At 46.0% G+C, this 72,089-nt stretch overlaps 2 protein-coding genes across 3 annotated transcripts in view; both read left to right on the top strand.

Annotated features, from left to right (window-relative positions):
* The window catches only part of LOC119183193 (uncharacterized), a 100,213-nt gene extending 99,896 nt beyond the window's left edge, over positions 1 to 317 (top strand). The window contains exon 28 of the mRNA XM_075887872.1: positions 21 to 317. Coding sequence (XP_075743987.1) covers positions 21 to 107 — 87 coding nt within the window. The 3' untranslated portion in view covers positions 108 to 317. The remainder of the gene's footprint in view (positions 1 to 20) is intronic.
* Positions 318 to 12,835: 12,518 nt separating this feature from the next.
* On the top strand, positions 12,836 to 64,941 carry LOC119161207 (cytochrome P450 3A41-like). Of its 2 annotated transcripts, XM_075889648.1 has the most exons (14): positions 12,836 to 13,017; positions 20,036 to 20,132; positions 27,383 to 27,435; positions 29,566 to 29,662; positions 35,025 to 35,144; positions 36,131 to 36,219; positions 37,953 to 38,098; positions 46,293 to 46,408; positions 52,026 to 52,116; positions 55,147 to 55,304; positions 56,388 to 56,476; positions 59,988 to 60,125; positions 60,809 to 60,971; positions 63,978 to 64,941. In XM_075889648.1, the coding sequence occupies exons 1-14, from the start codon at positions 12,965 to 12,967 to the stop codon at positions 64,080 to 64,082; spliced, it is 1,515 nt and encodes a 504-aa protein (XP_075745763.1). In that variant the 5' UTR covers positions 12,836 to 12,964; the 3' UTR covers positions 64,083 to 64,941. The 2 variants fall into 2 exon arrangements, with proteins under 2 accessions (XP_075745763.1, XP_075745764.1); XM_075889649.1 differs by lacking the exon at positions 59,988 to 60,125.
* The last annotated feature ends 7,148 nt before the right edge of the window (positions 64,942 to 72,089 follow it).

Raw genomic sequence — 72,089 nt, 5'->3', positions numbered from 1 at the left:
CCGTTAATCTCGGTCAACAGATACCACTCAAGCTGAAGCCTGGACAAATACTGCCTTTCTTCGATGGCCCGTTGTTTCTACGGGCTGTGCCTCGTCAGCGCTCGTGAAGCAGTGCTTCATAAGAGTCCAGGAGACGTGGTTCGTGTGAGGAGCGTGATTTGCGCACAAAATAGGACTTGTTGCTGGACAACTTGGTCAAGATTGCTCCTGAGTGTTTCGAACGCCGTGAAAAACGGCCTGTGCGCACAAAACACCGGGGATGCAAGCACCGCTACCCACTGCCTCATAAAATGTGTCTCTCAGAGGAACCAGAAAGATAACGTGCTACTGTTCAGAGTGACGGCATCGTTACATATTTCTTTTGTTTTGCAGTAACAAAAATATTAAAATGGTAAAATAAAAATGTATTTTTCTAAAATGCACGCAGGCCGGCGTGTTCAGACCGCAATAGCGCGTCCCTCCCTCCGGTTCTAAAACACACACAATATATATATATATATATATATATATATATATATATATATATATATATATATATATATATATATATATATATATATATATATATATATATATATATATATAGATTGGTGGTGGTAGTGGTTAGAAGATGAGAAAAGGCACCTAATTTTTGCAACCTGGTCGGGAGCACGGCGCAGTGCCTATATAGATTGTGAAGATAGAGCGCAGCAATGGAACTTTGGATCTCGCGCTCGCTCAACCCGAAAAGACGAGGGCTGATAAAGAACAGCCGGCCAAGTTAAGTGCTGCATCTGAGTCTCGTTCTTCGATAGATAGATAGATAGATAGATAGATAGATAGATAGATAGATAGATAGATAGATAGATAGATAGATAGATAGATAGATAGATAGATAGATAAATTCCGTCAGTCACGTTTATAGTACACCCTGAGGAAACGCCCCTGAAGCTTATCGTATGTAGTGCAAGAGTGAGTTGCTAGCCGATAGATCCTTTTTACTTGGGTAACACGAAGAAACTGTGTGGTTATTTACATATGTGCGAAACATGATGGCTTGAAGTGGCATTTTATAAAACACGATGAAACACAGATAGAGTTCAAGTCACTTGGGTAAGATCTAGTCAATATTGTAGACGTCGTGGCGGTCTTGCATTCTCAGCGACCTTGTGGGTGCTGGCATAGGACCACTAGATGGACCTGCGGTAATGGGGTCATTACTCAGCGGTGTGCCTTTGATGTGCCGCGAAGCTATCGAGGTTCTGGGTCTTACGTTGCTCTCGTTGCAAACGAAGTCGTGTTGGAAGGCTTCTCGAGTTGGTAGGGAGCACTTGCCATTGCGCTGGAGGCAGCGCCCTTCCTGCGTGATTACGTGTTACGACCTAGGATAAGTTGGGGGCTTCAAAATCATTGCTTTGGTGGCCCATGAGCTGCACTAGACTCGCATACCGTTGACTTCATGGAGTGGCTTTAATTACTGTGTGGACGACCGAGCCTGACGATGCTGAATTCTCAGTAGAAAGGGCCACACTGGTAATCGGGTAGCCGCGTCTGTAGCCCAAGACCCCAAGGGATCTCTGTAGTTGCCAGTCTGACATCCAAGAGAGATGTCCTGTAGGCCTAAAGAGCCGACCAGAAATCCTGGTCAGCTTCGGTAACATGCTTAAGAAGTCTCTTCATCACCTGTACCCTCTCTTCGTCTTCGAATGGCCCAAGTAGACCCTACGCTCAGGGGTGTAGCCAGGAAGTGGCACAGTGGGCACGTGCCCCCCCTCCCGTCAGATTTTTTTTCGCCGTGGCATATAGGGCGAAAAATCGCTATTTTAGGAGGGTTACACTTCTGAAATCGAGGTGAGGCTCCCCCCTCCCCCCACCAAAAATATTTCTGGATACGCGCCTGCCTACGCAGCAACTCTGGACTTGAGGTAATGTGCTTGAATTTGCGAATACACGCAAATAGAGTGAATTCACGCACTGAAAATTGAGGACCATTGCGGGAGGGCACCTTCATAGTTATGTCAGACGTGCAAAGATAGCACTATTAGCACTGGTGATGGTCCTTGAAATAATGTCTCGGATTTATTAGACTTCCAGGAAGTCTCATAATGCATCGCAGACACCCCGGTAGGACTCCTCGCCATAACAAAAGATGTCTATGCCTACGCAATATCAGGGTTGGTGAGGCGCAGAACGCATCGTAAGTGCTTACTTCGGCTGGCTGTACACGTATTTTTTACAGCGAAAGTTGTTATGAGGTCACAACGTGGTTCACGTGCAGTTGTCCGCTGCCGCCACAGCTGGTGTCCGTAACCATCATCGCACGAAATAACAAATAACATTCAGTAAGCAAAACATCAAGGATGCAATAGAATTTGAACCCGGATCCCCTGCGGGCCAGCCCCGTAATATACCACTGAACTTGCAAAGTGGCCTCCGGCAGGCCTGATGTCACAAAGGAATCGCGTTAATGTGATCAATAAAGCGTTTTAAAACAGCAAAGAAACAATCAGGTGTCAGCTAATGCGAATTGCGCAAAAATTACGTCGTCGAATGATCCAACGATTTACAATAGTCCAATCTTGTTCACATATCAACTGTGGCACATACCTTCTGTAAGGGATTGTGGGGATTACAAAAAACGTCTGCCATAATTCTTCATTGTTGTCAAGCACAGCACAAAAAAGATTTCAAAAATTTATTGCAAGTGGGCAGCAGGTACCACGCTTTTCCGAAGTATTACGAAGGATGGCGTAGTAACTGCTTGCCCACTACACAATGATTAGTGGCGTAGTGGGTACCCTGACACTGTGCGTGATAGTTACCTTAGGAGTAATTGGCTTTACTCTGTTCGATGTATATATCAGATGCGACCTTACCTATATCGAGCACCGAGTAGTACCTGACGATGATAACCAGTATGCCTGCTTGACAGTTAAACGTAGAGACCTCAATTTCACGCTTGTAGGCGCATATATATCACCTTCAAACTGTTTTGAACCTGAAACACTACGTGCACTGTTAACAGCCACGCCTGGACCATGGATCATCACCGGAGATTTCAACGCTCACTACCCACTATGGGGAAGTCAGAAGACAGACAGTCGCGGAAGGCAAGTATTCTCCTTTGCTCTGGAGCAGCAGCTGCTTTGTGTAAACGACGGAAGCCCAACGTTTCTACGGGGAACGACATACAGCAGCTGCCTTGACTTGCCATTTGTGTCACGAAGCCTAAATGAAAAGTTCAAGTGGTTCGCAGACTATGAAACTCATGGAAGCGACCACATACCAACTTATTTGAAGATCAAGGGCCTGGAAAAATCACCTAACTACGACACTTCGACTCGCATCGACTGGACAAAGTTGAGGTCACTGACGGAAAAAAGGTGTCAAGAAAATAAAACGCCCCCTCTTCACACCCTCGAGGATATAATTAGAAGTGCTACTCAAGAAGCGACCTATCATATTCAACATACTTCCGAATATTGTCAACATCAAGCGGAATTGGAACGGCTCAGAGCGATCCGTCGTCGCGCAGAAAGAAGATATAGGCGCTCTAATACCCCTGTCACACAGGCACTTAAATGTCTTTTAAGTAAGCGGTCTTTTTCCGAAAAGGAGTTCCTGACAGCAGACACCCGGCACAGAGCGAACTCTTTTTCAGAAGCGGTCTTTTTCGTAAGCGGAGTTCGTCGATCTCTTTTACGGCTCCGAATGAGTAGCCTCGAAACCAGTTGGTGCCAGCAATTTTCGAGTGGTGGGAAAAAAAGAGCAAATGCTTATTTTTCTGTCACCAAAACTCTTTGTAAAAACAAATTTCATAGCCTGCAGAAGGTGTAATGAACTCTTTTAATGGTTATTTCCTTTTCAACTTTCGTAAGCAGTTACAACGCGTCGGCAATATCACTAGGTGACGCTCGGTCTCGCGCCGCGCCATTTCGCACAAGCGAGAAAAGCGTGGCAGTCGTGTGTTTGCCCGTCATTCATGTGGTCCGAGTCCGAGCGTCTATGGCGAACTCCGCAGATCAAGCAGCCGGCGCCCCACGGGAAAGGCAGCGTCTGCAATGGTCGGAAGCAGACACGTTATCCTCTCCTTGGCGGCTTTTGCAGCATCTGCCTCGCTTTCCAGAGCGAGAAGGCAGGCCGTGAGGCTTGCGATCCTCGCTTTTTCTCCCGTACGGTCGCCCATAACGTGTCGAGAGCAGCCGAGAGCAGCGAAAAACAAATACGGTAAATAAAAGCCCAGTGGTACCAGACGGACTTGTGCACGTCGCTAGTTAAGGGAATGCTTCCTTAACTAATGCAACAAACTTTCACATTGGTGTTCCTTCATCTCTTATTCTTAAATGTATTTGAAGAAACGAGCAGTGCAACAAGTCTTTAATTTGTACATCGTGATACATCGTTTACTTTTCATTGCTTCTCTTTTAACTGCTAGCGCCACGCTTTCGCTAGCGTCTTCGAACGAAAACACTAAAAGGAGATCGTTGCTGCCGTGTGTCTGCGCCGCAAACACCTCTTTGTTAAAAGTCTTTCAACTTCGTAAAAGACCGCTTATTTAAAAGACTTTTTGCGCGCCCGTGTGACACAGGTATAAGTCCATTCACGACTTGAGGGAGGCAAGGCGCCTACAGAAAAAAAAATTCAGCGGCGAATCATTTCACTTCAATCCTTTCGCTGGAAATATCTGTGCGAATCTTTGGACCACACAAGCCTTTGACGCAGACATGGAGGATTATCCGTGGCCTACGAACATCGCCACATCAACAACGCCCCTTCAAGTGTCTTTCTCTCCATCAAGGACGCACCGAAATTGAGGTAGCAGAAGATTTCTGCATAAAAGTTGCCGGTCATGCGTCCGCGTGCACCACGTGCCACCTAGAAAACGCTCCAGTTTCCAGAGATTCAAAAATGAACACCTTTTTCTCTCTAGAGGAACTACAAGCGGCCTTGACGGCATGCAAACGATCTTCATCGCCTGGTCCGGATGGGATCACGTACATGGCTTTTTGCAACCTCGGAGAAGCAGCTCGACGGGCCCTTCTATCCATGTACAACGACTCGTGGAGCAGCGGATTTATCTCTCATTCATGGAAATCCAGCCGCCTCGTCCCTGTGCTTAAACCAGGTAAGTCTCCTCTGTACTTGACCTCTTATCGCCCCATCGCGCTTACCAGCTCTTTCGGGAAAGTGATGGAGAGGATGATTTTGACTCGCCTAGAGTGGTACCTGGAGCGGCACGAGGTATACCCTCATGCTATGACGGCCTTTCGGCGTGGGCGGTCCGCAATTGATAATGTTATAGACCTGGTCTCATCTGTCCAGCATCAAAAAAGACTGATACGTTTATCTGCGGCGTTGTTCTTGGATGTGAAAGGTGCATACGATAACGTATCACATGAAGCCATTCTGGATGTCATGGAAAATGTTGGACTAGGGGGTCGGGTTTACCAATGGATCGACAGCTATCTGAAAGGCAGAACTTTCTCTGTAAAGACGGAGAATGGCACAACAACGCAGCATTGCAACCGTCGAGGTGTGCCTCAAGGCGGTGTTCTTGGCCCCACACTTTTCAATCTAGCGCTACTCGGCCTGGTTGACGCACCTCCAGAATCTGTCCATCTATCAATATATGCAGATGACATCTGCATCTGGGCGTCAGGCGTAACACGCCTTCATTTGCGTGCCCGGCTTCAGAGAGTGGCTACAATAGCGACAAAGTACCTGGAAGAACGGGGGCCAGAGCTGTCATCAGAGAAATGCTCGCTTATAGCATTCACGCATAAGGCTATCAGCCCATATGTTATTAAAATCAATGGACAGGACACACGATCAACTCCGCGAAGACCCACCGATTCCTCGGAGTCATAGTTGATCGCGACCTCTCCTGGAGCCCTCACATCGCCCACATGAAAACTAAACTCACCATGATCACCCACGTACTGAGGTTTCTTGCTGGAAAAACGTGGGGCGCATCGGTACGAGCAATGCTCCAACTCTACAGTGTTCTGTTCCTCGGTTATATGCGATACAGCTTACCCGTGCTTTGCGGGATCCGAAGAACAAACTTGCGCGTCCTCCAGTCGATCCAAGCCCAAGACCTGAGAATATGCCTTGGTCTCCCGAGATGCGCGTCTACAGCAGCGACAGTCAGCATTGCGCGTGATTATCCAGTCAACGCATACATCTGCGTAGACGCTTTAAGAATGCACATAAGACATTTTGCTCGGCTTCCATCTCATCACCTCGCCTCACTTCGAACTTCCAGGCCCCACTCAGCGTTCAGCGCAACTGTAGCGCACCATTGCGCAGTGCTTCCATTGCACTTCATGCATGCGGCGCAGCCGCCGATACCATTATGGTGCTTACACCCACTCAAAGCCCTTCTTACAATTTCTGGCATCCAAATTAAGAAAAAGTCGTCGCGTCTAGCCCTGAAACAGGCCACATTACTTTTCTTGCAAGAGAAGCACAATGGACGCCTTCACATTTACACGGACGGCTCGGTGTCTTCAGTAAGCTCTGCAGGGGTGGTGGTTATTCCCGCGAGGCACATCACAATTAAATTCATGACATCGCATTTGACGTCGTCGACAGCTGCAGAACTTGCAGCCATACGTGCAGCTCTGGAGTTTATAGTGAAAGAACCTTCGGGAATTTGGTCTATCTTCTCGGACTCGAAGGCATCTCTGCAATGTCTTATGTCACCCTTTAGCCATGGACCTAATGAACAGTTAGTAGCTGAAATAAGGCTTCTTCATCACCAAGCAGTCGAAATACAGCACAGCATAGTGTATCAGTGGATACCAGGTCATTGCGGTATATATGGCAATGACCGCGCAGATGAGGCCGCTAGATCTGCACACGATGGTACCCAATACACAGCCATCCCGTTCTCAAGAACCGACGCAGCTACAAGACTTCGTTCGCTTGCACGTGACCTCACACTGGTACAGTTGAACTCAACAGACTTCACAAACGCGCGCCTGCATAACTTGGATCCCGATCTGCAGCTTCGTCTTCCTCCAAGGATATCTCGAGCTGAGGAGACTCTTCTATGCCGCCTGTAGCTTGGAGTGGCCTTCACGAACGCAGAATCTTATCTCATTCGAATGGCCAGCTCTCCTACATGCACTTACTGCAGCTGCGAAGAAACCATCGCGCACCTTCTGTGTGAGTGCACCCATTTCAACGTGCAAAGACAAGAACTCACTGCAGCTCTGGATAGACTAGACGATCGGCCTTTGTCGGAACAAAGGATTCTGGGTCATTAGCCGAGCCCATCCTCAGCCCAGAGGGCTTTGAAAGCTTTGCTGCGCTTTTTGCGGACAACTGGCCTCAGAGGCATAATTTAGTGTCTTATACTCTTTGATGTTGCCTTTCCTCAGTCGCAATTTTTTTGTATTTTTTTTTGTAATTTCTCCCTCTCTTCGCAACATTTCTTTTTAACATCTTTCATTCCCCTCACTCCTTTCCCAGCACAGGGTAGCCAGCCGGTCTAAGAACTGGCTAACCTCCCTGTCTTTCCGCTTAAACTTTCTTCCTTCCTTTCTTCCTTTAAGAGTAATTGAAAAATGATCTGAAAGGCCGCTTTCCAGCTTTTGCTGGAACGGTGCTGCGCGTTGCACGCAGGCCTGGCAAGTTTTTTTCATGATGCGCACCTTTCAGTGATCGCCGCAACTTAGGGTTCATCACAAACCAAAAAACCAAACGACGAGCTACATTTCTCGACCTCTAGGTGCTCCTCATGGATCGTATAAAATGTCTCACCAGCTCATGCTACTCGGAAATGCGACCTTGAGCCCTTGAAACAAGACACCGTTGATGGAAGAGAGCCGGGTAGACAAGGCTATAGCTGGCCCTCTACTGGTTCAAACGTAGTGAACTTCTGCAGCACTATCTTAAAATTGCTGTTTTCGGCAGGTTCCTCGGCAAGGCGCTTTCACCTTCTGTCGCTGATAAATGAGGATTTCATACTTATGGCCTGCACTGCTGCGTCATTTATTCTGACGACACCACTGCCTTCTCTGCTAAGTGCTCTCGACAGCTCATCTGCGAGCATGAGCTGCTTCCTAGGAAGTAAATGCAGGTCAGCGTTATATCTAAGCTAACGCACGAAAAAAACGTTGCAGCCTGAATGGCTTGTTGCTGATCACCTTTTTTTTTTTCATTCGGCAATGAAAGGGTGATGGTCCACTTCGACGACTGTACATATAGTAAGTATATAGTGAAACCTCGGTGATACAATAACAGCTTTGCAAACTTCGGGGTAATACGAACTTTTCTGTGATCCCGGCCAAGGCCCATTAGCCTGCAGTGTAATGGAGCAAGGTTGTTTGAACCGATTTTCACCCCCTGACATGCGATTGGAATTTACGCTACAGCACATGTACGAACAGTTGCTGCCCGTGCTTTTACGGAAGATGCGACAATGATGCGTGGGCGTGGTAACTCAAACCTGGGCTAGAGTTACTGTATATGCTACCCTGCTCACCGCCTATTGGCATTAGAGATGATGCGTGTTAATCTTGGAGGCCTTGGTGCCTCTTCGCGTGCCTTCCAGTTTAGATTTCAGATGGCACTGACGTCGTGTTTTGTTGTTCTCTCTTTTAAGGCGTGTTTATAACACTAGAGCGACGACAAGACAAGACAAGATACTCCCAGGACAACGACAAGACAAGATACTCCCAAAGACAGTCGGCAGACCGAAATCGGTGTCGTTTTTCTCTAGGGTGAACGCGCCTTTAGGGAATTAGGGGGAACCACCCACCCTGTCTCCTTGCGTGTACGAGTCTACGGCAGTTGTACTCCATTTACATGCGCCAGCCATATCGCAGTGAGGCATCCTATCAAAGAATTATGAGGACAGAAGGAAGAAGCGTATATTCTTCGCGAAGGAGCTTGACGTGCCCCAGTCAACTTTCCCGATTTGCACGGGCGACTCCCAAATTTTCAACAAGGCCACGGACTGTGCAGGCATGGCGATGAGTTTGTCGTAAAACACGCCTAATGCCAGCGCGACAAGGAAATAAAAAAAGGTCAGTGGTTCTGAAATCTCCTGGCATTTATTTATTCCGTTCAACGCGCTCTTTACGCCACTCTTGCCGTAGACGTCGTTGTGATGCAGAAAAACGCACTGAGGTTGTGAAAACGCTGTTTCAGCTGTCTCAGCTCTCATGCCTCATAGCACATCTGGCTCATTAAGCACACACGTGCGCATGCGCCATATGTTTCGCAAGTTGAAGTATCATTGTTTACCTCCAAACGATTCCCTGGCCATTATTTACAGCTGTTCATGACGGCGCTGCTGCCCTGAAAAACAGGAAATGTACGCCAGTTTTCCTGTTATGCATGGTAATTTTCCAAGCGCCCTGATGCTTTGAGTTTCAAATGACACGAATAGTTTTGGCCCCCCACCCCCAAGAAAGTCGTATAATATAGGTTTCGCTGTGTGAGAAATCAATGCTTATTTCATAACGCGTACTCACATAACTCTTGATGCCGTATAGAGGCTGCTACATTATTGAACATGGCAGCGGCCGCAATTCGTGAGAACCCAAGTAATGCTTTTCTCTACATGCGATTTTTTATTAATAATATATCGTAATTTAGGGACGATTGCTTACGGTTTTGTGCGCCCATATTTAAATAAAGGAATCACTTACTTTTCAACTACACAAAGCTTCATTCCCAATAAAAGCAACATCGCTTCCAAAACGCATATCGCACACTTTTTGCGATAAATCTTCCCGACTTGCTCAGAAAAATGAACTACTATTTAGATGTAACTAAGGCGGCCTTATCAAAACTATAGTGTATTTGTATTCAGTATATTGGGGATCTCCATGAAGGGAAAAAAAAAAGAAAACCAGGAGGGAGCGTCGCGTGATTCCATATTGGGTCCACCTCCACTGACATCGTCTCTTCGACTCTCCAGTGGCTCACGTGCGTTGTGGTGCCCCTTCGACAGTTAAAATACAGAAAAATAAACTAGTTGGTACCAAGCATAATAGCACCACCATCATCGTCGTCATCATCACTCTGACTACGCCTACTGCAGGACCACGCCCACGGCTCTCGTATACTCTGCCGGTCAACTCGGTACTTTGGTTGCTCCCTCCACTGTACACGTGAAAACTTCCTGTCATGATTATCATGTTTGGTTGTGTCGTTTACCTTCATCATCTATTCACGTCACGTGATACCAAATTTGTATGTGCGGAGCTAGCGAAACGACCGTGAGCATGCTATGAGCGTGGTATGTTGTAACGTTTTTGCATGACATGCGCGTCAGAATTATCATGCTTGCACCAGTCATATACTTTCGTCATCCATTGACGTCACTTAACATCAACTTTGGTATATGTGGAGCTAGCAAAACGGCTGCAAGCGCAGCATGAAGAGCCCAATATACTCCAATGTAGCGTTGACGCGCGCGCACGCTGGGCACAGCGACGCAACGTTAGCGTAACGCGAGTACTCTATAGTCTGACGCCAGGCGCGACTAGCGTCCTACGGCGCAGCCCGGCGGCAAATGGTGCGAAATGCGACTTGTTGCATTTCGCGCCGATGCGTTACCTAAACAACACCGCGTCTCCCCCTTTCGTGACGGAGGGACGCTGGATCCGCTGAAACGCGCATGCGTCAAAGCAACGCAACGTGGCGGGCGCCTGCGAGTATATGGCAGGACTGGCACCTGGCGTCGCAACGCTACAGCTGCGTGACTTGTCGAAATGAACGCCGGTGAGCACACGGACCACGTCACGCGAAATGTATTGGCGCCTTGACTGTGGCATGTAGTCAAGTTCTCACATGACACACATCTCATGATTATCATGTTTGCCCCAGTCACATACCTTCGTCATCCATTGACGTCACGTAATACTGAATTTGGCATGTGTGAATCTAGCGAGACGGCCACGAGTGCATCATGAGTGTGGATTGTAGTCATGTTGTTGCATGACACGCATCTCATGTTTATTATGTTTGCACCAGTATCACGCCTTCGTCATCCATTCACGTCCCGTAATACGAAATTTGGTATATGTTACGCTAGAGAAACAGCCGCGAGCACATCATAAGCTTGGCATGTAGTCATGTTGTTAGATGACACGCATGTCATGATTTTTATGTTAGGGTCATTCGCTTGTGCTCGCCATGTAATCACGTCATACCATACCAGTTTTGCAACATGCCACGCGAACGAAACCACCACAAGAGCTGCAAGACCATGAATTATAAATGATGACATTCATGACAGTCATATCATGATTTTCATGTTAGGACTACGTAAATATGTTTTTCATAGAGTCATGTTATGCCATACCACGTATGGTATCGATAACATTATCGGAACGACCAGGAGAGCTAAAAGTCGTAGGTGGATAGATAGATAGATAGATAGATAGATAAATAGATAGATAGATAGATAGATAGATAGATAGATAGATAGATAGATAGATAGATAGATAGATAGATAGATAGATAGATCGATAGATAGATAGATAGATAGATAGATAGATAGATAGATAGATAGATAGATAGATAGATAGATAGATAGATAGATAGATAGATAGATAGATACGCTCCATGTTGCTGAAGTGCGCTAAGAAATGCTTCGCATTTAAAAGAAAGGAACAAAGCAAACATAGTTATAATAATAAATTACTCTTTAGCAGGCCTATAATCCACTCTTTTGAGCGAAAAAACGCGCCTGGTAAGCGAAAAAACGCGCCAAAAGAAAATTCGAGGGGTGATGCAACCGTTGAACTCTCGCACCCGATGTCGTGACATCATATTATTTGCCGGTGCCTGCTAAATCTTAACTGGGTTTTTATTAATTTAAAATGAAGTGCATTGCCATCTAAGGCCGTAGAGCTGATATCGAAAATTTCAAAAAATTTTGTCGCGGGAGGATGTTTTGACGCCATAATTCGAGATAAACCTTTGGTCCCTTTTTTCTCCCCCATTAACAAACATATCATGAAGAAATTTGAGACAATCGAGCTCTCAGAGTACAATTTCTCCATCTGAAACGACTTATTATTTTCGCTTAAGCCAGTTGAATGTAATAAATCAGGGCTTGGAGATTGTGACGTCAGGTTGCCTCCTAGTTTTTTTTTTTTCGTGTGTTCTTGCCCTCCTCTCACTTCCCGAGTTGCTCCTTCGTTAAGGAGACACTAAAGAGACATGATGATTTGAATAAATTGACTATCTGCACTCTGAGAACCCTAATGCTATATGTTTCGCTATCGTAAGTTCATTATTAATGAAAAAAATCAAGGCTGAAGTTTAATTTCTAAATTTCTCGCTGATATTTCCGCACGTGACGTTAGAATTTTCAAAATGCAACTTTCGTACTTTCATGACAATAGCCCGATGAAATTTTCAGAAACTTTCTATATGCTAAGTCTGTGGCAATCACAGACGACAGTGTATTTTATTTTTATCGAATAGAATCTTCGTAAGACCAATTTGACGGCTTCAAAATTTATTACGTAACGGGGTTCGGTGCGGGAACCGGAATGTGGCATCTCCAACCACCATTTTTTTTCGCGTGTTTACTCACTTACCCAGTGTCGTGTCGTGGTAGAAGTGGTGTTTTCTGTATTTAGAAATTGCACTTATTTATTAAGTGAAAGATTGTTTCGACTTTCTGTGTCCATTTATTACCCAGCAAAGAGCGCATTGTGCCACAGCTTTACCAGAAATTCTCGTGGGGAGAGAAGTGCTCGTACAAATCAAAATGCTCGTACAAATCAAAATTTGCCCACCGCCATAGTAACGTCATCTGTTCTCGTTTTATTTACAGCCAGCTGCCGACTCCCCGACGCGCTGACGAGCTGAAAGAGAGGGAAGCTAAAAAGTCCGATCGCTTCGACGTTTGCGTTCGCACGAACTTGGAGTCAGTATATGATACACGACTAGCGATACACGCCACTCCACGAGGAGGTCTTCTGTGCTCAAATATTCGGGAGAAGAACGCACCATGTTGGCAGTCTTGGTCACACTTTTCGGGCTCTTACTGAGTGTTGCCCTTTGGTAGGTACAGTTTCGTTAACATTTTCATGACGTCACTCTCTATTCTCGGTGTAGTGCTTTTCGAGGTCACCTTTCATTTGCATATTATCTTGACATTCACTTTGTGAAGCTCTCCAATTAGTTGAGCTTCGGAGCCGGTGATGAATAATAATATTTGGTCGAGTTTGACGTCTAAAAAGCAGCACAAGACTATGAGAGACGCAGTTAGTATGAGGTACGCAGAGTGGCAGGTTGCCGTGGGGCGCACAGCGAGTTCCCGTGTTCAGAAGTGCGTTCGGGCATAATTCTGCCTTGAACAACTATCGTTTTTTCTTAAACTGTCAGAATTCCTGACTTTCTCTGAACAAGCGGAACGGAAGACGTCAGCCCCCGGGATGGGGGACCATCCATCCAACGAGACAGGGGGCCCTAGCCGTTTGCATAAGGATGGACCCAATGTGGGTGACCGCGTTGGCGCATCTGCTCCTTGTGATGATTCTACCGAGAGCTCATCAGTGGCAGAGATGGAATTGGAAGCCGACTTCAGGACATTCCATACCCGCCGGTTGAAAAGGAAGCTTTGCAGGACGTCATCAACGGCGGAGCCACAACCGGCGCTAGACAAAGGCAAGCGATGTTTCACCATCTTGTATGTAGCCATGTATACACCAGACAACCTGAACTCACTAAACAGGCAGTCATTGACTAATTATTTCGAGCGAGTTGCATCTGCTCAAGTGAATGAAATTCGCATAAATAGCAGGAAAAACATATTGTCAGTTCATGTGACAAACAACCATTCATGACAGACTGAAGGCCGTCACGCAGCTCGGAAGTATTTCAGTTCTCGCGTTTTTCGCTCACGGGAAAGGAACAACGACTGACGTGATAAATGACGTCGACGCTGACATGACAGACGCTAACCTCCAGAGTCTTGTGACGTCGACAGTCAGAATCGTGACCATACGCCGCTTCGGGCAGTCTCGCTCCATCAAACTGGTATTTGATTCTGAGACTCTGCCCCCTAGCGGGAAGGTTGGATACGTGAAACATCCGGTGCGCCCATACGTGCCACGACCCTTACGGTGTCACAAGTGCTACAAGTTGGGACACGTCAGCGCAGTGTGCAAAAGTGAGACAACTTGCCAGTGGTACGGCGGATCTCATAAGGTAGAAAACTGCGATAATGCTGTTCCATTGAAATGCCCAAACTGCTCTGGTGCACATGAGGCAACGTCGAAAAAGTGCCCGAAGATCAAAGAAGAAATGCGCGTCCTGCGGGAGATGGTCAGAGACAACTCGACACACAGAGAGGCTGTCACGTCCATCCGCCGACACAGACGTCGTCCAAAACGTTGGCACCAGTGAAAGCATAGTGGACATAGGAGGGATGCATCACCATCAGCAACAGATGAACATACGCGTGCGCATTATCAAGCCCCTACACCCATGTTGTACGCACCTCGTCCAAGGGATGCAGAAAGTGGACCAACGCCCGCGTTGCACGCCGATGCTTCAGATACTGAGTGGCCTTCGCTGCCGACCGGAGCAATAAAAAAGACCACATCATGGGCTGCAACTTCAAAGAGGGCGGAAAATGATAGGCAGGACACTGAGAAGAACCAAACTATGCTGAAGCATCTACTAAAACCTATTCTTTTCATTCTTGATGAGCTACACACACCAGGTGCAAAAACAGCAATGCAGATCCTCAACGTGCTGGAACCGCTACTGCTGACCCTTCCATAACCATTATGGCGAATTTCCTCGATGAACGTGTGCGCACCTCTGCTATATTGCAGTGGAACGCACGAGGTTTGCGAAGCCGATTGTCTGACTTTCGACAACGTATGTTTAAATACAAATTTCCGTTGGTCGTAATATGTGAGCCGAGTATGATGTCGTCATTTCGTATTTCCGGATACATCACTTTCTGGTCACGCGATGATCGAAATACGAGCAAAGTAATTATATGCGTACGTCAAGATTTAACGTACCTGAGACATGCCGTGGCTCCTCGTGCTTCTAACGACTATATTTGCCTATCTCTAAAGCACACGCGACGTTCAATATCAATCATTGGTGAATACATTCCTCCTAGAAGCCACGTGGACTGTTCCCATCTCTTGTCTTTGCTCCAAGCTTGCCCTGGACCACATGTATTAGTTGGGGATTTTAATGTACATCATCCCATGTGGGGTTCTGCCTCAATGAACACCCGCGGTAGGGACATTGCCGATTTTGTGCTCAATCAGGGCCTGATGTCCATTAACGATGGCTCACCTACTTACCTCCATGGCGCATCATACAGCAGCTGTCTAGACGTATGTTTTGTGAGCAGAAGTCTCTTGCCTACCACCTGTTGGTTCGTAGACGTTGAAACACATGGAAGTGACCATCTCCCTACATATATACAGCTAAAAAAAATTCCGTCGTTCGACTCCCCTGCCTGTGAATTGCGGGAACATTCAATCTATATCTGAAATAGAAAACCTCATTGCATCAGCCTTAACAACGCATACGAAACTTGTGAATGTGTCACTACCAAGATCACAACTTGACGCACAGTATGAATTCTTCGTGCAATCCGTCGCCGGGCAGAGAGGAAATACAGGAGGACGAAATCACCATCTGACCTATCTACAGCACGTCAAGCACAACGACATGTATTGCGACACCTCGATAAGCTCGATAGGCAACGGTGGAGGGTATTTTGTGGCTTTCTTGATCCCAGAAAACCCCTGTCTCGAATATGGCAAACTGTCCGAAGCCTTCAGAAGCCCACTCAACAGTTGTTCCCTTTCCGATCTTTGGCTTTAAAGCAAGGTCGACCTGAAGTAGAGGTTGCAGAAGATTACTGCCACTTATTCGTAGGTATGTCCTCCTCATCGATATCACCTTCGTGTTTAGCCTCACCGCCATCCAGAGACGATCGCCTTGACTTACCATTCACAATGCACGAACTCGACGCTGTGATTTCTGCGTCCTGACGGTGGTCCACACCAGGGCCTGACGGAATTACTTATTCGGCTCTATATCACCTCAGCCAGGAAGCAAGACAAGCTCTCTTGTCGTTCTACAACTCTACGTGGGAAACAGCGACAGTCCCAGAGAGTTGGAAGTGCAGCCGCATAGTGGCCTTACTGAAACCAGGCAAGTGTTCACACGAGTTGTCTTCTTATAGAGCCATTGTCCTAGCCAGTTGCATCGGTAAGGTGGTGGAACACATGGTGCTGGCAAGATTGGAAGGGCTGCTGGAGAATAATGTCGGCTTACCAGATTTTGTAAATGGCTTCCGTAGAGGTCGATCATCTATAGACGGTGTTGTAGGTCTAGTTTCTTTTGTTGAAAAGGAAAGACAACGTCGGAGATTGGTAGGGGCCATTTTCTTAGATATACAGGGCGCGTACGATAGCGTCTACCATGAGGCCATTCGTGACGCACTTGAAGACATAGGCGTAAATGGCCGACTACACGATTGGATAGTGAGCTATCTCAGAGTACGTACCATTTTTATGTCGACATCTGACGGTGACACGGCCAGGCACTCGTAAGCCGTGGAGTTCCGCAAGGCGCCATCCTGAGCCCCATGGTTTTTAATATAGCACTCATTGGCCTTGAAGCTGAGCTTCCCGACGTTGTCAGAATCAGTGCGTATGCAGACGACATATGCATATGGGCATCTGGAGCAACGCGACCACAACTGCGAGCAAGGCTACAACAAGGCACACCAATAACATCTAAGTACTTACGTCGTCAGGGCCTGGAACTTTCAATAGCAAAATGTGCTGCATTGGCATTTACGAAGAAATCAATGTCGCGGTACCCAGTCTTCGCTCACGAAGCAGTGATTCCCGCGGTCAAGGACCACCGCTATTCAGGGGTCGTCATTGATCGCAACCTGTTCTGGTCAAAGCATGTGACTGTGCTGCGAAACAAACTAATCAGTTTTGTGTATGTTCTTCGTGTTATAGCAGGACTGAAATGGGGCCCTTCAGAGAAAAGTCTTCTGCAGTTATACAAGGCATTGTTTGTGGGCTATATAAGGTACAGCTCACCTGTGCTTTCCAGCATGCGGGCAACGTGCCTTCGTATTTTAGAGAGCCTCCAGGCATGAGCACTGAGAATATGCTTTGGCCTGCCACGGTGCACGTCAACCTCTGGCACTATAGAGGAGTTTCTCACCTACCCTATAGAGGTTTACACGTCCTGTGAGCCTCTTCGAGTGCACCTTCGTCTACTGACTCGACATGCACAGTACCCGTTATCTTCGCTACGAGTGGACCGACCAGGCTGTACCTATTCGCGATGCCTCGATACGCATAGGCACATGATCCCTTCAGGCTTTGCACCTGCCGTAATCCCTGCAGTGCCTCCATGGACATTGATTAAACTACTGGTGTGCCTTCGCATACGTGGAATTTCGTATAAGTCCCGTGTTTCTTATATTGCCCTCTAGCAACTCACCTTGGCACATTTAGATAACCGATACAGCGACTCTGTGCACATTTACACCGATGGATCCGTAACTTCATCCGCCTCAGCTGCAGCCTTCGTGATCCCTCACCTCGGTATTTCCCGACAGTACAAATTAGATCATAGGTAATCTTCGACAGCTGCAGAACTTGTTGCTATACAAGAAGCCATAAAATTTGTGAACGACCAAGCACCGCGTAAATGAACCACTCTGCCTGATTCAAAATCAGCGCTTCAAGCTATCAATTCTTGCTCAAGAGGCCAATTTTACGAGTTAGCGTTAGGAATCATCCAGGCATTTGACCTAACACACAGGAGTGGTTCCTTGATTACACTCCAATGGATTCCTGGACACTGCGGCCTGGTTGGCAACGAAACAGCCCATAGCGAAGCAAGAGCGGCAATATACAACGCTCCTATGTACGTCAAAGTACCATATTCGCGAAGTGACGTCAACACATTGTTGATATTGCTCATTCACGAATGCGCTGCCACTTACTCGTTGCTACCAGATCACCGGAACAAGCGCATGCGGGAAACAGACCCCGGCATGACTTTTCGTCTTTCAGATAAAATCAGCCGAAGACATGCTAATATACTGCACCGAATTCGCCTGGGCGTCGCCTTCACTCGCCACTACACCCACCTAATCGGCCGTGCGGACAGGCCGAATTGTGAACGCTGCCAAGTGCGCGAAACAATAGCTCACATATTTTGGGACTATGCATTATACGCGGCGCAAAGGAAAATACTAACTGCAACGTTGGCAAGCATAGGACGAACATTATTAAGTGAAAGCCAGATATTGTCAGCAATGAACGACCAAACAGTGTCAAAAACTGCTACAAAGGCTGTTCTAGACTTTATAAAAATCACTAAACTAGAAACTAGACTGTAGGGTACTATGCTAAGTGGCTACTGTACATACGCACCACCTCTTCTTGTCCCCATCATCACCCTTCATCCCTTTTTTCTTCCCCTTTCCCTTATCCCCCGTGTAGAGTAGCAGGCTAGAGCGAACTAGCTCAGGCCTACCTCTCTGCCTTCTAATAAATTCTCACTCTCTCACTCTCCCGTGTTCAGAGAAGGCGGACCCAGAGAAGCCCGCCTGAAAAAAAAAAGGCGAATCACTCGTTCACAAGGTTGACGAGAGGTTGGGACTAAAGGGGAAAGCCGACCAGAAAGCGAGTCTCGCAAGATCCAGGCGACACGTGGTTGTCTGGTTTTAAGTTGATTGTTTGGCATTCGCATTTGGCGTTTGAGAAGGCCATGAGGACGCGGAAGAAGCTTTATACCGCAGGGCCGACTGAGACATGGTTGGGCTATGAGTTCATTCTTTGATGACAATGCGGCCTTCGAAGCATGTGAACGAGCTTGCCCAACGCTACAAGTCATTCACGAGCGTTTTTGGAACGGCGGGGCACCTCGCTGTCGCATGCACACAATGTCAGTAGACAGGGCCTGACAACGTTCTCAGCGCGTTTAGGACGGCTTCTACAAAGCGGCGTTTGGTATGCGAGTAGATGGAGCTCGAGCCTGGGAACGGCCACCAGTGGACGTCAAGACCGATACTCAGACTAACAGGAAAGAGAAGGTGTTCGAGGTTTGTGGTGTTTGAGGCCGTATGACGACACGCGTTGCGCAGAAAACCAACCTTGCGTGTTTAATTTCTTAACGTGTTTTTTACCAATGCAGTGACTGTTATGAAATTGTTCCAGCAATCAGTTGTGGTGATGCGAGCCCCCATTGTGTAATTGGCTTGTGTGGAGACCCTTTGTTTGACCGAGGGTTGAAAAGAGGGTGCTCGGATGTGAAATATGAGCAGAGGTTCGAGCTTGGACATGCAGGCAAACGCCCGAGTGCTGCAATAAAGCGTCTCTTCATCAGACAACGGCTCTTCCTTCGCGCTGCCATCGAGAACAGGAGTTCTCTAGGGGCGCCCTTCCCAAACCTCAAACACCTTCCCTCCTGAGCTCGTGTTGAAGCCAGTTGAGGAAGTGGGAAGAAACTTATACCGTAGTGGAGGGCTGCGGAAATTTCAAATACTTGAGATCCTTTAACTTTTGCTTAAATTCAAGCTTGCATACCTGTTGCATTTAGCTCCATGGCATCGATATGCAGCCGCCGCGGGCGGTATTTGATCCTGATATTTTTGGGTCAGCAGCAAAGCACCATTACTGCTGCACAACGGCGGTGATTTGCGGTGATGATTCTTCTGAAATATTATGAAAAGAACGATGTGAAAATTTCAAAAGGATTTCAAGCAACAGGTTCAATATCGATCGAAAATCACGTTTGCTAGATAAATTAGAAAAAACAGTAACCGTAGTAACCAGCACAAAAACTAAGCAAAGACAAGAAAAAGTGTGTGAATAGGGTGTAATGCTTTGCACTGTAAACTGGGCACTGTAACACAGTGCCTAGTTTTATGCCTCGCGAGTGCTTCGGTGTCTTTCAATATTACATATACCATCTGGAGGTTCCGTATATTAACAAATAACTTCTTGCGTTGGGCCTCATTTACGTACCTTAACGTTATTTTGTTTTTTCGTCGTGCTGATAGGTGGCTAAGACGAATCTTCACGTTCTGGAACGGCAAGGGAATAGCACACCTCACTTTCTGGGAGTACGTGCGCTTCGCCTACGACATCTACACCAAGGTAGGCGCACATTGAAATAATTTAAAGAATAAAGCGTATTTGTACCAAGCGCCACCTAGCTATAGTACGAAGAGAAGTGTATATTTAAAGGCTCGTTTTCTTTGTTAGATAAATATTAATGAGAACTAACAGACACTAATTATCTATTAGTTCTCAATACTATTCTAGCTATAACAAATAATAACATACGATATGCCATTACAGAACACTCCACCTGAGTCACACATGTATTACCCAAATAACAGCTAATAAATAACCTAATCTTTTGCAGTAGTTTTTCAAATATGCATTACTTTAGCAGTGAAGCTGCCTGGGCTAGCCGTGATTTGTGTGGCCTACCATAAAGGTACGCGTGTGTGCCTGTGCAGCCTATAAGAAAACTATCCTAATCATAAATGAGTAGGTGCCAATGACATTAGGTAAATCCTTCATCGCTGGTTCGCTGAAAATATATAGACGGCAACAGTTAGTCCAACCAATGGTTGCGAAACGACGGCGGCGAGCCGTGGGGGGGGGGGGGAAGTGGTTTTGATGAAATGAAGAGAAAAGTGAGCCCCGTAACTATCTCTCAGGGGGAGAACACCCCAACATTAGCTCACGAGGGGTAAGGGTAAAGGAGGGATTAAAAGGATAGGATTAAAAATTAAAGAGATAGAGAGAGAGAAAGGAGAGAGCGAGGTGCAGGGACAGCGAACAATGGAAGTAAGGAGAAGATAGAAAAGACGGAGATGGTCGCAGAAGCCTGAGGACGGGGCACCACTCGACAAGAGCTCCTGTCGGCGTCAGGAGATGGTGTAGGGCAAGCCCCTCAGCCAGAGCTACGCTGTCATCGGAGATCGGCGTCAGGATATGGCGTAGGGCGAGTCCAGTCAGCCAGAGCTGCGCTGTCGTCGGTTATTGCGAGGGCAGAATCGGTCAGCACGAAATCCAGCGAGATGAGCCGAAGACCCCGAGTATATTGTTACTGCATATGTGATTTGTGTATGAGCCTCTGGATAGCGGGGAACAAGCAGATTAGAAAAGAGGACATTTGGCTAGCGAGATAGGCATCGGGTGCACGACACCTTGAAGTCTACCGTTACGTCACAGCGTAATGAACACATTTCTGAACGTAACAGAGTGGTGGAGGTGCTGGGCACAGCACGACGACGAACCACGAAGCCACAGCTGTTTGAACTTCCCCGGAGCCGTCGTCTTGCTGGTCTGCCACCGACAACAACCATCATGGCCGAGAGAGAAGGTCACGGCTTCTCAACCAAAAAGGTCAGTGCCGGCTGCACCTCGGTATCACTATAAGGAACCCCGCCCATCCGCGGGAAGAGCAGGGGAAGATGCGGACGCGTGGCTGACACATTACAAAAGGGTGAGCCGGTACAACTGCTGGGATCCCACCAACCAACTGGGAAATGTCGCGCTGTTTCTCACGGAAACCGCCTTGATGGGGTACAAAAACCACGAAGATTCCTTAACAACGTGGGATCATTCCGCTGAAGAACTCAAGAAATGCTTCGGCGACTCTGATTCAAAAAAGGAAAGCGCGGGGCGTGCGTTGGGTGAAAGAGCCCAGACTCCTGGAGAAACGTGTAACACCTACAGAGAGGAGGTTCTGATGCTGTGCAAGATCATAGACCCGTATATGTCTGAAGAGGACATAGTCGGACACCTTCTGAAAGGTATAGCAGGGGACGTCCACAATTTTTTAATAGGCGGGGAAGACCTCACTTCCGTCTCCGCCGTTCAACGTCACTGTCGTACTTTCGAGAAGCTGAAGACCCGTCGTATTGCCCCGAAATTTAGAAGGCTGGCAAATGTAACAATGGTCGCCAGCGTCGACGTGAGCCCGTCTGCCGACCTTGCCGCTACTATCAAGGCAATAGTGCGCAAAGAGCTACAGCGACAAGACACACTGGTCGCAGACACCATCCATCATCCGCCTACCTGTTCATCCTACTACCCTGCGCCGCTCGCTCCTCTGCCACCATCGGTATGTGTGACGGGCTTTGGCAAAGCTGGAACTTCCTGGCCACGCCGAGACTCATTCACGCCTGACCAGCGGTATGACCGACGCCTTCGTCCCGACCCTGCTCCACAGAAGCGGGCAGTTCCCGTTCAGCAAGCTGCTCCACTCCGTTTGGGTAGGCGACCTTACGCAGCGGAGCACTCTCAGCAGTGGTTCGGCAAACGACCCCAACCCGTCTGCTACAACTATGGCGTCGAAGGGCACATTGCCAGGTACTGCAATTACCGGCAGCCACTGAGGTACGACCGCTCACCGAGATCCCACTTGTCCAGCTTTGCACGAGCACCAACATTCCCTGGAAGCGCATCTCACGAGATACCAAGGCCGGTGCAAAACCGTTCTCCAGCCTCTGACCGCAGTCTGCACCTCCGCCAACCTCCCGCTCCAATCAGTCGCCGTCTCCTAGGTGCCGCTACCCTTCGCCGCCTCCGGAAACCGTAGGCGCGACCGTTGGAGGTGAGGTCGCCGGACAGTCTTCGATTTCCACAGAAATGCCTCCTGTAATTTGCATGTTTAGAAATAAGGCTCGTTTGCTAATCGACGGTGTCTCAATAATGGCCTTAGTAGACTCAGGTGCAGCCATATCTGTGATGAGTCTAGCATTCAAATTCCTTCTAGGACAAAAGGTCATGTTCCGTTGGGACCGTGCTGGTACGATTCGTGGAGTGAGCGGAGATGTCTTACAACCTGCTGGTGTCTGTACAGTGACTGTTGGTTTGGGTAGCCATAATTTTATTTCAGATTTTGCAGTTCTCTTCTATAAAACGCATGACGTAATTCTAGGACACAATTTCCTGAATCTTTGTGGTGCCACTGTCAATTGCCGCACAGGAGAGATTACAGTAGATTCAAATGTTCTAGTAGCGTTTATGGAAAGCCCACCCTGTATGGAAAGCACCCTTTGCGTGTCCATGGATACAACTGTACCGCCCTTGTCTGCCAAGTGTGTTCCTGTCGTCAGTTCCCCTGCAACTGAGACGACATTTAATGCCACCGTAGAGCCCATTCACCTCGGCTGCATAAAGCAAAATGTACTAATGCCCTATTGTACGTTGTCGGTTGTGCAAGGGCATACTGGTTTGTGGGTGATCAACGGCTCCAATGAACCTTCGGTACTGCCAGAGGGTCTACAACTTGCTAAGATCCATCAACATCAAGTGTTCTCCGGGTAAGCCCGATTCCGATAATCTGCACGCTTGGGACACCTTCATAATGGCACTGATTGACAATTCTCTTAGCACCAACGAGAGTAATGACCTGGCGAATATTCTGCGGAAACATGCTGGTGTTTTCTATTTCGCACAGCTACAGGCTCCACTGTCATTCCCTGCTTCTCGTGTAAATCACCGTATAGATATGGCATACCATAGACCTCTCCGACAAAAGCCATACCGGGTATCGCCTTCGGAACGCGCAGTGATAAATGAACAGGTTGGCGAGATGCTAAAGAAGAATGTGATTCAGGAATCATGCAGTCCGTGGGCCGCTCCCGTAATATTGGTCAAGAAGAAAGATGGAACATGGCGATTTTGCGTTGACTACCGCCGTCTCAACGCCATCACAAAGAAGGACCTATACCCACTACCACGTATTGATGATGGTAAAGACTGTCTTTCATCAGCCTCCTACTTTCCGTCTGTTGATTTGAGGTCAGGGTATTGGCAAATCCCAATGCACGAAGAAGGCAAAGAGAAAATGGCATATGTTACACCAGATGGTCTTTTTGAATTCAATGTGATGCCATTCGGACTATGCAATGCGCCTGCAACTTTTGGGCACTTCATGGATAACTATCTGCGTGGTTTGAAGTGGGAAGTATGCATGTGTTATCTGGACGATGTTGTGATTTTTGGGCGCACTCTCTGTGAGCACAACACACGCCTCGATCTCGTGCTGAACTGCCTAAGCAAAGCACGCTTGGTGCTCAACTCAAAGAAATGTTGTTTCGGAGAGCGCTAAACACTCGTCCTTGGACAATTGGTGAACAAAGAAGGCATACGGCCGGATCCCGCGAAGACGGCTGTAGTGGAGGCATTCAAGCAACCTCACTCAGCGAAAGCACTACGCAGCTTTTTGGGCCTCTGCTGATAATTCCGTCGATTCATTCCTGGATTTGCCAATATCGCGCACACACTCACGTGCCTTCTTCAGAAAGGCACACCATTTGACTGTACTCCGGAATGTGCGTCCGCATTTTCTGAGTTGAAGCTCCTTTTCACATCCCATCCGATTCTTCGACACTTCGATCCTCTGGGTCCCACAGAACTTCACACAGACGCTATAGCGGTGTGAGTGTAGGCGCCGTGTTGGTCCAACGCTTGGATACCAAAGAAGATGTCGTTGCGTATGCAACTCGCTCGCTAAGCAAGTCCGAGCGTAACTACACCGTCACAGAGCAAGAATGCCTCGCAGTAGTCTTCGCAGTGCAGCGCTTCCGTCCTACCTGTACGGACGCCCCTTTATCATCATGACAGATCATCGTTCGCTCTGTTGGTTGGTCAATCTGCGTGACCCATTTGGTTAACTAGCGCGCTGGGCACTCCGTCTGCAGGAATACAACTTTACGGTTTCCTATAAAAGTGGCCGTCGTCACGCTGATGCAGATTGTCTTTCGCGACTACCGCTTCCATCAACAGACTGTGACGCGGGCTATTTCGACACATACATCGCGCCATCGAACCTGCCATTGCCTGCTACCAATGCCTTTAAGATTGAGCAGCAAAGGGACCACACCATACAGGAGGTTCTTCCTACCGAGTCTTACGTAAAACGTACGTAAAACGAGTGAATACTGGGGAACGAGAAAGGCAACGGCGACTGCGACAAGACCCCGAAGCAAGGAAGGGCCCATCGACGACGTGTCCGTATACGTACGAGGTGCCAACGCTCATATTCAGGGCGGGTTTCTGTCTATAAAACTGAAATGAGAAATGATAACTTGATAACAGGGTCTCGTGAACAAAAAAATATTAAGTTGAAAATAAGGCAAATATGGCACTAGTGGTGCGAAGCCAAATAAAAACGTAGAGTTGGGCGTTCTTTGTTTCTCTTTAGTTGTCTGCATCTCTCTTTATTTTTCATTTTTTCTCTTTTTTCTGCGCTCATTTCCATTTCTTTCTCTTACATTCTATTTCTTTCTCTTTAAGGCTGTTTCTATTTTGCTCCATATTTCATGTCTTTCTTTTATCTCTCTTTCTTTTTCTCCGTCTGTCTATTTCTCGCGTAATTCCTGTTTATGATTTACCTCTTTCTCACTTTATTAACTCTTTCTCTTTCTACATAAATTTTTTTAATTTACCTTGCTCATTCTCATTGCGCTACGCTGTCTTCTCTGCCACCCTTATTTTCATCCTCCCCACCCTGACTTTTATTTCTGAATATCTGCTTTTTGCTTCACTCTAACTCTCTCACTTTTCTTGTCCTTTTACTTTCCTTTCTTTCCTTTCTCTCTCTCTCTCTCTCTCTCTCATTTCCTCGCTTGCTTCCTCATTCGTCCTATCTTTCTCTCTCTCTCTCTAACCATCTTTGTCTCTTTCGTTCTGTCTGTCTCTTTCGTAGGATTCATTGTATCTATAGGGGCAATCTATCATACATGAATTGAGAGTGCTTGCTGAATGTGCTCCACTCCACTGTTATTATAGTTACTTCAATCTCGTGGTTCGGCTCCGCGGTTAATACCTGTCCTAAGAATACGAACTCTTTTACAACGTCAAGTGCGCTGCTATACCTATATCGGAGCACTGTTCTCTTCCGAGGTTGTTGTAGACTACTTTCGTTTTCTGAAGATTAATTTTAAAGCCTATCTTTCTGTTTCCCTTGTCTAGTTCAGTAATCATGAATTCAAACAGGTTTCCTCGAGTTACTCAGCAATGCTATGTCATCCGCGAAGCGCTGTCATCGGTGCACCTGTTATATACCTTCAATTCAAGAGGAAGGTATATAACAGCTGCATCTTATCGGTACTTGCCTACAGAGCAGAAACCTGGAGGATTACAAAAAGGGTTCAGCTTAAGTTGAGGACGACGCAACGAGCAATGGGAAGAAAAAATGTTAGGCGCCACACTAAGGGACAAGACAGAGCATTTCTGGGAACAAGCGGGTGTTAAGGACATCACCGTCAAGATCAAGAAGAAGGAATAGTCATGGGCCCTAGCGCGAAGGCAGGACAACCGCTAGTCATTAAGGATCACATACTAGATTCCCAGAGAAGGCAAGCGGGTGACGGGAAGGCAGATAGTTAGGTGAGCAGATAAGATTAGGAAGTTTGCCAGTATAAAGTGACAGCGGCAAGAACAGGACTGAGTTGACTGCATGGCGGAACATGGGAGAGGCCTTTGTCCTGCAGTGGGCGTAGTCCAACTGATGATGATGTTAATTATCTCTGTGCTATGAATCACTCTCTTCTGTCCTTCTTTTCCTCCTTTTTACCCACACTTATCTTCCTCAACCACTCACTATACTGAACTATACAAAGCTATGATGTGCTCTGATAGCGTGGTTAGATAGGCGAGGGGTTACGATGCTCGCCTTCGGTTCGTAGGAGCACGCATCTGAATTCGTTATCGTCAAGATTTTTTTTCACGGAAGTATTTTTTCATTTTTCGTTCTATTTGTGATTCTTTCTCTATCTCTTTTTTTTTACTTTCTCTGTAGTTATTCTCTCGCCTCTCGGGTTATCAAATCCCTCGCCAGACAAGTAACCGCACGTGTTCTGTGATTAAAGACGAGGACGAAGCAAGCACATGCCAGTTCATTGATTGATTGATATGAGGCGTTGAACGTCCCAAAACCACCATGTGATTATGAGAGACGCCGTAGTGGAGGGCTCCGGAAATTTGGACCACCTGGGGTTCTTTAACGTGCACCCAAATCTGAGCACACGGGCCTACACCATTTCCGCCTCCATCAGAAATGCAGCCACCGCAGCCAGGATTCAAACCCGCGACCTGCGGGTCAGCAGCCGAGTACCTTAGCCACTAGATCACCGCGGCGGGGCACATGCGAGTTCATGTTTATGATCATTTCTATTTATGCGTCATGCCCCAACCGGTCACATTGAATAGCTGCGCTGTTCAAAATACAGCATTTTGCCTCTTTTTCACGGTATGCACGAGTTCCTAGGTTGTGTTATATGTCTAGCAACTTGATAGCATTTTCCGATAAAGCAGGTCTTCCCATTTACATCAGTGCAAGAATATCACCTTGAATACAATGAATGCCCTTGTTGCAGCCGCTCAACGATGTAGCCCGCCGTGCCTATATTCGACATGGTCGTGTGTACGGGTAAGTAAACCTAACGACATTTTCTTTAGTTTTCAGCGTTCCCATCGCAGTCACACGTGAACCGTAGTACGCGTCCTCCATCTTCCCTTGAGGTAGAGGCGTTATTTTCAAGAATCGAGATTATAGCCACGCTCAGTGCACATCGTTAGCTCAGCTTTCGAAATACATTTAAGGAAAGCTTCACACTTGTAAGAACCTGGGATAACAAAAATGTTTGGCAGTGCTAGCAAGTTATAGTTTTGTACTCGAGCGTAGAAGTAGCGCGTGGACGCACGGGCATAACAGAACCGAAAAAGACAACACAGTGCCTAAACTGCTGGAGCGGCCTTTCAACAAGCGTCAAGATCTTTCGAAGCATTCTGCTTCCAAGGACGCCGGGACAACATTAGTGACGCTATTCAAGCATACTAACCAATGATCACAATGCTGATGTAGTGTTACCATCGCGCTGAGGCTGCTGCACTGCCCTTTGAATCCGTGTGGATATAGAGCTTCAAAGTTGCATACCTTACTCATTTTGAAGGTTGGTATGTGGGGTTTAACGTCTCAAAACTACCATATGATTATGAGAGACGCCGTAGTGGAGGGCTCCGGAAATTTTGACCACCTGGGGTTCTTTAACGTGCACCCAAATCTGAGCACACGGGCCTACGACATTTCCGCCTCCATCGGAAATGCAGCCGCCGCAGCCGGGATTCGAACCCGCGACCTGCGGTCATTTTGAAGGTGGCAGAGGAGCAGTACTTTTCAAATTTTTTGCATACTTTGCAATTGGCTGATGAGATCTGTGGCTCAGTGCAGACAGCGTAAACAAAACATTTTATGATTACCCTCAGCGTGCTCTAATTGTCGACACTTACGAAGAGCAGCTTAACGACGGCCACATGAACAATCTGTGGATAAAAATCCTTCATTACTTACTATAGCTTCTAAGTATCACGTGCATGAAACGCTTGTAGAAATAATTCATATGTGCATAAGGACGTACGGAACACCCGAGGGGTGAGAACGACACGTATTTTCCCGGAGTGCTCACACAATTACTACCGTAATAAAATCTTGTGTAGCAATATTTTCGAACCATAATTGTGACATATGTAGATTATGTTACATTTAGTTTGGCAGGAAAGAAGTTAGTGAGTTTCCTCAGATGCTAACTTCTATATATACTGAACTTATATATACTACACTCTCAGTAGAGAAAAGAGGGGGGGGGAAGAGAGTTTATGTTTGGAAGAAGGAAAAGAAAAGAAAAGTGAGCCCTGCAACTGTCTGCATCAGGGTGCGACACCTCAGCAGTAGCTCACAAGGAATGGGGGTGAGGAGTGATTAAAAGGATAGGAATAAAAGTGTAGAGAAAGAGAAAGAGAGATGAGGTAAGCGAGAGCGCGACGACATATTGAAGGGATAGGAGAGATAGGAAAGATGGAAACACGGTCGCAGGAGTCCGGGATGGGGCACCACTTGCGAGAGCTCTTTTCGGCGTCAGGAGATGGCGTAGAGCAAGTCCAGTCGGTCAGAGCTACACTGTCGTCGGAGGTCGGCGTCAGGAGATGACGTAGGGCGAGCCCAGTCGGCCAGAGCTAGGGCGAGCCCAGTCGGCCAGACCTACGCTGACGTCGGAGATCACGAGGGCATAACCGGTCGGCACGGAATCCAGCGAGCGAGTCCAGTAGAAAAGAAAGATGTGCATGTGAACACATTATGACAGTGTGAACTGCTGCAAGGAAACTATACATTGGCATGATATTTCCACTGGTTTCAGAGGGCTATTTCTAGTGCTGATTGTCCATTTCTCGGTACCACTCAGTATAATTACTTTATTTTATTTTTCGCTACAGAACATATTGATGAGGAGTAGCCGAGGCAATATGGGCCTCAACGTCTCCACAGCAAAGCCGTTAGAACAGAACAGAACAGAGACATCTCGCTGACAAGGATTGATGTAATAACATGCATGTTGGAGCTATTCGACAAAGTTGACTCAGGTGCCATGGCGACGGTCTCCTCATCTTGACTTTTCACACGAGTCGTTATTCTGTAATCCGCGTAAAGAAAATTTGGGATATGCCCCATATGCCCATGTATATTGAAGCCAAATAAAAAAAAACAATGACTGATTCTTTACAGCTCCTACCAGGGTACAGTGCCAACCCTAGTGGTTGGCGATGCAGACATCTTGCGCGAGATCCTCGTGACGAAATTCAAGAACTTTTCGGACAGGTCGGTAAGTGCCAATAAAAAAACGAGAGAGAAAGAAATGGTAGTGTAGGAAAAGAAGAGACGTCAAATAGTTTACGACAAACATATTGCTACCTTATACACGGGGACCTGTATAGGGTAGTAAGAAGCGCGAAAAGTTTTCTGTTCAGAACTATAGGCCTATCTGTATCCCCGCCTTTTTTGGTAAAGTAATCAAAAAACTATTCCACATAAGAATATGAGTTATTTGAAAAAAAAGTTTAACGTTTTGTCTTCACAACAATTTGGAATTTGTTCAGGATATTCGACTGGGCTGGCACTAATCACCCTAATTTAAAAAATTAAACAAGCCTTTGACAGAGGACTACTCGTGGGATCTGTTTTTATTGGTTTGACGAAGGCTTTCGACACAATAAATCATCGCATACCACTTGAAAAACTGGAATCTTTCGGCATGTCTGGCCCTCCTCTAAGCTTTATTAAAAGCTACCTCACTAATCCGTCTCAAACGGTACACGTAAATGGTTATCTTTCTTATCCCAAGTTCATTCACATAGGTGTGCCACAGGGATCAATTTCGGGCCCACTATTATTTTTTATGTTTAATATTGACCTGCTTACCATTTTTACTAGGACCAAGTGCATACTCTACGCTGACCATATAACCATTTTTACATCATCTAAATCAGTTTCTACGCTCCATACCGACCTCAACACAGATTTACATTACATAACTCTATGATGCCAGAGAAATCAGCTGCAGATAAATGCAACCAAAACCGTCTTTATCTCATTCTCCGTGAATTTCACTTGATTTACCACCATCTCTTCACATCGGTAATAACGTCATAAACATTTTTCCTGATGCACGGTTTCTTGGCGTCATCTTAGATACCGAACTAAAATTTCATAAACATGCCGTTTTACTCATAAAAAAGATTGCATTTGGAAATAATGTTATCATCAAGACACGTACGTATTTCCCACCTCACGCCATACGTTTCTTGCATTTTGCCTACATTCACAGTCATATTTCGTATTGTGTATCATCTTGGGCCAACACTTACATCACGCACATTGCACGACAGAAGCGACTGCGTAATTAAGCGATTAGACTAATGACTTTTAGACCATTTTATTCTTACTGTAGCTCATTGTTTCTAACGCTTAGCATACTATCATTAAGACAACTAGTTCACCACAGATTGTCAATAGTAGCATATAGGCTCATCACGCATGATATTGTCATTGCATGCATTGATCATCATCATTTAACTAACAGCAATATTACCAGGGTTTCCCGGAGCAATACACTTTTTTTACCAGCACTAAGAACGAACTACGGCAAGTTCACAACCTTGTTTTCAAGCATAGCAATTTAGAATTCATTGCCCTTCGAAATAAAATCATCGCACAAAATTCATATTTTCACCTTGTGCAGCAAAAAAAATTTTTCTTCAGGAATTCATAAAATGAACTGATTTGTGTATTTAACTGTTGGTAGCTTTCAACAGTTAAGTGTTAGTTCTATATTAGCATTTGCCTTTCTACAACTTACGCAACTGACGAAAGAGTAGTTGCATTTGTCATGCACAGTTCTTTAATTATGCTTTGTTCTAGTTTTATCCCCTGCTATTGATAATTTTATGTCTAGTTTTATTGCTATTATTACCATCATGTTATGTAATATTTGTATTATTCTTGTTAATTAGGTTCATTAGTCTTTGCTCACAAATTCGCACCTTTTGCTGCACTTTTTTGTAGTTACCCCATTCATGTCGTCATAGAAGGTCCCCCCGCCAGTTTCCATGAAACTTTGGGACCTCCTCCTGTACTATTTCAGCCATGTAACCGAATGTGAAATATGTAATAAACTTGACTTGACTTGACTAAACGTGATAGGGGAAACTTCACGAAAGGAAGAGAGGAAAGAGGAGGGTACAACACAACTAGGCCAACACAGCCAGTCACAGCTCGTTACTAACGAGCTGTGACTGGCTGTGCTGGCCTGCTTCGTGACATATCTATCAAGTGGTTCGTGACATATCTGTCACAACCACTTGTTTTTTTTTTACTTTTTTTAAAAGCGAAGCACCAAGGAAAAAAATTGCCCGCAGCTTCCCTCGGGGGAACACTGAGGAGGATGCGGACCATATAATTGGTTAACGGGGTGTTAAAGTGCGACTTACTTAGGTCGATGGCTAAATTGGTTAACGTGGTTGTGAAATGGGGTGTTAAATTGCGACTTACTTGGGTCGATGGCTAAATTGGTTAACGTGGTTGTAGGAGGGGGTGTTAAATGAGTGAACACGTACACACGTATGCGAAAGGGCGGCGCTGGTCGAATGGACGTCGATCATTGTGTTTGTGGATTCGTTGGAATTCATTTCACCGCGACCTTGGACGTCGACGTGCCGTACAAACCAACCGACGAGCGGCAACTGAGCGAGCGAGCGCCGACCTTGAGTATATATACAGCACGACGGCGCATGCACTGTCAGCTGTTGAATGTTCTCGAAGCGCGACGCCACATGCGCGTCCACTGGAGAAGCAGGAGAATTGTAGATGTCGAACGCGGTGTGTAGAGGAGGAAGGGTGCACAGATGGTGGAGGAGTGAAGCGCGCGCGGTGTGTAGAGGAGGAAGGGATGCACAGATGGTGGAAGAGTGGGCGACGGCGCGACGGCGCATGCGCGCGCGTCAGCTGTCGAATGTTCGAGAAGCGGTGCGGACGGCGCGGACGGCGCGGACGGCGCACTACAAGGCGCGAGTATAAGATGCTCCGCATCTAAAAGAACGTCAATGACATTTCGCGCAAGGAAAGAAAAAAACTCAGTTATATTGAGTGAAAGAATTCGTTGTTTACAAAAGAGACAGCACATTTCTGCTGCGGAGTATCTTTTGAGCTATATGCAGTTAGTTAGTTGCTGGGGTTTAAAGACTCCAGACCACGATGTGATTATGAGAGACGCAGTCATCGAGGACTCCGGAAATTTAGACCATCTGGGGAAGCGCACCTAAATATCAAGCATTTTCGCCTCCGTCGAAATTGCGCCCGCCGCGGATGCGATCCCGCGATCTGCGGGTCAGCAGCCAAGTGCCTTAGCCACTAGACCACCACGGTGGGTAAGAAGAGGAATGTATCAATAAACCGATGCAGTCGCAATGCCTGCACGAAAGATTTACATCACACAGAAACTACAGAAGCATATTTTTATATTTCTCCCCAGCACCTGCTTCACATTTATGCGGCAAACTGAAGTTTCGTCAACACGGAAATAATGCATATTCAAGCATCATAAAGCTTACTTTGCATATCTGCAATCTAGCCAAGTGCGTACATGTGAACTATGACCGATGAACTTATGGAGGTGACCCTAGTTTTAAATAAGTTCTCTTGAAATAAATATCTCCATAGGCACCGTCTGGTTCACTAGACGTAGAGGAGGAATCAGAAGATTCCAGGCTGCCCTCCCATAGGAAAACACTGAATAGTAGGTTGAAAACTTCTGACCCCCCCCCCCCCCCCCTGTGCGTGGAGCCACAGCATTGCTGACCACTACTTACGCATGCGAGGTCATTTTCGTTATCATTTGTTACCGGTACAATGGCGAACAGCCATCAAACTTTCTTCGTATGTTCCTGTGCATTCAAGAAAAAGAAGGAAAGAGATAACGAAAAGATAGGGAAGTTAACCCGATGAAGTCTCCCACGTGTCACCTTATACAAGGAAGTCTATCTATCTATCTATCTATCTATCTATCTATCTATCTATCTATCTATCTATCTATCTATCTATCTATCTATCTATCTATCTATCTATCTATCTATCTATCTATCTATCTATCTATCTATCTATCTGCCTGTCTGCCTGTCTGTCTGTCTGTCTGTTTGTCTGTCCGTCTGTCCGTCTGTCTGTCTGTTTGTCTGTCCGTCTGTAGGTCGGTCTGTCCGTTCGTTCGTCCGTCCGTCCCTCCGCCCACCTGCCTGCCTGTCTGTCTGTCTGTCTGTCTGTCTGTCTGTCTGTCTGTCTGTCTGCCTGTCTGTCGGTCTGTCCGTCTGTCCGTCTGTCTATCTGCTTGTCTGTCCGTCTGTAGGACGGTCTGTCCGTTCGTTCGTCCGTCCGTCCGTCCCTCCGCCCGCCCGCCCGCCCGCCTGTCTGTCTGTCTGTCTGTCTGTCTGTCTGTCTGTCTGTCTGCCTGTCTGTCTGTCTGTCTGTCTGTCTGTCTGTCTGTCTAGCCACCTACAACGTTTAGCTCTTCTAGATGTTTCAATGTTAGTATCGATATAAAAATTCGTATGCCATGCCACAACATGACTGTATTATGAGCCTAACTGGCTACTCGTAACATGAAAATCATGACATGTATGTTATGAATGCCATGATTTGCATTTCATGGTCTTGCTGTTTCTGCGGTGGTTTCGTTCACCTGACATATTGCAAAACTGGTATGGTATGACATGACTGCATGGCAAACATAAGTGACAATCCTTAATGAGAAAATCATGACATGTAAGTCATAAGTCTTGACTACACGCCATGCTCATGGTGTGCTCGCGGTCGTTTCGCTAGCTTCACATATAACAAATTTGGTATTACGGCACGTGAATGAATGACGAAGGTATGTGACTGGTTCAAATGGGATAATCATGAGATGCGTGTCATTTAAGAACAAGAATAAATTCTACGCTCATAGTGGACTCATGGCCGTTTTGCTAGCTTCACATGTACAAAATTTGCTTTTTCGTCACGTGAGTGGATGAGGAAAGTAAATAACACATCCAATAATAATAATAATGACATGTCTGTCATGTATAACATGATTACATGCTACGCTCATAGCGCGCTCACGGCCGTTTCGCTAGCTCCACATATATCGAATTTGGTATCACGTGACGTGAATGGATGATGAACACAAAGGCCCGGCGCAAACATAATGGTCATGACATGGAAGCGATGTATGGCATAATTTACATCTGAATCGCAACGTTGTCCTTATTTTAAAATCACATATCAACCTTCCTCATTCGTGCTTCACATATTCCCACTATACGTGGGATCTGCCAATTTTCTTCTATGTTCTGGTAGTGAGAGGGTGAAGTGTTAGGAATCGGAATGTGTCCTACTTCATAGATTTAAAAGAGAACAAAATAAGCAGAAATTTCATGTTTAAGAGGTTGCGTAAAATTCAAAGATGAATGTGCTTCGGCTATGGGAACTACAACGAGCTTATAGACCACAGCGGTTTTCGTGTGACCCCGAGGGGCTTCTCACTCTATTACGAAAGACAACGCAGGATTTGTCTCGGTCCGTGTAACCGAAAGCAGTTAACAATGTGAAGAGTAAGCCTGTCGGAATATATATAGTCCACCTTTCACTAAATGCAGCTATCTCAGACAGTGGGAAGTGATGTCTGGAAGAAGTCTATCATGAACCTTTCTGGTGATGAGTGGAAGAAAGCGCGAGCCATCTTCACTCGGGCTCTTACTCCAAGCAAGTTTAAGATGGTAAGTATGTAGAAAGCTCTAAAATATTCAATAGTGCAGACAACTGTTATATAAGACATTTCACTCTTTTATCTCTAAATATTGTGCCAACTTCGAAAAGTGTCCTATCTTACTCGAGGCGTTTTCGTCTACTGAATCGTTATAAAGAACGTGCAGCTTTTTTGTGTTCTTCGTACTAAGTTGGCATTGCAACGCATGTCATACCTTCATCAGAATGGATAGCGGAATGAGTTGGTGCACTTTCATTCTGCATTAAATAAATAGGGCTAAGAGTGACGACGAGCGAAAAATGAGAAACTTGAACGCTCATGAAAAACGGCGCCCGAGTTTGTCATAGCTCCGCGGCTATTTGAATAGATTCATGGATTAAAAGCTATGTTGTATATCCTGAGCGGCTGGGTGCTGGTCATACTAATAAGGGGAAGAATTGGCCAATACTTTTTTGCATAGGTTTGTTTCTTTTTTTTTCATTGTTCCTCCAGTTTCGCTTATGATGTCACCAACTTCGGATGTGGGAGCGATTCTGCCCCACTGACAAGGTTAGCGTAAGACTTGAAAAATTGAATTGCTGCACAAACTTGAAGAAAAAACAAGAGAGACAGGAAAGAGTGCAGTCTTTCCTGTCTCTCTTGTTTTTTTCTTCAAGTTTGTGCAGCAATTCAATTTTTCAAGTATGAACCAACTAGTCTGCAAAAAAGTATTGCTTTAGCGTAAGACATTTTAGCGAATGCGGGTCTATATTTGGGGTTTCATTACAAGCGATCGCGTGGCAGGCAATGATAATATTCACTATTTTAAGAGGCATTAAATCGAACTCTAATACCAAGGAATGCAGGTCTGCAAACAATATTTATGCAGTAAGTAATAAGAGTAGAAGCAGCAATGACAACAACGGCACTAAAAGTTACGTCTACATTCGAAGATTGTGCCTTGTTCTCCGGATTGGAAGCACTGTTTCTGTACGCCTCTTTCAATCGCAATCACAGATTTTGGCCAAGATAAAACCCATTGCTGGAAGGATGACTTCAAGAGTCATAGATGCGGCAGCCGAAAAGAAGCCTGTGAACTTCTCCGAGTGAGTTGTCAGCTTTCCGGGAACCTTTTCGTTAACGTGGCATATGTATCTTTATAGGGGTCATAAAGCACCCTTCAAAATGGGTGAAAAGAAAAAAAAAGCACTGCGGAAAGCAGACATGGCTGTGAACTGCTCAGCCATGCAGCCGTGCGTGCCGCGTATAAATGCTACAAACGGTTCGCGAAGTTCCTGTTTTTTAGGTGCCCTTTTTCAAAACAGGCCAGTGTTCCCTGCGTAAAAATATGGCGTCCACATCTTTTTACGCTTCTAAAACCACAATCAGGCTGATGAAATGTGGGTTTTAACGTCACAAAATAACAATATAAATATGAGAGACGTCGTAGAGGAGGGCTCCGAAAAATTTGACCACTTGGGGTTCTTTAACGTGAATCCAGATCTGAGCACATAGGCCTACAGCATTTTCTCCTCCATCAAAAACGCAGCCGCCGCAACCGGGATTTGGTCCCGCGAACTGCGGGTCCGCAGCCGAGTACTTTAGCCACTAGACCACCGCGGTGGGGCGCAACCACAATCATGAACAGGTTTGTATTTGCCTAGTGTTTTTGAAGGAAAGATTACTAAAAAGGCAGCTCATTCATAAGTAGGCTGCTACAAGGCATTCGCGCGAGAATTAGAGTGCGTAATGTTTCTACAATAAGTAATTTGTATTTGACTAGTTCAACTAGGCCGTGCTAGATGGACCCAACTAACCATGGGATAACTACACCATTGAACCGCTCGCGCCATTCCTCGTATAGTAACGCCATGGTGTCCTTTTTCTGTGAATGAAACAGAAATAAACAACTAGCCTCTTAACACATGTTGTAATGCACGTGAAGGTCGTTTTCTATGGCAACTTGTTTCTTTACTAGTTATTATTAATGACATTTGTGACTTGACGTCACTGGGATCATTTTAAAATGTCCCAGTCGTGGCGCATATGGTGACATGCTTTTACTTTGGTTTCTAAATCAGTAGAGCCCTACTTTTGGTAACCCTGACACTTCCGATGCTCTCATACATTGATATTTCACTCTGAAGTAAGTTTTTACTGCCCTTTAGTGTCCGTTCATGAAAGGAAATCTGGTAATCGGGTAATTTTTTGTTCAATAAAGTGCCTTTGGTGATTTATGGCCGTGCATGTGAAACCAAAGCTGGAAGACGCGTATTAGGGTGCGTCACCCAGCTCAGCAAGGAATGAAAGATTTGTATGTGGCATTGATTAGAATTTATAGCAGTCTACAGCATATAATAATTTTTCACCATGTACAATGAGGAGTCATGTGCATCTATACATTTAGGTGTCAGGTGTCAGTCATTTGCATACAGTTTGCTGACGTTCGAATCCATTAAGAACACTCCCCACAAAGACTGCCCTTACCAGAAGTTCATTCATATAAAGTGCGTCTTAAGGAAGTAAGGGAATATCGCTCACACGATGAAACTCTTTCCTTGTTATCTGCATAGGCTTTGACGCACTCTGGTTTAAACGTGGTGGTTTGGTCTAGTTAGCCCTCCATTTCCCAGGATATTAACAGCACGATAAGAAATGAAACGTAATCGAAGGACAAAACAAGAGAGCATAGACAACTAAAAATCATTATTTCGCTATGTAAACGTATAAGTAAAGGCATAAATCCAGAGCAGTGCTGAAGCACTGCTGCACAATAAACAATGTAAAAGAGAGCCGACAGTTTTTTTGTGGAAGAGTCATAACGTATCTTTGTTTACAGGCTTGCCAGCAACGTGGCTTTCGACACCGCAGCTGCTCTTAACTACAGTGTCGACACGTACAGTGAGGTCGACAAGGACCACACCATTATGAAGTGTCTTGAAAATATCGCCATGGGGCCCAGTGGCTGGAGGATCGTGATGATGTGTGAGTTATTGTTTTTGTGTTATTGCGACACAGCAAATATATCGATTTGATGTCGGTGGCACTCTCGCGCCGACACACACACACACACACACACACACACACACACACACACACACACACACACACACACACACACACACACACACATATATATATATATATATATATATATATATATATATATATATATATATATATATATATATATATATATATATATATATATATATATATATATATATATATATATATATATTATTCACAGAAAAGTCAAAACAGACACGTGTGCGAAGGAGTTTTATTAACGTTTCGCTTCGCTCGGGGTCCGAGCTTCATCAAAATGAAGTGTGTAGCAACATTGCTGTTAATATATACATGTCCATATCAAGCACAATGAAGGCACGCTAACCGCAACTGTTACATAAACGTCATCGTTGAAAATGTGTGTGAACAGCTCAAGAGAATCGCTGACGCAAATGACACAGTGACGATGCTAAATGTATACACGTGTAAGAAAAAAAGTAAAATCGGAAATCTGAAAGCACTAAAATGCAAAGGCACAAGAACTTTACAGTTCAATGAACAATGTAAGTACACCTATTTCCAGTTAATAGATTACAGAGACAAACAACCTAATTTGCCAGCGCTTACATTTAAACCAAACGCGATGGTTTCAAACTTGTGAATTAGGAAGGATTCCCGGGCTCTCTTGTCATAATTATATCGAAAGCCAGATTCAAGTAACGTGACCTTGAGGTTATTAAAAAAATTGACCGGGAAGATGCACATGTTTTGATAAGGGCAGGTTCAGCAACGTGTTAGCGTGAGATTTTTTTATTGTTAAATCGTTTCCGGAAAGGACCTTCTACTTGTCCGATGATGCTGTTTGCCGCATATTGTACATTCAAGTATATAAATTATCTTTTTGGTGAGACAGTCGAAGTCACCTTTAATTTTTAAACGAAATGTTGAAGACGTACTGGCGACCTGTTGGGAAGTGCACATATGGGGACATACCTTACAACGTGGCTTGTGGCATGGATGGCATATGATGGCGTTTGGGCGGGCGATCTAAGGTAATAATGAAGATGATAGTATGTCGCGAAAGTTTCTAGTTCGGCGGTGCACTTCTCGGGGTGGTTCAGTAAAGATGTGTTTCAGGCGCTCACTTTAAATGAGAATGTTATGGTGCTTGTTAAGTACAGCCGATACACGTGGGACTGATGCACATTGGGATAGCACTAGGTTTGGCTGAGATGGCTGAGAAGGTGGCTTCGCAATACAAAGAAGCGTTCTGCGGTCACATGTATCTGCGCACTGGATGGCATCGTCAACTAATTGCGGTGGATAATTTTACTTCAACAAAGCGTTTTTAAGTAAAGCGCAATTTTGTTTTTAAAAATCGGATGGGTTAGAGCAGATTCTTTTGAAACGTAACGATTGGCTATACGGAATGGTGGTCTTGCAGTGTTTAACGTGGCTGCTGTCGAAATTCAAATATCGTTGTCAATCTGTCGGCTTTTCATACAGCGTGGTCGACAGTTTGTTGTCTCTAACGAAAAATGTCACATCAAGAATGTTAATGGTGTACGCAGAATACACACGAGAAAACGTTATTGAAGGGTGGGCATTGGTAAACGCATTTATGAATGAAAGAGGCTCCTCTTCACCATGTGGCCATATAAGGAACACGTCGTTAATGAAGCATTTGTAATAAATTGGTTTAAACGTCTGCTTTTTAAAAAACTTGCTCTCCAGGTCGCCCTAGAAAATGTTTGCGTAATTTGTACCTATGCGTGTACCCATTGACGTTCCAATGATTCGGACGTAGTGTGCATCATCAAATTAAAGTTATCAAGATTTAAAATGAGTGTAAGTAGAGTGGCTATTGTGCTGCTGTAAATCGATTTCTCTGCCACCATTTTTTCGTAGGATTCGACGACAGCCCTGATGGCGTCAACGTGCGGAATATTACTATACAGAATCGCAACATCAAGTGTCATTGATAGAGAGCTGTAAGGAATAGTGATGTCAAGCATATCGGACAGGAAGTGAGTAGTGTCTCTCACGAAAGACGGGAATGTAGCCGGGATATCACTGATGCTTGAATCTTCAAAACTGGATAAGTTTTCCGTAACAGTACCTATACCGGAAATTATAGGACGGCCCGGATTGCCTTCCTTATGCATTTTTGGTAGCAGGTAAAAGTGACCAGCTACAGGACTTAGTGGAAAGAGTGAATTAATTGGGTTGTCAGCTATTTTCTTTTCTGTAATTAGGTCTAGAATAGTGCGCTTGACCAGTGACTTATGCTCTTCTGTGGGGTCATGGTCAAGTCGTTTATAAAACGTGGTATCTGCTAGCTGCTTGTGGGCCTTTGTGGTATAATCAGACCTATTCATGACTACAACAGCACCACCCTTATCTGCTGACTTTATGGTAATGTCAGTGCAGGATTACAACGAATTTAGGGCCTTAAGTTCACTAGAAGAAAGATTGCGGTGGTGGAAATGGACGCCTTTTCAATAAACTCCCACAATGTCAAGCTGAACACTTTCTTCAGCTATATTTTGCCGGAGTTTAAAAATATGCCGACATATGCAAGGGCGACGCACATGCATGTTCCTGACTGTTGTCTGAAGCGAGTCGGAGGATTTTTTGTGCTAATTATTTGCTTAATTAGGCCACTTTTATTAACTAACTTTCTAAACAATGCAAATGCGCAAGAAATTACTGTTTGAATTTTGTAGATTGTTCTGTATAACCTTTCAGAAAAATATTTTTTATAGAGCGGTATCGCAAGTGTGACTTCTCACTCTACCACGAAAGGTCACCGTAGACCTATGTGTGTATATATGAATATTGTCGCCTTCGTCTTTTTCGCGGGACGCACGTGACATTTGCCTCCCTCCAAAAATGGCATCGTCCCAATGCGCAGCCAAGGCACTCTACTTATAAAAACGCGCATATGCACCGGCACCCACAGGACAAACGAGAGTTAGCTGGACAAGTTTGGTTTCATACGGATGACATGCACGATTTCGGGTGAGCAGTTTCGGCGACTGGAACTGCAATCGCCGTCGAGAATAACTTCGTAGTTGATATCGTTAAATCGTCGGGTGAGTCGATATGGGCCGAAGTATCGTCGTAATAGCTTTTCTGAAAGTCCGCGTCGACGTATTGGGATCCAGACCCATACCTTGTCGCCTGGTTTGTAGGTTACCAATTTATGTCGTAGGTCGTACCGTTTCGCATCTGTGTTGCTGGTGACAAATACGAACGCGGGCTAGCTGTCGGGCTTCTTCGGCGCGCTGACCAAATTCTTCGGCGTCAGCGTGAGTGTCGTCACACTCGTGCGGCAGCATAGCGTCTAACGTTGTAGTGACTTCGCCCCCGTGTATTAAACTAAACAGCGTCATTCCGGTAGTTTCCTGCCGGGCAGTATTATAGGCGAAGGTCACATAAGGAAAGATTTCGTCCCAGTTCTTGTGTTCTGTGTCGCCATACATGCAGAGCCTGTCTGCGAGGGTCTTATTAAGCCGCTCTGTTAGTCCGTTCGTTTGTGTGTGGTACGCCGTTGTTCTCCGGTGAGCTGTACCACTGAGCCTGAGAACCGACTCCAAAAGTTCTGCCACGAACGCAGTTCCTCTATCCGTGATGAGAACTGTTGGAGCACCATGCCGAAGGACGACGTTTTCTATGAAGAAATGAGCCGCTTCTGCTGCTGTGGCCCTCGGCATGGCTTTAGTTTCTGCGTAGCGAGACAAGTAATCGGTGGCGACAATGATCCATCTGTTCCCTGTGGTAGAAGTTAATAATGGACCCAGGAAATTCCATCCGATTTAGGCGAATGGCTTTGCTGGTACTTAAACGGAATGTAATAAGCCTGCCGGGTGGTGCTTTGCGTCTTTGACAGTCGGCTCATGTTTGGACGTGATGTTTCACAGCAGCAGGTAGGTTCGGCCAGTAGTAACTGTTTTGCAGACGGAACAATGTTCGAGTGTAACCGAGATGACCGGAGGTGATTTCATCATGGCAGGCTTCCAGAATTTCTTTTCACAGTGATGCAGGGACGACGAGCAAGTATGGGCTGCCGGTGGGAGAAAGGTTTTTCTTGTATAGGACATCGTTCCTTAAACAAAAAGATGGCACTCCTCTCCCAAAAGTCGCGGCACGCCTTCCCGTCGTCGTTCTAAGAAATCGATAAGCGAAAGCAGGTCAGGGTCACTGCGCTGCTCTTGTGAAATAGTGGCCGCGTCGATGACTCCCAAGAATGCGGCGTCCATAGACTCGTCATTAATAGCGGCAGGCTCGACGGGTGACCGCGAGAGACAGTCTGCGTCAGTGTGCTTTTTCCCTGATTTATAAATAATGGTCATATCAAACTCCTGAAGCCGAAGGCTCCAGCGCGCTAAACGGCCGGATGGGTCTTTCAAGTTAGTTAGCCAGCAAAGCGAGTGGCGATCACTGACGACCTTGAATGAGCGGCCGTACAGATACGGTCGAAATTTGAGAACCGCCCAAACCACGGCGAGGCACTCTTTCTCGGTAGTTGAGTAGTTCTCTTCCGTGCGAGAAAGAGCTCTGCTGGCATAGGCAAACTTTCTCGGAGTTATCTTGCCATTGTATCAGTACGGCGCCCAGGCCTACATTGCTTGCGTCGGTGTGAAGTGCTGTTGGCGCTTCCTGGTCAAAGTGCGCAAGAACCGGTGGTGTTTGGAGGTGTTGGCGTAATTCGTTGAACGCTGTTTGTTCCTTTTCGCTCCAAAGAAAGGGGACATCCTCTCGTGTGAGCCGCGTCAGAGGTGCCGCAATAGACGAAAAGTTGGCGATGAATCGTCGGTAATAAGCGCAGAGGCCTGAGAAGCGTCTCACTGCTCTTTTGTCATGCGGTGCGGAAAACTTTGTGACAGCGTCGATTTTGCCCGGGTCAGGTCGAACACCTTCGTGGCTGACTACGTGGCCTAAGAAGCAAAGTTCACTGAAACCGAAATGGCACTTCTCTGACTCTAAAGTCAGGCCAGCCAAACGTATAGCTTGTAGAACTGCGAATAATCGACTTAGGTGTTCCTCGAATGTAGCTGAGAAGACGACAACGTCGTCTAGGTTGACCAAGCATGTCTGCCACATCAGTCCTGATAGCACAGTGTCCATTAAACGCTGAAAAGTGGCTGGCGCTGAGCATAACCCGAATGGAAGCACTCTTAATTCATAAAGACCGTCGGGCGTCACGAAAGCAGTTTTCTCACGGTCTCTCTCGTCGACCTCTATTTGCCAATAGCCACTTCGCAGGTCCATCGATGAGAAATAGCGTGCATGCCGCAGACGATCAAGAGAGTCATCTATGCGTGGGAGTGGGTAGACGTCTTTCTTCGTTACTTGGTTTAACTTGCGGTAATCTATACAGAAACGCAAGCTGCCGTCTTTCTTTTTAACCAATACCACGGGGGATGCCCAGGGACTCTTGGAAGGCTGTATTACGTCATCTTGGAGCATCTTCTGAACTTGCTTTTGGATCTCCTCCCGTTCTTTCGGAGCCACACGGTATGGGTTTTGACGGATCGGTCTCGTATTTTCTTCAACGATGATTCGGTGCCGGGTCAGTGGTGTTTGCTTGATTTTCGACGTGCACGAAAAACAATTTTTGAACTGGTGTATCAGCTCTAGTAGGCGCTGTTTATCGGAGGCTGACAGGGTTGAGCAAATGTTGACAGACAAAGGTCTCGAGGCTGGGATGGTCGCCTCGTGCGGTTGCAAAGCGAAGCAATCTCTGACTTGGTCCACGTAGTCGTAGTAGGCAATCGCGGTGCCCTTCTGGATGTGACGACGCTCGTTGCTGGAATTGGTGATGAGCTTTCTGCCCGCCCATCAATTAGTGCCAGAACGCCTCTCGCTATTGAAGCACCTTGCGTAAGCAACAGAGTGTCTATTCGCTCCGCTATCACCTCATTACGGCACGGCCGTTCGCATAACACCGACACAAGGCAGCAAGATCTCGGCAGGAGCATCACATCATCGGCTACACGTAAACGTTGCAGTTGTTCTTCAGTGGTGGCGTCCAACTAAGGATGGGCGGAAAAGGTGACGATACGTTCTGGATTGTTGACGGCACCGTACTCTCACAGAAAATCCATACTCTAAATCCACTCTTTACAACAGTCCGATAAAATGACAAAAGTGGCGACGAAGTTCGAATCATGGATTACGAGCCGAACGGTGCATTAACCGGTTGGCGTCATTAGCTGCCCACCAGCACTCCTTATGCTCGGCCCACTCCACGGCGTCTTAACCTTCTTAAGGTGGTCGGCGAGCTCTTGTCGCATAATAGAGAAGTCAGCACCAGTGTCAACCAGTGCTGTTACGTTGTGTCCGTCTATAATAACGCTGAGGTCGGCACGTACAAATTCATTGGCATTAGTACTCATGGTTGTCGTCGTCTTCGTCATCACCGTCGTCACGCCTTCTTTGCGTAGAGGCAATGGGGTCTTTTTGGCGTCTCGGCGATCGGCAACCTTGCCCCCGGAGGTCGCGGCAGTTAGTTTCCCTGGCACGGGCTTGGGGAGCGGTTTCTGACGGCGTCCGCATATCTTTGGCGATTCGGGGAATTCTGACCTCGTGCAGGTGAGGGAGACCGCCAGCGATGACTTGGTAAAGACGCTTGATTGGTCGGCAGCTGATCAGCACCATGGTCACGAGGGTCTTCAGAATAAAAGGAAGCGGGCCGAGAACAGTTTCCAAACCGGGTTTCTCGATGACGGCCGTAGCGCGAGATGTGACCTGGTTCGCCGCAGTGGAAACAAAGGGGTCGATGGTCGGCAGTGCGCCACAAGTCGGTCCGACGTACTCGTGGTCGCCGCACAGGTTCCCGCTGCCACCACGACAAGGTAACGGGCCGTGGCTGAAAGGGTGCTTCTTCTGGGGCAGGCGGATGACGGCGGACGGCATCGGCATAGGTCAGTGGACGTGGTTCGGGTGGTGGCGCCGGTGATGAAAAGGCTTGCCATAGTTCCTGGCGCACGATTTCTGCAACAGAAGCAACTGGGGGATCGGTAGACGGAAGGCCGAGGGCCCGAAGCTCTTCCCACAGGATTTGTCGAATGATTTGCCGTAAAGAGTTTTCGGAAACGACAGCGTTTTGAGCGGCGGCACCAACAGGTGTTTGGTCGGGCAGGCGGTCAAAGTGGCGGCATCGTTGCCGGAGCGCCCGCTCAATGACAGTCGCCTCTTTGATGAATTCGTCCACTGTTGTTGGCGGATTTCGTAAACGGCCGGCGAAAAGCGGTTCCTTAACTCCCCGCATCAGGTGACGAACTTTCCTTGCCTCGGGCATGTCGGGGTCAGCCCGGCGAAATAGACGGGCCATATCCTCAGCGAACATGGCGACGCTTTCGTTCGGCTTTTGCATGCGGGCTTCAATCATCTGTTGTGCGAGATCCCGTCGGTCCGCACTCAGGAACGTCTCGAGAAGCTTTTGGCGGAAATTGTCCCAGGTTTGGAAAGTAGGCTCCCTGTTCTCGTACCATGTGCGAGCGCTAATTTCCATTGCGAAGTAGGCACGGCCAAGTTTTTCTTGCACGCTCCAAAGATTCACCACAGTGGTCCACTCGAACTGGTCGAGCCAGTCCTCGACATCTTCATAGGGTTCTCCACGGAAGACTTCGGGAACACGAGGCGTCTCAAAAGTTACCTGGTAAGGGCGAGTCGTCTGGGCCGGAGGAAGATTCGCAGACGTTGAAGGGGCCGCCATGTTGGTAACAGGAGATGCCGTCAAGAGTTCTGGACTTACGCCAAGTAGGCGTCGGCTGAATCGGTGTACTGGAGTCGCAACAAGATGTTGAGGCTCCGGACTGGGTGTACGGTCCCAAACAACGCTTTCTTGCATCAGGTATCAGGCCCCAGCACCTCCACCAGTGTCACGACGTCAAGACAGAGGTCGTACTTGAAGACGCTGAGAAAATAGCAGCGGGTCGGTCTTTTTATTAACCGCGCGCGAAAGAGAGTTCCTCGTCTTTCTCGTTGTTGCGTTCTGCATAAAAGCGTGCAGATGCGCGTATGCGCTGTCGCCTTCGGCTTTTTCGTGGGACGCACGTGACAATATACATATATATATATATAGTTTTGCTATACAACTTGTGAAGAATTGGTCAATTGTCGAATAAGAGATATTGCAATGTTATTTCCAACTTCTTCGCAGTTCTCATGCCAACTTTGTACAAGGCTTTGCAGCCCGATTATCCTCCGAAGTCAAGTACCGATGTATTCAAGGCATTTGTGTCACACGTAATTGAAGACAGGAAGTCGAAGAACAAGGTAAAGTTGTGAACCACAAAACAATTTTTTTTACGCTGCATCACGTTTGGTGCTCTGTCACCCGACCTAAAACCATAGCCATTCTCACAGATAGCAGTACGTTTCTAGACTGTTCATGAGCTGTAGAATAGGAGGCTTAGCGACAGGAAATACAAGGTGGAGCTTACTAAACGGTTACCACAACTATGTAGGGACGTCCTGGTGGCGAATCTCCCTATGCCATGGGTCGTGAGTCCGCGATGTAGGTAGTCGTAGTCGTAGGTAGCCACCTCCACGGCCGCTTTAGAGAAGCGGCACGCGCGCAATCCTCTCAATTGAGGAGGAAATCCGTGCACGTTAATCATAAACGAAAAGATAGTTGCTTCTGATAACTTACGCGCCCTGCCTCTTCCGGCGGCTAGTGGTCGGGTGTACACGGGGGACGCGCGCACGCGTCTCTTTTCGGCGTGCCCCTAACGGCGAGTGTTAAACACTGAGACGCGGCAGGAAGTTAAATATTGAGGAAGCGAAAGGCACAGATCAATTAAAGAGAGGGGCAGGGAGATTAGCCAGACAAGTGTCGATTCGCTTTGCAGCATATGGAATAAATGAATGGAGAATAGAAGAACAGGATCATTTTCGTATATATAGTTCGGTGCAAGTGCTTCTTTCTAATCATATAGCCGGTAATTGGTGTTTTATTGCATGAGTGCGTTAGCTAGTGTGATACACTTTCTAGAATCAATGTTAAATTTTATCAATGTGAAATAAGATGTGCGTCTCAGTGACACGCCGGTCAGCGTGCGTGAGGCAGAAACACAATTTTCCGATATCTGATGACCTAAATTAGGTATTGTTCGCCATTATCTGGTGCAATCGCAACTGCGCACATGTCTTCACGTTTATAAAAAGAAATACTTTATTTTCAAATAAAATCAGCTGCATGTTGATTCTGTATCCTGCCCCCTTCTTTTTTTTTCTTCCGCGTGGGTTGTGTCCTTAAAGGGAAACTCAAGTTAAATAACAGTTTACATGAATGTGAAAGCTCAATGTATGACAACGTCTTAAACAACAACATTATGAACAGCAGTGCCCGATTTACCAAGAAGTTAAGGCGAATGCACAAGAACAGATGCGCTACGCGTAGGACAATTGCACAATCATCCCGATTACGTGAGAGGTACCACATAAAATTCACCGCTAGTAATCGAACTAGCAGCACTAAATAAAGAACCTTCCGTGCAAAAGACGTAATAAAATGCTGCTTGTTCGTTTTTGTTCGATCCTTGAAAAAAAATTGGCAGCATAGCATATCCACGGAGTGAAAATTTTTGGGTCTGAGTGAAAACAGAATTCAGGCTTTTTGTGCAGAAAGCAGGTGTTTTTGCACAAACCCGCATTATTTCTTTATACGGCTGAGGACAGAACAAAAAAAACGCATCATATTAATGTCATGTAGTGGAAGAAATCTCTTTAACGCATGGAACACATCATAGCAGAAGCACAGAATCAAGCCAGGCATAAAAAAAATGGCAGCATATCCACGGAGTGAATGATGGAGAGTGGCGGTGAAGAATTCGTCCGTCCATTTGTTCTTGCTTCCGTCTGTCCATGCGTCCGTCTGTGTGACCGTCCATGCGTCCATCCGCCCGTCCGTGCCTACGTCTGTTCGTGCGTCCGTTTTTGCGTTCGTCCATGCATCCGCCCCGGCGTCCGTTCATGCGCCCATCCACGCATCTGTCTGTGTGTCCGTTCGTCCATCTATTCAACACTCCAAGTACCACCATCTCGCATCTTTTCATTATATATTCCCCATATAGAAGCACCGCCATCCAACGGACATTCCAAAAACTAAACGAGAGGTGGCACACGCACACTTTCCTACGGCTTGCGCTTCGGGTCTACTTCCCACCTTTAACCCCCTCGAGTTCATGGTATATCCTAGTTCACTTTATACATGGTACTGCGGCCCAACGCTCGCTAAACCTTACTAAAACTAAGGAGGTTACACCCAGCGAGTATAACGTAGCAACCCTTTCTTGTCAGATAGTGCTCAATGTACAAGCCAATGGCTGCTAAAGGAGATCGCTGCGTGCGCGGTAACTAAAAGTTGAATGCTCCTGTCTCTCATTCCCTATTAGCAGCCAGGGGGATGTACATTGGGCACTATTTTTATTGTTCAACAACGCACAGAAGAAATCTCTCACTGGCACCACCTTGAAGGTGAAAATGTTATACTTGTTACATACTACAACGGCTACGAGGGACGAGCGGGTGCCGCTATAAGGAGCTTCGCCCCTAAAACTATAGGCCATCTCCCCGCAAGAGAACCCTGATGAGATGCGAGGCAGCAGCAGAGTGCATGGCGTTAATCCGGTTGAAAGGGGCGTCGACGCGGGTGCTGGAAGAACGGTTTGAAGGGAAACTCGATGTAGCGTTTACTCGAGTAAACGTTTGTTTAAAACACAAAGACCCGGGAGGAGAGACGCGTTGAAAACGCTTGCGCTTGGCTTCCTTGCCTCATGTCTCGTCGGTGTTACTCACGCGCCATCTGCATTCTCGAATGCGATCGTTGTTCTTAACTAGCACCTCGTAGGTGTCGCTGGTCTTCCACTGCCGACGCGTGCGTTCGGCTTCCCTGGCTCACGCCTCGTCGGTGTTGACGTCGTCATTTGTGAACGTGATCGGCTTCGCTAACGCTCGCAACGCCGGCAACGGCCGCGAAAGGTACGCGCACTCTCGCGGGAAGCATACCACGATGGCGCCCCGCACGTCGGCGTGATCGCGTGGCAAGCAGCGGCGCACTGTCCACGTTGTCGGCACCGCGAGATTCTCGAGAGCTCGCCTCTTCTTCTCGCCGACAGATGGAGAGAGGTGGCGCGGGTGATAGGATGATATGATGCCCATGTAAGGAGTGGGCTCGAGCATTGCGAGTGGTGGAAAGGGTAAAGCAAGGGAGAGCACTGACACGTGGCAGGCGAGGGAGAGAGACATCACCGCGCACTGCCATAAGGATGAGAACTACTTGGCACCGCTACACTTGTGGCTACGGGAGTGGTGTGGACGGAGGGACAGCGTTGAACAGGCTAGTCAAAGAGCTGCTTCGCATCTAAAAGAGCCGCCGGATCTTACTATGTAGAAGGGCGAGAGTGGTTCAATAGTTCAATTTGCGCCTTGTTAAACATGACAGATCGTGCCACCAAGCGGGGCCCTGTGGATGGATGGATGGATATGGCTGTACCCTTTAGATCGGGCGGTGGCTAGCGTCACCAAGCCGTAATACTTAATGAACCCAAAACTATATTTATTTTTTTTCCTTAAAAAGTGAGTTTGAGGATTCGTACTTTGCAGTGAAGAGTTTAATTTTCATTCGTGCCTTGACTTTAGCCACCAATCAGATAACCTCCTTCTAGTTAAGTCTACTTGCTTCAAGTCTATTTTGCCCTCCCGGTCCCTAAACCTCAGCGCTTTGAAAAACTCTGCGCCATCATCCTGAACTATAGGGTGAAGCCTTTAACAGAATATTATCAAGTGTTCGGCAGTTTTTTCTTCCTCTCCACACGCACTGCATACCGTGTCTACCCCTTCGTATTTGGCCCGATATGTCTTTGTTCGCAATACTCCCGTCCTGGCCTCAAACAGTAGAGAACTACCCCGAGTATTATCATAGATCCTTTCCTTGGCTATTTCCTGCTTAAAAGTTCGATAGATCTCTAGTGCGGACTTCTTAATCATGCCCATCCTCCACATGTAAGTCTCCGTTTCCTTCACTTTCTTCTTAACCGATAGTTCTTTTTTGTTTGGCCACCTGCTGCTTTCCAAGTCCCCCCGTCAACTTCCTGGTTCACTTCCTCCATTTTGTACCGATATTCTTCATGCACAAGTAGCTGAATACCTTCTTAGCCCAACGCTCCTCCCCCATTTCTCTCAATCGCTTCTAAAAATTTATCTTGCTGCTGGCTTCCCTGCCCTCAAATGATGTCCATCCCATATCACCTTGTGCTCCCTGATTTGGTGGATTCCCGTGAGCTCCTAAAGCAAGCCTACCTATTCCACCTTACTTAATTTCTAATCCTGCTTGAACTTCTGATCTCATGCACAAGACCGCATTGGCGAACGTCCGCCCAGGAACCATGACCCTTTTCCATATTCCTCTCACAACATCATACCTATTGTAAATCCACAGTGCCCTATTTTTTATCACTGCTGCATTCCTGTTACCTTTAGTCGTCACGTATATTTCGTGTTCCCTCAGGTACTCGGTCCCATTGCTTATCCATACGCCCAGATATTTGTATTTATCTGTTATCTCTAGCGTGACCTCCTGTATCCTAAGCTCACTACCTTCGTTGTCATTGAAAATCATGACTGCTAATTTTTTCTCACTGAGTCTAAAATCTAACCTATCTCCCTCATTACCGCAGATGTCCATCAATCTCTGCAAATCTTCCTTGTTGTTGGCCATTAGCACTATATCATCTGCGTACATTAAGGCTGGTAGTGCCTGATCAATAAGTTTTCCTTGTTTGACTAAAGAGAGGTTGAAGCCCAGTCCACTTCCCTCTAATTTTGCCTCTAATCCTTGTAGGTACATCATGAATAATAAGGGTGACAGGGGGCACCCCTGTCTAAGCCCCCGTTTTACCTCTGCAGGCTTGGATACCTGTTTTTCCCTCTTTATAACTACCTTGTTACCTTTATAGATACCCTTTAAAAGATTAGTGACTACATGGTCCACGCCTAGTGTGTCCAATATTCCCCAGAATTCCTCTTGATCCACGCTATCGTACGCTCTCTTGATATCCAAGAATGCTAGCCACAGGGGCCTGTGTTCCTTTTCTGCTATTTCGATGCACTGCGTCAGGGAGAACAGATTGTCTTTCAACCTCCTGTATTTCCGAAACCCATTCTGCAGTTCCCTTAGCACCCCCTCATCTTCTATCTATGCCTGCAGTCTTTCCTTTATAATCTGCATCGCCAGCCTGTAGACCACTGATGTCACTGTTATAGGACGGTAGTTGTTTATGTCAGCTTTGTCCCCCTTTCCTTTATAGATCATGCTCATCCTGCTAAGTTTCCATCCATCGGGAACTTCACCATCGTTTATTATTTTGCTCACTGCCTCCCTCAAAGCCTGCTTAGACTTCGGACCTAATGTCTTTATCAGCCTAATCGGAATGCCATCTGGGCCTGTTGATGTACTACTACCTGTTGAACCAGGCAAGCCTGCCATCTGGAGGCCAATGGCAGAAAATCGTTCAATGGCCATTGTTGCTGCTGTGGCTCCCCCTGCTTTCATTCTGCGGCTACTAGTGTAGGCGGCCGCGCACTAAAGCCGGACAACGTTGTGCACGGCAACAGTGCTTGACACGTTCCACTTGAGGCGGGTAATAAAAGTGCGCTAACCAATCGGGACCACTAAAGCGTCATTTTATTTCAAAACAACCGCTTCCTTGGCACAAAATTAACTATACAAGGTTTCTGGACCGCTATTTCAACAATCAACGTTGACGTAATAGTTTCCTTTAGTACCCCTATAACATTTCTGCGCGGCGGTACACGAAATTTGTTTCTCCTGCCGGAGTATCACTGAACATTTTGGCACCGTCCCTCAAGCTTATAACTTATCTGTTTGCAGGAAGAAGACGACTTTCTTCAGGTTTTTATGAATGCTGACTACAACTGGGAATACGACGCAGCGAAAAAGTCCGAGAGATCCGAAATAAAGAGTAAGTTTTGCTAGTCTCAAAATAGGACACGCTGCACTACTTGCGGAACGATGGAGACTTTCTATAGTACAAGCAGCAGCAAGTGGCTTCAGAAGTCCCAGTTTGTTAAAATCGTGACCATCGCCTATTGTACTGCTAGCACTGTCTTCTCCAGGTCAATGACTTTCAAGGCCACTGAAGAACTGTCGTAACCCTCTCCAAGTGGGCTGAACCCTGCAACGTGCAGCAGCCATATGTTGTATATAATTACCTTTCCTTTGTTTTAATTATGATGATTGCAATGTGGCTCAAGTGTACTACCATATAAGTGTTTTTTTTTTCAAGGTAGGAATACAAACTACAGGTTTTGCTTTTTTTACTGATATTTCTCCAGAACGTTTCCCCTTTATTGTTGATTAAACTTGCGTTTTCCTAAACGGAATGTGAAAGTGGTTCGTGCACCATCGCCCAATTAGGCAGAGACTGCTGCGCCGCGCGGCGCACGAGCCACCCCCACATAGAAACGGCTGCTGCGCCGCATGGAAGTGACGTCATGCATTTTTCGGTTAGGCGCTTTGTTTGAATAGCCGGGAGTGTCTAGCGGTACATCTAGACATAACGATAAAAGCCATTAAAATTACGTCCAAAGGAAAAAGTGAACAAAAAATGTTAGTTAGGTTTAGCGTGACAACAATACAAAACCGGCTTGTTTGCCACCTCAAACTGATCGGCAGCTGTGGCGTAGTTGGTTAAAGAAACACATCAACTAGTTGGGTTGGTGGTTCTAGTCTCATTGCACTTATCGACACTTTCTCTTTTTTTATTCACACATGTATTGTATTAACATTTTCGCCTCCTCATCAGCCCGACTTGCTGCTGGTGGTGGTCCCGTTCACAGGCCCTTTAATATTGGATCTTCGAAGACTCTTGCCAGATTGACTATATTTATTATGATAAAGTGTTTTGCGAATTAGTGCTCTTAATCAGCGAGATGCAAAACGACACAAAAAACTTGAATACAGCTGGGTGCAGTGATTTCTTCTGCACAGGTGTCAGGAATGTTGATTTCCACGGTTTATCAAAGTTTTGATGACAGAAAGGTGCACTGCAACGTAGTCTCGGGCAACTTTTTTTTTATGTCGCTCAGTGTACCATCACCTGACGAGGTAACCGGCAGGCCTCTTTTTTAAAAATACTGACGTGTTATCGCAATGTTCTAGGCGATCAGCACTTGATAAACGATGCCCAAGGGCAAGTGCCGACGGCGTTAGCCCATCAACTGCTTGTCTGCCTTGCTGAATAACACGCACGCCCTGTGACAGCACGGGAGCATTCACGTAGCAACGGATGAGAACGGCCGTACGTGTTCGCACTTGACAAAACAGCCGGCAATGCAGTAGCTCTAGCCTTCGGAGATCACAGGCTTCGTAAGAACATTACAATAAAGTAGTTTCCATCCATCGGTTGAACACTTCGCCGACGCACTGAGGTTTGATGCATGTGCGTCCAGTCAGTCACACGTGAACTGTGCGAAAGTATTTATTTCATCGTCGACCTTGTCCTTCGCGACAAGCAAAACTCGGCAGCAAGAACACTTTCACGTTTGACAACACCACGCTTGGCATTGCAATCTAGAAAATGCAGTACGTCCAACAACTGTAATCCGCACATCATACTGCGAAACTTTATGGCGCACACACTCAAATGAAGCTGCGGCGCGAAGGACGGCTACGCTAGCTCAAACCACCAGGTTCTACTAAGCATCCAGCATTCACATGAAGTAGCGACGACACTCCAGTCCTCCTTGGGAGTGGCCTAGGCTATGGCCACGATTTCATCGGAGTTTTCACCTTCTACACACATCGCAGGCGGCTACCATCTCGCAGTGTTTACTTTTCGCAGCCGCAGCGCCCATGGCGCCCCCTGTATTCAAAATACTTGTAATATGTATTTAAATAACAAACCTAAGCTAATTGACTCGTTAAACACCTGTTTAGTAAAATTTTTGTAGGTTTAATGCATTAAACAAGAATAGTTCACACATATAACTAGCTTTAGGTAATAATTTTTAAAGTGACGTCACTTTCATGCGGTGCAGAAGCCACTTCTGTGTGGGGCTGGCTGCTGCGCTGCACGGCGCAGAAGATGCTGTCATTATCCTTTCAACCTTCAAATCAGATGTTATAATTTTGCTGATCGCCAGCCTTTACCTCATTTTCTATATTTCTCACAGTAGCTGAGATGTAGTTTTCAGCGAGTTTTGTGAAGTTGTATCCCCTAGAAGAGATAGTCACGTAGCGATGCAGCGAAGCTGTGCCGACGCCGAGGTGGCGCACAGGGAAAGTTATTCAGTCGCTTGGCGTAGTGGTGGCGCCATCTCTCGCCCTCTACCGGAGTCAGGCCCATGTTTCTGATACTTTTTGCTGATTTAAAGCAAATCATTGCGATTTATTTTTGTCCTTTCCGTTAAATCAATAATTTAAACATTTGTTAATTTTAACCATTGTTGGGGCATTGCTAGCCTTGTTATGACTGCTGTTGTTGACTGTCGTTGAGCGCTTCACAGCAAGCGCGATCACGTCACATCAGATAGCTCGATGAGAAGCCGAGGCCCTAAAGTCGGTTACAGCCTAAGAATAAATGTAAGCTCCGCCAACAACGACCATCGTCTCACCCAGGCACAGTTTTAATAAATTTCCCACTAAATGCAGTCGTCTATTTACATGACGGCAGGACCTTTAACGTATTTCAAGGATATAACGTAGACGTACACACACACATGCTCATTTCGCTCGTTTTCGGTCGAAAATTTTAACGTTTTAGCTGAGTTCATAAAGACTCTGATTTCACTTCTCAACCAAGCGTAACATTTTAACAAGAAACGTTCAATTGATAATAAGCGCAGTATTTGCATTATTAGCGAAAAAGTGCTTATGGTTCGAACGGAAATTGCTAATAACTGTTCTGCTGCTGCACAGGTGAAGGACAGGCGCACTGCAGTACAGGGGGCGGGGCGCACATTATATGTTAGGTTGTAAACATGTTTTTCAGAAATGTCACTGGATGGAATGACCGCCCAAATTATATTGTTCTTCATGGCTGGAGTGGACAGTGTGTCTAACGCCCTCGCCGTTACCGCTTACTACCTGGCCCTTAATCCTGAAAGTCAAGACAAAGTCATTGCAGAGGTAGACAAGGCACTTGCAAAGGTATGGAATGAATACAACCTTGATGTCACACAGCTAAAATATCAGTGCCAGAGCAGCTTTAACTGTGAAGCATTTTAGATGATGGTTGGGCCGTCAAGCGTTCGCACGAAAACCTCACGTAGCAATGACGTCACTATGCGTCGTCTAGCAATGCGCAGGGGGAAAGAAAGGTGGAAGAGAAGAGAAGTAACGAAGGGGATCGCAACAAACAAATACAATATAAATTATTCCGTGACGTGGGCTGCGAACCCAGGCTCACGCTGTGAGAAGACAACGGTGGTTACTACATGACTATGCAGGCACGCTGGAAGAACAATTATTTATGGGGACCATATATTTGCAATGGTATGGCTGAAAGAACGACATACGATAAAAAGAAAGGAAGAGAAACGCAGAGACAACTAAATTGGGAGACTTTCAAGCTTCGCCTTTCAGAGCTTAACGCGATAGCGCTATTCCATTCTTAGGGCGTACTTCGAACACTTAGTGTATGATATATTTTCGAAATCGCTATGCACCAACTACGTGCCCTTAAATGAGTAGTAACGTGAGTGCCCTTTGTAGTGGGTGTCTGGCTTTGAGCTACAAAGTCGTTATGATAATCCCATGTTCCGGCGCCCAGTGGCCATGCGCGTTTGTAGGACGAATTCTTGCAGAAATATTTCATCTTGTATTGTGGATCATGTATACAGAACGCGAGCGTTTATAAAGCATAGAAGTTACTTTCACTACATTTCCAAAAAGAGGAAGTTATTTTTCACTGCATTCACAATAGAGGACCTGGCTATGTGGGAGAACGCCTGTTCGCCACACAAACGACCCGGAATCAATCTCTCATTTAGACCTTCGGTTTTTTTATTTTTTTATTTGCATCTTCCTCGATTTTTTGGTGGCGCAAAGATGATCATTTTTCACTCACAACTAACGACGCCGACACCGACGCCGAAATATCTGCGAAACGAGCTCTTTATACCGCTATCGCGTTAAAACAATAGGAAGTGTGGGCAAGCTAATACTGCTTAAGACCTGCCATGTATGGAACATACACAGGTATACACTAACTGGCATCTCTCTTGCTTTCAGGGTGGGCTGACATACAATTCTCTGCAGGAGGTGCAGTATCTCGACGCTTGCATCAAGGAGGCCATGAGACTTTGCATTCCCGATTCTATGTAAGCGTCGTCATAATTATCTCAGTCAGTGTGCTTGCATGGTTTCACGGCTTTACCATGCGAAGAGAAGAAAACACGTAATTATGATAAGCTATGCCTGAGTATATGCCATGCTACAGAGCATAAAAATACGAATAACAAAAGACTATAGGAAGATCTCACTCCAACTGTTGTTTAAGACCGCGATACGTACTTGTTTAACGTAAAGAGAGAATCGAAAACCTGATCACTCAGTCATGATTACACGCCTGCCCATTTATTTTATTGATTTATTGATTCATATGTGGGGTTTAACGTCCCAAAACCACCACATGATCTGGAGAGACGCCGTAGTGAAGGGCTCCGGAAATTTCGACCCCCTGTGGTTCTTTATTAACGTGCACCCAAATCTGAGCCCACTGGCCTCAGCATTTTCGCCTCCATTGAAAATACAGCCGCTGCCGCCGGGACTCGATCTCGTGACCTGCGGGTCACGAGTACCTTAGTCACTAGACCACCGTGGCGGGGCGTGTCCATTTAGTTATAGAGCATGATTTATTCTTTCAGTGCATGCTTAGCGCATGCCACACAGCTGGTTCATATTGACGCAATAGCCTTGAAGAACTCGTGTTGCAGATATTCCGATGTCGGTCTTATTTGTTGGGAGTGAAAAATTGAGAAACATGCAAGTGAATGGCAGAAAAAATCAGCAGATCCGACGCGCCTTGGGAATCGACATTATGCGAAACATACGGATGGAAGGTGACTGTGTTTTAATTTTTTTATTCTGCGAAACATTACAAAGTAGCGCTATAGATATGCGCAATTGCATGCAGTGACATACCTTAATTAGCTGCGTATGTTTTATACAACCAGTTGTGTACAGTTGCGTAACAGTGCCAACAGTTACATGGATACTCGCAACATCAAAAACGGTAAGCTGATATGAAGCCATGGTGCTCGCAAGGATGGTAGCCCTGTACATAAATCAACTTCAGCGAATGGCACCTGGCAACTCATATTACCTGACGTGACGGTTGTATTAAAGGAGTACATATTTAATGTTTATAAAATTGGATAGCCAACCTTGCAACCACAAATGACGTTTCAAGAAGATTAGGGTCTATTTGAAAAGTAGTTCCGAGACCTGGCGTGGCTCTGCAGTAGAATAATTGATTACCACGCTGAATACTGCGGTTAGATTCCTGCTGGGACCCTGACATTTATTCTTAGGATTCATCGGATCAACGCTGCCGATGTCAGTTTCTTCTTAACGCTCCCGCGTTAAAATTGCCCGCTTCTGTTGTCACCGTTCAGGCGTATATATAAACTGCCAATCACCTGTGGCCCATACCCGCATACCAGTAGCACATACTCACCCGCAGGTATGTGCCACTGACTGGTGGAGAGTGTTTGACCACGTGCGTGATAGATTTGTTAAATTATTCGTGTCATGACCGGCAAGTTGTATTTGCAAAACCATCTTACCCTCCAATAAATTTTGGTTTAGCCCAATTTCTTGGTGTGATCAAGAAAGCACCATACGTAAGATGATAGATAGATAGATAGATATATATATATAGATAGATAGATAGATAGATAGATAGATAGATAGATAGATAGATAGATAGATAGATAGATAGATAGATAGATAGATAGATAGATAGATAGATGTTCAAAGTGCCTGGAGTAAGCAAAGAAATCCTTCGGATATAGAAAGCGTCGGCTCAAATCATAACACAATCTGGCCTACCTGCGTGGCAAGAAGGCGTTCTACCGCATAAGAACGTCGTTGCTTCTTCCATGTTTCTTTTGATTCAGAGCAGACCATCGCTTGAAACTGACTGGGAAAAGGACTCTATATGAATGTCATGCAGTGGCAGGAGTCTTTGTAACGCATGAAACGATACACAGTGGAAGCGTAGAAACGCACAATGCACCAGGCATGAATACATGGGAATCGCGCAATGAGGGGGTGTTTCAAAGGTTCACCCATCACAAAGCACATAGGCAAAAATAATCGTCATTACCAGCAACACCACCACCAATGTGCACAGCTGCGCAGGTGCGCGTGGTGCCTTAAAGGAGCACCGCAACGCTTTTCGAGCTTGGTAATAAAGTGCGGCCGATCGGTAGTCCAGGCTCCCGAGAACACGCAAGCCAAATATCATAGTGCAGCACGCAGCTTAGAATTCGCAATAAATTCTGAGTCAGCTAAATAAACTAAATCTTGCCCAATTCTCCTGGCATTCGTAAGCATTCCTCGCAATGGGCTATAATACCCCGCGGACAATAAATGTTCTGAAACTTCATTGACGTTATCGCCGGAAATCGCGGCATATCCCCGAAGTTAAGGAAGAATAGTGGTCGAAGCAGTGACATCGGTTGGTGTTAATGAAAATCATTCGTGTCATTGACCACTCAAGCATGTGAAGGAGTGAAGAAGTGGTGTGATTGCATTTTTCATGGAGGCGAAAATGCTGTAGGCCTGTGTGCTCAGATTTGGGTGCACGTTAAAGAAACCCAAGTGGTCGACATTTCCGGAGTCCTCCACTACGGCGTCTCTCATAATCATATCGTGCTTTTGGGACGTTAGACCCCACAAATCAATTCAAAACGTGGTGTGCAGTTATAAACACGGCCTGTCCGCAAAGTGAATGATGATGCGTGGGCCGAGGAGTGAGATCGCTTGGTGAGAGAGAGAAGGGAAAGGTGGGGAGGTTCACCAGAGCTGAGCCCGGTAGGCTACCTTACACTGGGGCATCCCTCCCTGCAGAGCCGTGCTCTCAGCTGGGGCTGCAGAAGTTGCATCTTTTACTTTCCTCAACCTCATTCTCTCTCACTGCGGCACTTTAGTCGGGGCGGCTATTCGAAAACGTGTTGCAGGACTCCTTTAAAGACGCATAGCAGGCACTTCTCAACAGTACTTACTTAGATGTGTGCCACAGTTTCAAGGTTCGACAACACTTTATTCGAAGTATTAGGTCATAGTGGGTCATTTGATTATATAAAATAGCTTTAAATGAAATGAAGCTGAGGAAGGTCACAAAATAAAATGGCGTAGCAAAACAGCTGTTTGGGTGTGCCAAAAGTAAAATGGAGCACGTGAGCTGTGGCCAAGGTCCGCGAAAGTGAATGCCAGCCTGCTCCACTAGAAAAGTGGTTGTTTATTTTTATTTGGGTGTGTGCCAAAAGGCAGTGTCGTCATTTCTGTACTGATATACATAACCCCCTCTTTTGAGGGGTGCGCTGGCATTCAATTTTTAGTAGCTCAGCCACCGCTCATGTTCCCCGTATTACATTTAGAGCACTTGTTTTGAACTTCTATATTAGAACAAGAAAGGACCGCAGAGTGACTATCGTTTTTTTCATCATTGTTATTATTTTGATGCCCATGTTTCCCACTCCCGAACTTACGTGCAATAAGAAAGCATGTCATACCTATAAATGCATTCAAACAGCCTGAACGACAGAATGATTTATAAGAAGATCTATTGCATTCGGTAATCATCTTTCTAACATTCTGCTGCAGACTCTTGAGGGTCTGTACGGAGGAAACTATGGTGGCGGGCATCCACTTCAAGCCAGGCATGTGCGTGGAGATTCCTGTCGCTGGAATGCACTACGACTCGGAATACTTTCCTGAACCAAAAAATTTCAATCCCGACCGGTGCGTCGTCGTCGTGACACACACACACACACACACACACACACACACACACACACACACACACACACACACACACACACACACACACACACACACACACACACACACACACACACACACACACACACACACACACACACACACACACACACACACACACACACATGAATGTGCAAGTATTATCTTCCGTAGTACGCGCGCGCCACTGTTATCTTATCTGTTCCGTAGTTATAAGGTGGTTTGTTCACTGGTGACGTCATTTTTAATCATCACATTTCGGCCTGTAAGAGTGCCTTCTCTTTTTAACGTAATTACGCTGCTCTAGCGTGCATTAAAAAAATTGAAACAGCGTGGCTATTGAAGTTGGTTATCTTACTTGAAGTTGGTTATCTTACTTATACGAAAACTGTGTAGAATAGTGCTTTTTAGTTTTCATTTTATTTTTAATTTAGTCATCTGTTAGAGTTCATGCACGTTGGCTGTCCAATGTTCTTGAGCGCAGTTCAGTTTTTTATTGCATAAGTGTTTTCTTTCCTAATTAAAAATGAGTATAAAGCGAGCGCTTGTGCTTGTCAGGTTTCTTTTTGTCCGTTCGTGTTTCTTACCACGCAATTAGAAATTTCCTGAGTACTAACTCACCCAAAGACGTACGTTAATCGGTTGTACTTTACTCCTGCCCACAGGTTCATGCCGGAAAACAAGGATTCTATAAGGCCATTCACTTACATGCCTTTCGGTGCGGGACCTCGCAACTGCGTCGGCATGCGCCTCGGCTTCCTTCAGGTGAAGGCTACTCTGGCGTGTCTGCTTCAGCACGTTAGATTGGAGACCTGCCCAGAAACGATGGTACGTATTAAACGTCAGCCTACACAAGTGCTACTGAATTTTCATGCTCAGTCGGCCCTATAACGCCCGCAACACTCATAAATTTAAATGGTCATTGCTAAAAGACCACAAACGACAATATATAAATTCATGTCAAGGACGTAACTACAATAATAAACATAAAATGAGAAGGCTAAAAAAAATGGGAGGATAGGAGAGAAGTCAAGCGTAAGAAAACACTATCTAGGGACGCAAAATACAGCGTGAGAAATTATGGAATCTACGTTAAGGAAGTTCAGAATTGAGCAACTGTTACTTGTGAATGTGTGAACACGCAAGCTACCAGAAAACCCGTCATTACAACTCTTCACTCAAAGATTTATCAATGCGTGACATCAAAACTAAAATGTATCAAAATAGTAGCATGTTCATATGGTCTGGGCGGTACATAACTAAACTACAAAAAACAAGGAATTCGTCGCAGTAAGACGAATTCAAGAGGATCGTTTGTCCTTTTCATTGTTTATTTTCTAACGTTGTTTTTATTCAAGGATACTGTGTAAAAGTTTTGCTGGTGTGTTTGGTCACGTGTGAAGCTTGAGGCCTCCGGTAGTGCGCTATTCTTATTATCAGCCTGTGGAGGTGTATCGTAGACTTCTGCAGTTGCCGTTTTATAGTGCGATGCCTGCAGGTTCGCTTATTGTTGACGATAGTTGTGCTCACAAGAATTTAGTTTTTCTGTTTTTGTGTATCAAACCGTGCTGCCTCATAAAGCTTCGTGAACTACGGTGCCACCACTTAGCGAAACAGCAACGAGAGCTGGCTATGCAAATTTGTTTTATTGGAACTAGTGGTTCGCACGGGTCAGGTTTTGCAAATAAGCAAACGTGACCGCTGTTCCTAGTATCTGTAAGCTTGACCTAATAAAGCGATGTATGTTCATTGTAGTCGTGAGAGTTTTCACTTGAGTTAGCGTATAAACTTGCAAAGAGTGTCAAAGCTGTTGCTCTTGACAATACGCTTGTAGCTGATCGAATTGCTGACGATAACGAATGAACCATTAATGTTAGACGGCTGTACGTAATAAAAAATACAGCATTCTTCAGACCGCCATGTCTATTCTCTTGTCTTTTTTGTCCTGCTTGCTGCCAGTCCCCCTCAAATGAGTTCTGTCGACTTCTTCCTCAAAGAAGCTTCCATCACTATTTCCAATCTTGCTTTCATTCCTCCTGTGATGATATTTAAAACATTAGCTTTAGAAGCTGATTATATGGTGCTATTGGGGTCCACATAGCCAGTAGGTTTTTTGTCGGCTTGCTGTGTTCATCACAGAGAGCCCCTCGGTGATTTGTGCACGAGCTCGGTAATCCTTTTCTCACCAGCACGTAGCCCACACCTCTTTTCTTCCATCCGCTGTATTCTATTTTAACTGGATAGTGTTAAAAAGCTTCTTCCCAGAAATTCAGACAAAGGTGCTGCCGTTGGAGTCAGCGTCGGCGTCGTCAGTAGTGAGCGAAAAATTGTCTGTAACTAAAAACATTTAGTATGAGAAGAAAATCAATAATAAAACTTTTCTGGTTCGAGTGAAGGTCAAACTCGGGCCTCGATCCTCTGTGGCAAGCAGGTATTCTACCACACAACCAAAATACTTGTTGAAATTCTAATGAAAAAAAAAACAGGGTATGAATGTCATGTACTGGAAGAGTCTTCTTAACGCATTACGAGTCACGTGGTAAAAGCGTAGAATCGTGCTAAGTACCAAATAATGTAAATTGAGGAACGAGTGGGTGTTTCGAAAAGCCATGCGTTACAAAATGCTGCGACATATTTAATCAGCATAAGGAGCGGAACCGACAACAGAGTGAACAGCTGTGTAGGTTCGCATACTGCCCTACACGGACGCGTAGTGAGCCCTTCACTTATTTGCAAAAGGAATATTTGTGGCGCAGTGGTCACCTAACAGCTGCGCTTGCAGTAAGCATGGAGCTTTGAAACGGCTGATGTCAGTTTCCTGGCGGCATGGTTAGGGAATGCACTGAGAACTGACGCAGGCCTGTGATTGAAAAGGCGATGCGCCCAAGACCCGATTAGGCTATGGCGATCTCCTCTTGACTTTTTTTTTTGTCCAAGCTCTATTTCCTTCCCTTCTGGCACTTCACCCTCTTCGGTTATTCTCACGTCTATTAGGCGGATCATTGCGTCCACTCCTGAGGTCTCGTCAGCTCGCAAATAGATAGGGCTTCTCGTAGCACCGAACTGTAGTGTGCCTTCCAGAGCCGTTGTATGGGACCGGTTAAGACGAGCTACTGAAGCTTCAAAGCAGGATTTCCGTCCTCCTGGTAATTCTGAATACATACGTATACTGCTTGATGTCACAAATAGCTCGCTCCTTAACCCATTAGCAGAGGGATGGCACAGCTCAGTAAACCTGAGCGTAACTCCTCGCCGCTTGGCCCGTTGATTGCGTTTCTATACGACGTAAGGCTGGTCCACTGTCTTACCAATACCATAACATTGTCTTGTTGCAAGCTGCAACAAGTTATGTTACATGACAACACTAAAAAAAAAGACGCTACTCTTCAGGACGTTATTTGATTTGATTTGCTTTTGCGATATCATGGCCCATACCTATACTGGGGGATCGGCTAAGAAAGTGTAGCGTAACCTATGAATGAGCACTTGCTTGCTTGCTTTCTTGACCCTTTCTTGTGGCTCTTACCCACTCAGGGGGATTGGCATAAATAAAAAATAATGAATTATGTCGTTTTCTTTAACTGCTTGAGCTTGCTTCAGTTATCAAGGGGTTCAAAGTGGCAAAGAAAAAAAATTGTTTTTTTTTTCTTGAAAGCTAGTTTGAGATTGCGAGAAATTTGTAACTCCTGCATGCAACGTTCGTGCTTCAGGCGAACGCTTCATGCACACATGACAGGCACACATCACTTTCATGCTCATAGAGATCAGCGCGTTAGATAATTGTCTTCCTCTTGCTCCCACTAACGACTTTGCTTTCTTTGTTTTACTTCACAGATACCACTGAAGTTCAAGTCTGGTCAATTTCTTCTCAACTTTGACGGTCCATTGCTTCTTCAAGCAGTGCCCCGCAACCACTCTGGAAAAAATGCTTCCTGCTGATCAAAGATTTGTTTCATGAGAACTGCAAGCCATAGAAAAAATTCAGCCCGAGAAGACTCAATACCAAGAACAGCGCCAGGAAACAAGAAAAGTTAGGCTGATCCTCCGTACCAAGGATTCAGTGATATGCCAACTTGTACACATCAAGAAGTTCTTCACGTGACACTATTAGAAGGAGCATAACATTACGAGGCGGATGGACATAGTACTCACTGCATTTCCTATGGAGGCGGAAATGTTGTAGGCCCGTGTACTCAGATTTAGGTGCACGTTAAAGAACCCGAGGTAGTCGAAATTTCCAGAACCCTCCACTACGGCGTCTCTCATAATCACATGGTGGTTTTGAGACGCTAAATCCCACAAATAATCAATAGTACCCAGTAAAGAAATGTAGAAATTCTACGCGTATTTCTGTATCTCGAAATCACTCAAATGTGACAACTGGTTGTTTATTGTGGCGTAACGATGCCCCCGCTAACGTAAAGACTACCTGCACTAGATAAGGCTATTTTTGTATCAGTCCATAACGTATATTGCTCGAAGCGTAATGCTTAAGCGTAAGCCCGATTTCTGCGGCTTCGACGCAAATATTACGAGATAGATTGACAGACCACAAATCTCCACTACTCGGGCGTGTACCGATGGCTATAGTGGATAACTTATTGTCTGACCCAACGTAAGCACTGATGTTAGAGAACAGACATGGGTATTATAAAAAAAGATGTGCTCTTCATGATGCGACCACCTGAATATCACACATAATGTTCGTTATTGAATTCATTCGGGGTCTACAAACGCTTGAATGTAGATTGCCTAATAATTGAAATAAAGACGTGATGTTTATTAGACTGCTACAAAAGTGGAGTCAGCATTGAAACCACAATTGACGGCAATCTGGCATGACATTTTCGTCATGGGTTCACACGTGTAGTGTTTATTGCTTTGTTATAAAATTATATAGCTAGCACTGCAACCAATTTTCAAGTTGCACCGACTTTACTTCTGCTGATCAAATATTTGTTTCATGAGAACTGCAAGCCGTAGAAAACATTCAGCCCGCGATGACTCCCTACCAATAACAGTGCCAGAAAACAAGAAAAGCTAGGCTGATCCTCCGTACCGTAGATTCAGTGATATGCGAACTTGTATACGTCAAGGAGTTCTCTGCGTGACACTATTAGAAGGAACATAACGTTACGAGGCGCATGGATATAGTACTCAGTAAAGAAATGTAGAAATCCTAAGCGTATTCCCGTATCCAGAAATCATTCAAATGTGACAACGGCAACGATGCCACCGCTAACTTGAAGACTACCAGCACTAGAAATGGTTATGCTTGTAAAAGTCAGTTGGTCGATTACTGGAAGCGTAATGCTTAAGCGTAAGCCAATTTCTGTGGCTTCGACGCAAGTATTACGAGAGGATCAACTGACCACAGACCTCCGCCTCATGGGCGTCTACCGGTGGCTACACAGGGTAACTTATTGACTGACATAACGTCAGCACTCATGTTAAAGCACAGACATCGGTATTATCAAAGCGATGACAACCCACTCTCAACTTACACCACACCCGCTCCCACATTTTTTTAGGGTGCTCAAGGACAAATGCTTCGGGAAAGAGAAAGCGTCTGACGTGCGACACGAGCTCTTATAGATCCCCGTGTGGAACAGACTTCTCTGGTGGTTCAACCCGCCGAGAGGAGGTTACGTTGCGAAGGCTTCGTGTTAAGGTTTCGCTTACCCAATCCGTGACCACCCTTTGGGCGCAAAAGTACCGAGGACAGTATGGCACATCATGCCCATTTTGTGACGCCCCAATCCGAAATCTAATTACCTCACACTTACTGTGGACCTGCACAGGTCTACAAAAAGGTCATCGCCGTCACCTCCGCGCAACAGGTCTCAGGCATGGCCGGCCACTCGGCTTTGACTGCTGGCTTCGTGGACCCCGCCAACGTTCTCTACTAGACTTCATACATAAAGAAAGCCTGTACGTGTATTTTTGAATTAAAATTATTCTGCATGGGGGCAGTCTTTAGAAATAAAAAAATGTGCTCCTTACGATGCGGGCACCTGAATATCACACGTAATGTTCGTTAGTGCATTCCCCCAGGGTCTAGAAACGCTTGAATATAGCTTGCTGAATCATAGAAATAAAAACGTGATGTTTATTAGACTGCTATAAAGGTGTAGTCAGCATTGGAACCACAATTGACGCTAATCTGGCATGAAATCCGCGTCATCGGTTTACACGAGTAGTGTTTATTGCTTTGTTATAAAATTATATATCTAGCACTGCAACCAAAATGCAAATATTACTTATTTACTCCTGCGTGGTGCCTTTTTACGAAACGGTGTGACGACCTCTCATGACTTTGTGGTAGAATATCTGACTGCCAGGCAGAACGCTAGGGTTTGAGCCCTGCTGAGGTGCCGATTTTTCGATCCTTGAATTCGTCGAGTCTAGGCTGTCAATGTCAGTTTTAAATGCGAATTTGGCGAACTTCGGCGACTTTGAGCGCATCCATCCAGCATCCATCCATCCATCCATCCATCCATCCATCCATCCATCCATCCATCCATCCATCCATCCATCCATCCATCCATCCATCCATCCATCCATCCATCCATTCATCCATCCATCCGTCCGTCCGTCCGTCCGTCAGTCCGTCCATCCATCCATCCATCCATCCATCCATCCATCCATCCATCCATCCATCCATCCATCCATCCATCCATCCATCCATCCATCCATCCATCCATTCATCCGTCCGTCCGTCCGTCCGTCCGTCCGTCCGTCCGTCCGTCCATCCATCCATCCATCCATCCATCCATCCATCCATCCATCCATTCATCCATCCATCCGTCCGTCCGTCCGTCCGTCCGTCCGTCCGTCCGTCCGTCCGTCCGTCCGTCCGTCCGTCCGTCCATCCATCCATCCATCCATCCATCCATCCATCCATTCATCCATCCATCCATCCATCCATCCATCCATCCATCCATCCATCCATCCATTCGTTCATCCGTCCATCTGTCCGTCCATCCGTCCGTCTGTCCGTCCGTCCGTCCGTCTGTCCGTCCATCCGTCCGTCCGTCCAACTTGAGGATGCTTGTGAAGAAGGCCTGTCCATTGATCTTCAGCAAGCTATTAAGAAAACTGCACATGCGGCTATGCGCACAATGATATGCTCTTCCAAGTACTCTGAATTTGACCTCGAGCTGGAGCGACTTCATGTGATCCGCCGTCGTGCCGAAAGACGATACCGACGCACCTATTCCAAGGACGATCAATGAACAGCCCGGCGCATTCAAAATAAGTTACAATGGCGCCTCGACAAATTACACACCCAACGATGGAGGAAATTTTGTGCGTCGCTAGATCCTCATAAACCACTGTTTCAGATATGGAGAATTGTGTGAGGCCTACGTTCTGTTCCAGAGCAGTTCTTTCCCTTCAAAGCCCTTGCACTTTTTCTTCGCCGGCACGAAATTGAGGTAGCAGAAGATTTCTGCGCAATGACCGTGGGCCAGACAACGTACACAAGCCCACATACAGTGAATCATGTGCCTCACTCACGGGACCCGCGTATGAATTTTCCGTTTACATCACAGGAGCTCAATGCGGCACTCGTCTTATGTATTACGTCGTCGTCGACTGGGCCGGATGACATTTCATACAGTATGCTGTGCAGCATTGGTAAACGGACACGAGAAGCCCTCCTTAACATCTTCAACGATTCCTGGCAAGCTGGCGTCGATCCGCAAGATTGGAAGATTAGCAGCTTGGTACCGATTCTCACGCCTGGCAAATCTCCCCTGGACATAGCCTCTTACCAACTGATCGCACTTTCAAGTTGCGTAGGGTAGGTAATGGAGAGAATGATCTTGGCCAGGCTTGAATGGTACCTGGAATACTATGAGATATATCCGAACGCCACGGCAGGTTTTAGCCGTCACCGATGTTCGATCGACAATGTTATAGATCTCGTCACATATGTCCAGTATCAAAAGGCATGTAAATGACTATCTGCTGCCATGTTCTTTGGCGTAAAGGGAGCATACGACAACGTTCTTCATGACGCCATCCTTGACGCCATCCTTTTAAAATAGACCCTATAATTTTCGTGAAACGTTAATTGCGGTTGCAGTGCTGGCTATCCAATTTTAGAAACATTGCATGTGCACTCATATAATACAGCTGTCACATTGAACTAACGTCATATGTTATCCGCAGGTCACGGTTTTGAATCCCGGCTGCGGCGGCTGCATTTCCGATGGAGGCGGAAGTGTTGTAGGCCCATGTGCTCAGATTTGGGTGCACGTTAAAGAACCCCAGGTGGTCAAAATTTCCGGAGCCCTCTACTACGGCGTCTATCATAATCAAATGGTGGTTTTGGGACGTTAAACCCCTCAAATCAATCAATCAATTGAATCCATGGAGTCAGTGGGCCTAGGCGGACAACTGTATTGTTGGACACGCAGTTATTTACAAGGGCGGACCTTATTTATGAACACTGCAGATGGTGCAACCTACCAACACCCAACGCATCGTAGAGTTCTGCAAGGTGGCGCCTTGAGTCCAACCCTTTTCAACCTCATTCTCAGTGGTCTTGTAGAACGACTACCAAGTGTGGTCAAGTTATCCATGTACGCTGACGACATCTGCGTCTGGGCATCTGGCGTGACAAGACCCCAGGTACGCGTAAGACTTCACAAAGCTGCGACGTTGGTATCAGTGTACCTCAAGGAACAAGGTCTGAAAATCGTGCCAGCGAAATGCGCATTGATTACTTTTTGTTGAAAGCTAATGAGACCATACGTTATATCTATCAATGGCCAAGTCATACCATATGTCAGGATGCACAGATTTCTAGGCGTATTCATCGATAGAGACCTCTTCTGGGGCCCACATGTGGCCCACCTGAAGAAGAGGCTGACAGAAATTGCTAACTTATTCAAGTATCTTGGAGGAAAAACCTTGGGGACTTCAGTACATGCAATGATGCATTTGTACAAGATGCTTTTTCTTGGCTATTTGCGCTACAGTTTGCCTGTGTTGATGAATACCTGTAGAACCAGCATTCGGACTCTTGAAATCATCCAGGCTATGGCTCTGCGAGTTTGTCTGGGGCTACCGCGATGTTCATCAAAAGCTGAGACAATCGGGATCGCTAATCACTACCCGCTCAAGACACATCATAATAGAAGTGCTCAGAGCACATGTGAGGCATCTTACTCGCCCCCTGCCCATCATCTAGCTTCACTGCCAGAAGACCGACCACATGCCTCATTTCCAGACAGTATTGTCATATCGCACACGCATTCCTACGGGATATACAACTCCATCCAGAATTTCAACTCCCCCATGGAGTATTATTATGCACATGTTGAACTCACGGTTCCAGGCATAGGGTCAAAAGCCCGGCTCTCGTCTCCAGCGCTAAAGCAGCTTTCTCTTCTCCTATTATATGAGAAGTACAGTGAGCATACTCATCTACATACTGACGATTCAACTAAAGTGGATGGGTCTGCAGGGTCGGTGATCTTTCCTGCAACACTGACAACGGTGAAGTTTAGGTTATCCCACCAAAATTATCGACAGCTACGGAACTTGCTGCTCTACGTAGCGCAGTTAAAATCATTAAACACCAAGAAGCCAAGAAATGGACCGTGTTCATGGACTCTAAGGCAGCACTACAGTGTTTGATATTCGCCTTACGCCGGGGACCTCATGAACAACTAGTGCTGGAAATGTAGAGAGCTGCTTCACCACCTCTTCGACGAATGACACAGAATCACGTTTCAGTGGCTTCCAGGTCACTGCGGCATATTTGGCAACGAACATGCCGATGCAGCTGCTCGATCAGCACACGAAGATGGTGAAGAAGAATCTATACCATTTTCAAGGACTGATGCTGCAATGACAATCCGAAAAATCGCTAATGCAGAATTAAAATCCATGTGGAACGCCGAGTGCTTACGGCACACGCGACCGCATAGACTGGACACGTCTCGTCGACTCCGGCCTCCGTCTGGACTCTCTCGACTCGAGACAACGGTTCTTTGCCGACTATGACTTGGTGTCGCCTTCACCAAAGCTCTCGCCTTTCAAATCGGCATGGAAGACAGTGCTGCTTGCGGTCATTGCGGCAGCGATGAAACTATAGAGCACGTTCTCTGTCACTGCCCTCGTTCCAGCGTGCAAAGACGGCAACTAGCTGCTGCGTTAGCTTGCCTAGACGACAGACCTTTGTCTGAACATTCAGTGCTTGAAAGGCGACATGATTTCTGTGCTCACAGAATATCAGTGAAGGCCTTACTGAAGTTTTTGCGTGGCAGTGGCCTATTGTATGTACTATAGCACCCCAGCCCCCCCGCCCTTTTTTTTGCGCGCATCTATTTCCCTCTTCACTTTCTTTCCCGTCATTCTTCCCCATTCCCCCTTCCCTTAGTGCAGGGTAGCAAACCGGATGCTCCATTTTCTGGTTAACCTTCCGGCCTTTCCCTCATTTTATTCTCTCTCTCTCTCTCAGGATATGTTACAAAACTGGTATGGGATAACATGACTGCATGGCAAACACAAGCGACAGACCCTAACATCAAAATCATGACATGCGTGTGATGTAATAACATTCCTACATGCCACTCTTAAGATGTGCTCGTGGCCATTTCACTAGCTTTGCATATACCGAATTGGTATTACGGGACCTGAATGAATGACGAGGGTATGTGACTGGTGCAAACATGACAATCATGAGATATGTTTCATGGAGAACCATGACTGCATGCTACGCCATGATGTGCTCGCGGCCGTTTCGCTAGCTTCACATGTGCCAAATTCGGTATTACGTGACGCGAAATGACGACGTAAGTAAATGACACGTCCAAACATGATGTTCATGACATGCGTGTGATGTAACAACATGACTACGTCCCACACTCATGATGCGCTCGAGGCCGTTTCGCTCCTTTCACATAAGCAAAAATTTGATATTACACCACGTGAATGGATGATGAAGGCATGTGTCTGGTGCAAACATGATAATCAAGAGATGCATGTCATGTAAAAGCATAATACACGCCACACGTGCGTCAACGTTACCTCGAAGTCTAGGGGGTCCTTCATAACGCGCTCTTCGCCGTTGCGCTAGGTCCACATGTACCAAAGTTGGTATCACGGGAAGTGAATAGACGACTAAGGTAAATGACACGTCCAAACCTGATAATAATAATAATATGTGTTTTATGTGAAACGTGACTACATGCTATGCTCACAGCGTTCTCGCAGCCGTTTCACTAGTTCCACATGTACCAAATTTGGTATTACGTGACGTGAATGGACGATGATTTTAAATGACACGTCCAAATATGATAATCATGATATGGATATAATGTAAAACATGACTACAAGCTACACTCATAGCACGCTCGTGGCCGTTTTGCTAGCTCCATATATACCTATAGGTTGGTATCAGGTGACGTTAATAGATGAGGAAGGTAAATGAAACGTCCAAACATAATAGTTATGACATGGAAGGCTCGTACGTCATAATTTATCTACGCCTCTTAACGTTGTGATGATTTTGAGTGACCTATCACCTTTCCTCATTCGTGCTTTGCATATCATCGATTACCAATGTAATTGGGATCTGGCAATTTTTTCATAACGTTCTCACATCTAAATTACTAATCTTTTTCTCACAATTTCAAGGCGGGTATTGACTGTCAGTCAGCTGTGGCACGCACCGGCGTACCATGTCATGTTATTCATGTCGTGACCATATAGTCATATTCCTAACGCTCTCGAATCCTCCCATACGAATTTTCGTCAACATCAAGTATGACGTTACAGAGGCAATCACCTGTGCCAATGACATCCGTGGATAGATGGATAGATAGTTAGATAGATAGAGATACAGACAGACAGACAGACAGACAGACATACAGATAGATAGATAGATAGACAGAGAGACAGACAGATAGATAGATAGATAGATAGATAGAT

The sequence above is a fragment of the Rhipicephalus microplus genome, chromosome 3, assembly GCF_043290135.1.
Source record: "Rhipicephalus microplus isolate Deutch F79 chromosome 3, USDA_Rmic, whole genome shotgun sequence".
Classification (NCBI taxonomy): domain Eukaryota; kingdom Metazoa; phylum Arthropoda; class Arachnida; order Ixodida; family Ixodidae; genus Rhipicephalus; species Rhipicephalus microplus.
The sequence above is the reverse complement of the archived record's forward strand: the minus strand, read 5'-3'. Positions and strand labels throughout refer to the sequence as shown.

Excerpts from the sequence above, each read along its gene's own strand:
- LOC119161207 (XM_075889648.1), top strand. The coding sequence starts at position 12,965 with ATGTTGGCAGTCTTGGTCACACTTTTCGGGCTCTTACTGAGTGTTGCC. Across the intron at positions 27,436-29,565 it reads CGACATGGTCGTGTGTACGG|CTCCTACCAGGGTACAGTGC; the intron begins GTAAGTAAACCT and ends GATTCTTTACAG. Across the intron at positions 56,477-59,987 it reads CTTTGCATTCCCGATTCTAT|ACTCTTGAGGGTCTGTACGG; the intron begins GTAAGCGTCGTC and ends ATTCTGCTGCAG.